This window comes from Pomacea canaliculata, linkage group LG1 (assembly GCF_003073045.1).
Source record: "Pomacea canaliculata isolate SZHN2017 linkage group LG1, ASM307304v1, whole genome shotgun sequence".
NCBI lineage: Eukaryota > Metazoa > Mollusca > Gastropoda > Architaenioglossa > Ampullariidae > Pomacea > Pomacea canaliculata.
In genome coordinates, this window is record NC_037590.1 from 21,503,594 (window position 1) to 21,575,682 (window position 72,089).

Genomic DNA, 72,089 nt, shown 5'->3' on the forward strand with positions numbered 1-72,089 from the left:
ATATATTAAAATTGCAGGTGTGTAATGTTGCACGTGGGGATGAGTGTGCTTCTTACGAGGTCTGAATTTATGTTTGCGATAGGGCACACACGGACTGCGCATGACTGCAGAAAAAAAGAACGCAGAACAAAGTAGATAAGGGAGAAAAATCAAACAAATAAAGGAAGAAATAACAAAACAAGAAAAAAAAAAAAAGCAAGAGAGAAGGAAACAAAAAAGACAGACAAAATTTCTCAGATGCTTTTAGTCATGAATGATTTTTTTTTTTACTATCTTATGTCCATAAATGTACATTTTTGTACTCGGCGATTTCAAGCTGTTTGTCTTGCAGACTGGAATAAAGAGACAGTAAAGCTGCACGCAGACGTATCGCTCAAAGGGGCGCCAAGGAGTCCCCCCAAACTAACAAAGATGCCCTTGTGAGCTTCAGCATCAACTCTGGTTTTGCAGTTGTGGCCCCTGCTGCCAGGAGGCAGGCGAGACCGGTGTAAAGGGATGCGCCGTGGCTCGTCAGGCCCCAGGACTGCGCAATAATGCATGGTGCCTGCCACCTCCGGACCGCCATCACTGATCGAAGCCAGGAGATCGTGACAAGGCAATTACCGGGGAAAGTCAGGGACCCCCGGCACCTCCCGCTACCTCCACTGCAGCTGGCCTTCCTGAACTCCAGCAGCTGGGTTACATTTTTTTCCCTTAACCGTGAATATTGTTGTCTTGATAACTTTCAAGAATGAATGTCAGAGGAGACCAAGACCATTCCCCCTTCATTAATTTAACCTAGCGATTACCATAGAAATATTTTTTTCACATCATCACAGATTTTATTGAAAAATGTCAGTAGTTTTTTTATGTCTGCCAATCCTAGGACGAAAATTATTTTGTTCGAATGATTTGAATGGACTTTATCAATGTTATGCATACTTTATGCTGAGTTTTTTTTGTTTTGTTTTTGTTTGTTTGTTTGTTTGTTTTCTTGTTTGTTTGTTTTTTTTTTTAAATTTTTGTTTTGTTTTTTGTTTTTTGCTGAGCAGTTCAATCTTAGAAATACTTTGTGTAAATCAAGCCAACGAGTTTCTTGCTTGCATGCCTGTCCATCCGTCTCGGCAGTTACTTGCCTCCGATACATTTTCTACCGCCTTTGGCGTTGCTGTTTCCACCCGTTTCTGTCTCAACATTCATTTCATCTCACTAAGCTCATTTCATTAGAAGATAAAAAGCGTTTAGCTGGGTGGTTTGAAAACACTGCTCGTCAATTTTTGTGGTACAACGAGGATAACGGTAATAAAACTGCTTCTTGAGTGAGTAGTTGTGCCGTGAAAACCTCAACAGACAGATCGATGCAATCACGTGCAGTTGTTATGCTCTCGCACGCATGGTGATCTGTTAATTTCAAGACTCCTCCGAGACTGACATAATACCCGGATTTCTTGCCAGGCTAGCCGATAAATCAGATTAACGAGGAAATAAGATGTCTTTTACAATAACGCAAACGGCTGCAAAACGTGGCCACCTCGCCCCCCGCAATCGTCGTTCCTCAGCCTCAGATTTTGTGCGTTCATCCATGGCGACTGCTTTCTGTTTAGGCTGTCATTATTGTGAGCAATCCGAAGTTTGATTGCAGGGAGAGAAATCTGTTTCTTGGTTTTTTTTTTTTCTTCCTCTCCCTTCCTTGCCAGAGGTCAACTTGATTTTGCTGAGAATTTATTCTTACGCGGATTTAGGTCACGTGGTTTTTCACTCGCCATATACATAGATACTTCATGAACTTGTATTGCTGGACTGCTGGCAGAGGATTGTTTCTAGTTAACTACTAAAATGAGGCATGAGACTACAAAGCTTCCGGTTTAGTCACATTCTTTGTTTAGGCTCGCCGAGACTAACTGGAGAACTTCGCAAGAGACTAAGCGTTGGTCTTGGCAGACAGACAGCAGTCCACCTATACACATCCATGGATATTTCTAACAGAACAGAAAACATTTTCACGAAAACCTAGAGAAATAATAAGAAAGATGTCCTTTGTAATTTCATACCTCGGTAGTCTGTTGAAATATATCTACCTGTCACACTAAAGATAAAATGCACGATACAAAATCAGACGAGGATGAATGATATTCACCAGTCAAGCAGCAATCCGTGAAAACAATCTTGCAAGGAAATCTTGCCTTCAGTTTTCTGCTGTCCTCTTAGACACATAGGTCGATTTTCTTTCTTTTTTTCCTTCTGATTCTCCTCACGAATTCTTCTTACTTTGCTGTTTCTAACCTACACAGGTACATTGTCCGAGTTCCAAATGTAACATATCTGTAACACAAAGCCTCTCTTAACACTAGACACCCCATCCCATAACTCCATTCACACTCCAGTAGCTGTGTCTTTTGAAGCTTGCTGCTTCAATTTTTTATGAGAAGGTGAGGATAAGCTGAAGTATTTCCTCCAGGGCATCCGCCGTTTTCAACAGTTCTTATCTTCTCATTTTCCATTTCCCCTCCCGTCACAGAGTGCTTTGGCGTTTTATTGCACGAAAGACACACGACACTTAAGATAGTTAGAGAAGGGACATTACAGCTTCCAGTTACCATCTCACCCTCCCTCTCCTCCCAGTCTCTCTGGCGGGCAAACGAAAAGTCGTCTTTTGATGTCTGCCAAAGTTTTGGGGGTTCTTTTTGGCGATGTATTGATTTCAGAAGACGATAAAGGACTTTAAAAGAATCAAAGAGATAGGTTCAATCCTTGCTCGCAGACCTCAGTTCAGCTTTGAAGATTTTTTGTGTGATTTTTCCAGTGTTTCGGGAAGAACGGCTCGCACGTGCACGAGAGTTATTGAACTTCTTGGTGCAGGAGGAGTTTTCCAAGTTTTTGGTGGATGTTGACTGTTTATGGCAGTTATGACTACACCCTGACAATGTCGCAGATAGATATGATTGATGAGATCATCCATGAAGATTAAGCAGCATCTCCATGGTGACAGTTAGTAGCCAGGACCTCCGAATGTTGCCGATGGAAGTTAAAATCCAAGCTCTTCATTTGGAGAGGTTAATTCTGACAAACCCACTTGTAGCTGGAGAGTTCGAGCTTGGCACTGACAGATATGAGTCGTTATTTCTTACTGGCAAGCATGGATAATAACTCCATGTATTGACAGATACGGGTGTCGACCTCCCATGCGTGCAAATGTAAGTCATAACTACATGCTGGCAGAGGTGGAATATAACTCCATTATAAATGACAAATCTGAGATTCTATTTGGCTGGCGCAGTGTTTATCGACGACTGCATCCAAGGAGATATTGCGGATATTTAGTGCGATCATGACAAGCGGGAGATGAGGCTCCACCGGCACAGCAGACGAACTCGGAGGTGGACAGAAAAATACCTTAGGCCGCCATATTATGCTGGACTCCTGGGAAATGATTTTATAGACAGATATTTCCATAACAAGAAAGGTTTCGCGACTGTGAGTAGCAACGTTAAACACGATCAGTGCAAAGATCGAAAGATATAAGCACTAGGACAAGTAATTCCTGAAAGTACTTCCATGTCTGAGTTTTTTCATGTAATTTTGTAAAAAGTATCCTTGAATCAGACATGTAAAACATGCACTTCTTCTGATTAGAATTAAAGTTTTAAAAGAGATAGCAAAATAATTAAAGTCAAAATTTTCTTATATGAAAACGAAAGGCAACACATGCAGTCCTTGCGATCATTTCTAATCATTCTGGAAAACATGTTAGTACAATTAAGAATAAGATGAATTATCGAGATATGTTTTAATAATTTTTTGGACAGCTGGACTTTCAAAAGTGTTTCATGAGGTCTCGGCTTTTTATTTAAAGTGTCGTCCAAGATGCACTCAGTGTCCTGCATTTTAACAAATAAGTGATGGTGGCAGTCTATTAGCCAAGCCAACAGCTTTAATGATGATGCACTCACTGCTTCCAAGGAAACAACTATTTTTTTTAGTGGATAGGGTGTTAAAAGTCAGTCCGGATGTGAGTTTTTACACCCGACTTGCACCCTGGTAAGTAAAATGGTGTTGTGGACTCACAGACCTTGCCTGCAGGTCGCGATGAACACAACTGTGAGCGAAACAGTGATTACCCCGGGTGGTGCCACAAAGCGCCATTAGATGTTTGATTACACACTTCCTACCTTCCCTTTGAAAGCCGCTGGGAGACGCCACTATACCTTCTCAGACAAAAAGAGGATCAGCTGGCCCCCATTTTGCTTTTGTCCCCATGCCTGAAGGTCTCTTTGTTGAGACTTCACTTTGCTTGGGCACCGTCCAGGAATCTGGGAGTAAGCGATTGTTGGACACAGAAATTACAGGATGGAGATCATTATCTTTATGGGGAATCCTTCTCCGTCAGGTTCCTGGCTAAAGTGGTGACCTGAGATTGCATGTGACGACCTGAAGTGATGAGAGTTCTTTTCTTATCGTCAAGCCATTCATACTTGGAACGAGCGTGGGCGCACACACTGATGAGCTTAAATTTCTTTACACACGTGCTACAGTTGGACCCGTATGTCCTTAACCTAGACAGACTGTCGATTTGTTTAACAAATGTTTACTCTGTCATAAAAATGTGCAAACATAATCAAGCGCGATAATGGGGGTCAAGTTAAGAAGGTCATTGAGCTGGTGGACTGATGGGCAAAGCTGGTACACGTGGTTGTAGAGAAAAATGAGATTTATTTGTAGTATTGAAGCAGGTGAGAAAGGAGCAGAGTAGATGAGACCTCGTGAACAATAATCTTGAGCAGTCTCTCCACGACAGACGCAGTCTTTCTTCAACAGGCAACAGGAAGGTCTGGGGAGCATCGCACGCAGGGTCATCTCCAGCACCTTGTCACCAAGTCTCGCAGCAACTCCCGGTACTTTGCCACTCATCTCTGTCATTCATTCCATCGCGAATTTCACTTCGCTTACTTCATAGTCAAATGTCTGCACTGTCACTTACCGCAAGTAACCTCGCTGCTCTTGTCCCTCGCATCTCCTTCACATCGCATCGCACTCGCTGAGCATGATGGGTATTGGTCGCTGTGACGTATTGTCAGTAACAATGTTGCTTTAGCAACGAATGTTATCAGTTTCGTGTCGCATTGTTGAGCTTTGACCGCGGTCAGCTTCGCATCATCCTCTCGTCTCTTCTCATTCCAGATTCTTTAAAAGTATCTTGTTGGAAACCGATGAAATCAGACATCGTGCCTTATGTGTTTTCTGACTTACAGGGAAGACAAATAAGTAACAATTATTTAAGTATGGTTGTAGTTTACAAGATCTAAGGACGACATCAACACTAATTCTGCTACTGCTACTACTACTGCTACTAGAGTCTATCTTATTTATCTCTTATCAGACTGTTTCATTTCCCTAGGGTGATCAGGACTGATCAGCAGCTGAGGGCTTTACAAATCGGTTACATGGGTATGAAGATAAGATTGCGAGACACAACAAAAGTATGTAAACTTGGGTTCGTATACTGCAAAAATGATCATTGTACCACCCTGTACACAAGTTCAGTCTACTGATCAGATTTGCGGTGACACCCGCAGTTCAGGCCACCCCATCATGACCAGAACCATCGACCACCAGCCAGACTAACTGCGGTATAAAAGCATTCTATTTCTGCAACATTATTAGCATCGCTACATTTTTGTGTTGTTTAGCCAGGAGGAAGGTAATCGTCCTTTTGTGGCTGGCGATAATCTATATTACCTTCCCACAACTTCCCTCTGTCACTCGCACGTGCACGCACGCGACGGCGTGAGGCGAATTAACGGGCAACTAAGTGCCTGTCCTGCGGGACGACGTGCACGCACAAGCAGCCGCCGTTTGACAAGATAAAATACAGGCTGTTTGAAGTAACCGCGGAGAAGCGGAAGGAAGAAGGTAAATGAATTTTCTACCTTTTCCCGTGTTTGTCGACAGTCTGGTATCCCTGGAGACCTGCTGGTACTCGGAGAGGGACGACTGCTCACTGGCATCGCGAAAACAGCGGAAGAGACGGCTGTGGTCGCAAACGCCAAGCAGCAAGCGCGTGCAGCAAAAACCATGGAAAGTCTGGGCAGTATCAGTGCGAATTTGGCCCTCAGTCGGTCCGCATTGGCCCTCAGTCGCTCTGTATTTGGCAGGCAATCGCTCCACCTTTGGCTCGTATTCGGCACATGGTCGCATGCAATCAGCCGTAAACATTCGTTTGTGTCCACGGAACAGGGCACAAACACCAACACCACCAACAACAACAACAACAACAACAACAACAACAACAACAACAATAATAATAACAACAACAAAAACAACAACAACAACACCAACAACAACAACACCACCACCAACACCAACACCAACAACAACACCATCAACAACAACACCAGCAACACCACCATCAAGAAGATCAACAGCAACATTACTGGCTTTAGCTTGTAGGCCCTCAAGTTGGTTCTTTGTGTCTACTGGGTTTCTTCAAACAACATAAATTCCATCTTATCACCACTGCCATCTCTCACCTACTCTTCGTGTGCATAAGACAAGTGATTTAGAACTGTCCGTATGTGTAACTATGGTAACCGAACACAGCTTCAGGAAATCTTGCTGTATAACATACATCACAATCTCATGCTTAGCTTAAACGGAAATAACATTCTTCCAAAAATACACAGACATATTTATACAGTCATGTAAACTACAGAGACAATTACAGTTGGTCTATCTATATATTTCACTACTTACTTGGACGATACACTTTGTTTCTAATAAAAATACATTCTACTGTTTAGTACTCCAAATTAACATTTAAGATCAAAATAACATTTCGTGCAGAACCTACAATAATACAGTTACATTATTTTATGAAAGCAGAAGATTAGATTGTTAATAATAAACAAAATGAAAAGAAACAAACAGAAGGCCTCACGATATCATAAACACTGGCAGCTTCGGTTCCTTCTGTTCATTGTATTAACAGCTACTGTAAGCAGGCGAGTGTAAATCGTAAAACTCAAGTTTTTCTTGTGATGGTCTGGGAATACTGTCGCTAGGCGACAGCAGGGTGATAGGACATTGCCTTACGCTTGCTGTGTATGATGCATGCAAATTCTTTGCTCGGATGAGTCTCGTGGAAGTGCCGAAGGCCGAGATCTCTTGATCGCTCAAACAGAAAATACGATCAGCATGATGAGCCCAGGGATCACTCCTCTCCTCGCGCGCGTGTAGGTGTGTCTGTGTGTGTGTGTGTGTGCTTGTGTGTGTGCCTGTGTGTGTGCCTGTGTGTGTGTGTGTGGGATGGGATAAGAGGATAAGAGGGAGATAGAATTTTCACAGGACTGAATACTGATTAAAGAAAGAAGCCCATGAAAATACTGCTGGTCAATTTTTTTTTTATCGATGTCTCGTATAGTGAGGTTTAAGCAGTGTTTTGTACAATACACACTATCTCTGTATGACTTCTTATTTGCCCCAAATTTCCATCATTTGAAATTTTGTCTTTTGTGGTGAAAATAGAAAGAATGCAGCTGTTAGAATAATACCAAATATGAAAAAATATTTGACAAAACGAACATGGACTACGTTGGCACAAAACTGTCCTCGAAGATTTTTTTTTTACATCCGCTGCACCTCCCTTTGTCAAACTCAAAATATTAGCTCACACAAAATTTTTAAAAAATCATTTTGTTTTCGGTTGACAGCTATCTCCGAGGTAGCGTTACCTCCGTTGCATATCTGGGTCCCCGGGAGGGTTGGGCGTTGCAACTAACCCTGAATGTGTGCACGAGGATCAATATGGCAAACACGCTTTTGTTGATGTTGCCGATGTCTGTGGACACAAAACAATCAAAAGTCATTACCCTCCTTAGCACCAGTAAGCCCAGAAGGCTTCGCTCATCCTCTGCGCACTAAAACACCGAGGCTTGCAAATGATTACAGAGTGATGAAAGAAGATACTTTGATGAAAAGAATTGACCTGACAAGCTGAGGACACTGCAGTTCACAAGGGTGTTGTCCTGTCAAAACTGTATGTAAAATTCATGATGACAAAACTGTGTTGATCAGCATGGCACCGCAGCTGTATATTACAAGAACAGAACTGTGTACGATGGCCTAAACATTTGGATGTAACCCATGGATGAGAAACTGGCAATAATCTCTGTCATCAGAATGAGATAAAAATTATAGCCGACAAGGTAAAAAAAAAAGAAAAGAAAAGAAAATAGCATCAAACGTTCAAACATGAAAATAAAGATGAAAGGAGAACGGCAAAGGACAGGAAACGAACATTAACCGACTACTGCATAATCGTTGTGGATCAGCATCAACCCGCACGGCAAATTAATGATCTTCAGCCGGTCATTAATCGTCCTCATGGCAAATTAACGGTCGTCAACCGGTCATTATTAACCAGGTCTTCCAACGCATAGAACTTCAGCAGCTAAATGCGGAGAATAAACAGGGAAAAATGTAGCAAAAAAAAAAAGAGAGAAATATTTTACTAGTGTTCTGACTTATTCAATCCCCCTCACACTCCTTTTTTAACTTCCCTCAGTGTCTGTCTATCCCTCCTCTGCACATGCCAGCACGGCCAGAAAATTCACCTCTATTAAAAGAGGGTTAGAAGTTATCTGTCTCTGGAAGTATTTCTTGAGTGCACCATTAGCAGCTATTTTTAGCTGCACGGCAGTTGCAGGACGTGAAGTATGTGTACAAGTGGCGCACGCATAGCCGCAGGATTCCTCCTCCCCTCTCCCCGATCCTCCCATCAACAAACCTTCTTCCTCCCACACGGCTGTCTGCCATGTACCTGGCCACAGACAACCTTGCAACTCCGCCGTGTTCTGCCGTGCACCTTCATCCTGCTGCTCTGAAATGAAATTAATCGGAGTGTCAGACTGGGGTCACCCGGGGTCACAACAACAAACTATATTTAGTTCCAGTCTCAACACTGTAATCTTAGTGTTATGCACCATTACACTATATCCCGCACCATTATAGCATCCTAGCAGTAAGTTATTGTTCCTAGCTCTCTCTCAGAGTTCGTGCAGAATATTCATTTCAAAAATATGATTTTTTTAAGGTTTTCGGGTGTTTTTGTTTTTTTTTTTTAATTTCTCGTGTAATACTTTTAGTCTGGCAGAACCTCTAATTATGAAAAGCCACTTGTACCGAGTGAGGTCTGGGTGGGATCAGTCAGCTATTCTGTAGCTCACACATCGATTACACAAAAACATGATAAACACCGAGTAATTGTCTGAGCGAGGCAACGGTACCCGACGCTGCCATGATTCCCGATGGCGCATTTACAGCCCGCAAAACGAGGTCGCTGTGAGAAAACACTAGAGAGAGAGAGCGGGTCAGTCACTTTTTACTATTAAAAGCGAGAAAGCCATGCACTTCCTGTCTGACATAAACCATTCTCTAGACATTAGACTTTCTTTCTCTTCTCCCTTTCTCTGTCTATCTCTCTTTTTTCTTTTCCTCCATTCATCGCGGCTGTACCCTGACATTGATTCGCGGTTGGTACATCTACATGGAATGCTGGTGGCTGAGCGGTCACCGTGCCCTGCCAGCTGCTATTCTTCCGGTGGCGCCTGAAACTTTGCCAGTGGACCGCCGCTTGGGCGAGAGCTGACGTCAAGTCGAGACTTTGCCGCCGAGTGCTGACGAGGACAGAAAGATCTCCACCTTCTCCACAAAAAACCAAGGGACAGGCTCGCAGGACAAGATGTCCTTCCGAATGTGTTGGCATATCATTAGGGCAAGGGGACCTCCCCTTCGTGGTTCTAGACTATTTTTAGCAAGGGAGGACACCCATCAGCCCGTGCGTGGAGCGGCTTCGCGAAGCCAGTGACGCAGCCAGCGACCACCAGCATCTTCTGCCCCAGCGGTAAGCCAGAGGTTTCTTTTCTCCCGTCTGCCTGCCAAGACTAACGTTCACACGTCTGTTAGTAGCCTGGGTACGGTAACCACGGCGCGCGGTCGCTTCAACTAAAGCATGGATACCATTTGTCGCTTGAGAAGACAGGGGGGAGAGAGAGAAAGAGAGGGAGGGATGAATTGGAGAGAGTGGGCGACAGTGCGGCTAGAAATCGTTTAGCCTTGCGCCATCTGCAGATTCGATTTTTGTTTTCCAGCTTGCGAGAGATGGTGAGAAGAGGGTTTATTTTTCTTCTTCTGTCCGTTCAAAGCAAGCTGTCTTTGATGACAAAAAGGAGGGTGACACGCAGGCTGACTTGGCTTTCGGATGTCACACTATCTTGAAGGAGGAGGTTTGTGAGGACATGGCAATGGGTGTGTGTGTGTGGAGAGAGGGGCAGGGAGCGGGAAATTGATTGACATTCAGGGTCCTGTTTGTTTATCTTTCAATCGGTTTGGATTGACTTTCATGCTTGCCAGCCGCAAGAAGGACAGCGACTCTGTAAGGATGCCTGCATGCAGATAGGTTTGTGTGTACCACGATGTGTGCGATGTGTGGATGTGTACATGCATGTGATAGGACACAAATGATAAATTCTAGAATCAATGTGTGTGTGTGTGTGTGTGAGTGAAAAGGGAACGAGTTTTTCTCAGAAAGAGAAAGGCCAGAGGATGTGGAAATTTGAGAGTATACTGCGTAAGCACAAAGGTAGATATCAACATTAAACAACAATCTATCGATGATGGTACTGTTTTTTTTGCTAGGTTACAACTAGGGTCTGAATATCTTTTTTTAAAAAAGAATAAAACAACACTCATCATTCAAACTAAATATAAAGCTAAATACGGCAGCAGCAACAAATTAAATAAAGGCGAAATTCTGGCATCATCTTTGATATTTCAAAGATCCAGTAATATTTTCAACGAATTTCGTAACCCTGCATCATTTACACTCCTCGTTTGAGTGATTTGTAACCCAAGGAGACAACAGTGATCCAATTTTAAAGATGGAGCTTTCACACGAGGTTTCTTCGTGCTGAAACCTCATCGAACTAAGAATACTCCCACCCTTCGTGTTTGTTCTGATGCACTGTAACCAACACCTCATCAAAGAGATTTCTTTCATGAGAAACTTTTGTTTTCTCTTATTGAAAACTGTAGACGTTCTCGACAATACGATTGGCAGAACCATTCTTGTGCCGAGGCAGAGAGAAGTAAAATATTAATCACTGCTGCTGGCCTGCAGTGCAAGTACTGCACTTTGTGTTTGATCGGTGCCTAGGAATGGGCTGATATAATCCCTTCGCCAACATTAATCATGTTCTTGTGAGGGAGGAAACTGCAATCAATGGAGCATCCTGACCCGAACGGACAACCAGTGAGACATAATGGACAGCAGGGCGATGGGAACGGAAGGGTTAAAGGTCAGCTGTAGCGCAGTGCACACGCTGGACGTGCACACCGGGATGCCAGAGTGGATTTTCAAGGATAACAACAATAAATCATTTTTGTACCACCTTGGCGCGTGCAGTCTGTTGATGTAGTCGCTGAACAATTATGCTGTCACCGGAGAAACAAAAAAGAAAGCAGCGGCACATCACTTTTGTTTCATTTTAATGAATCTCCCCGAGGGAAATTTCTATAAACGATTTTTCTGGCCTTCGGCAAGTGTTTGTCCACCTGTTAACAATTTTCGACCTTTCTGTCTGAACCGATAACTGCAGTTAGCAGAGCAATCTCGTGTGATTTTGCCACCTTGTAAATTATCCCCCTTCTCCCAACCTACAAGAAATCATTGACACGTCAAATATGGTTCTTACCTCCCCTTTACAACCTCTTCGACAAAGTCTGATGGAGTGAATTCCCTCTAGTATGAGCTTTTCAGCTGTTCTTGTTCAGAGCCTGTCAGTCCTTTCCGTACGCTGTCATTAAGTGCCTCGGCAAAATATTTCAATTTCAATGATTTTTTTTTGTTCCAAGAACCTTACATTGATTTTGATTAACAGTTCTCAGAATGCGCAGATAATGTGTTAGTCGCAACATGTCAAGAAAGAAGATAGCAATTAAATGACTTTGTGTTGTCATCGAATAACTGTCATCGCTTTGCCTGAAGACTGAAGAACATTCGTTTGTCCCACTTTAGAGAGAACTCAAAGGTCTTTGGTTCATATCTCGGCTCGGAGCACATTCTCGGTATTTGACTTTGTTCTGAGGCTGGCCATTATGAATTTTCTCTAAGTACTCAGGCTTATATCTCCTTTCTATCATCCTTTTCCCTTCATAGTAAAATCACCTGTAGGCAGAAGGACCAACCAACCACCTACCCACCTACCTACACAGTTGAGACTAAAACCAATGCAAATGCAAACACCCTGAATCATTTTCACTGAAGCAGCCTTCTCTACTCTCTCTCTCCACAAGAAATTATCTATTCATCACCTTCTCAACGCGGTCCGTATAGCTCCATCCAATTTTCATGTATTAAAAGACAGAAATAATGTGGAGATTTAATGATTTTAGAAGTCGAACAAAATTAATGTTTCCAAAGCCGAAGACGTTATCGGTTCTAGAAGATAAAGGTTAATGTTCCTAGGAAGTGAAAAAACACTTACTTTTTGTGATCATTTTGTGTAATGTTTAGTCAAGAACGGATTCTAAAAAAATTAATTTTCGTCGCATTCATCACTTTTAGAAAGGCTGCAGAATATTCCAAACGTCTGCAACATTTTTTGAAACTAGACAATAGCACTTAGAGCTGTCTATGACCTCTGGAAAATAAACACCGAAGCACATGAAAGATCATCTTTAAATCCACAGAAAGACGAGGGGAGGATGGTTTGTGGAAATTGCCTGGTGAAGCTTTTTGTGCAAAAGCTACAGAATTTAATGAGATCACGTGACATCAGTAGTACTGTCAGGTAGTGGACTACTGTGTTTAATATCGCTTGTTTGAAAAGTAAGTTGAACGATAATGTGTAGGGGCAGGGTATGGATGTCAAGACGGAGTAAACATTTGCGAGATATATTGCGCATCGTTACTGATTCTTTTTCTTTCATCGTCCATTTATCCGTCTGTCTCTCCATTTGTCTGCCTGAAAAGAGGCTAAACTTTCATTGTCTTCGGAAGCAAGGCCACTTGGAAGAAAATTCGTTTGAGAATTATTCCTCATGTAGTTGCAACAGTCGTCAGTGATGTAAGACTTATCCAAGCAAGTGGTTGTAACAAATATTATTTATTTAATACAAATCTCTTTATGGTGGCTTCAGAAACTTTGCCAAAAAAGAAAAGAGTCGGAATCAGAGCAGTGTAGCCTGATAGCCACGTGCCAGGAGAAGAACATAGAACTCACCTCACCTCATATCCTCATGGGAACATGTCATCACCTGACTGAAAGAAAAAGATTGCATCGACGGTCAGGCTGCTGTCAGCGATAACATGAATAACACTCAAGTCTGCATTAGAAAGACAAGGAAAGTACATTTTCAGCATGAGGTCTCAAATTTTAAAATAATCCCAAACAGTTCAAAAAGTTTGTATATTTATGAAGATATGGTATGAAGGATTAGTGATTGAACCCACTGTACACCCTGGTATGCATGCAAGTAAGTGCTATTGATGTTAAAAATTCACAGGACATAGATTTTAGTAGACAGTATCGTTTATGTTCACAGGAGTATGCAGTAGTCATCCTTGGAAGCGCCCAAACCAACCAAAAGTGCCTGCACGTGGCCCTCCCCCCGGCAAGCCATGGGGGAATGGGGGTAGGATGGCCCGCCGCTGGTCCCCCTACGTGGTGGAGGAGGACTTCAACATGCTGGTCACGCAGTCCAACCTGTGTGCTGACGTGAGTATAGTGGACAGCTGGACATAGTCACACAAACTGTCACACAGTCTTGCCACTTCCAACTAGTCTGAAAGTCCAAACTCTACGGGGTCGTAGCTCTGCTGGTCAACCCTCGACTTAGGTGGTACACCTGTATTGTTTGATCTTTTGTCCATCATGACTATCACTTGCTGTCTTTCTTGTCTCTAAACTATTGTTCTTGAATGCCAGAGTGTCTATAATCAATGTGTGTGGGGATTGGGAAGTATGCATAACATTATCCATTCTTTGATTGTTCTTTGTTTCTCTTGTAAACCTTGCGCCAAAATAGTTCGCTTGTCCCTGCGATTTGTCCGTAAGACCAACAGCTACCCAGCACGCATGACACAGAGTTAGAGGAAACAGAAAAAATACACTCCTAACAGCCATTGATGTTTTGCTTTAGAGCAGCTTGAAGTGTTTTTATGGGTTTTCGGAATTAGCTGACCGAAGGATGAATTTGCCGAAGCATAAGACCGCGTCTAATGCTAGTAAAAACGGCTTTTGCTCCCAAGCAAAGCTTCCTTTCGTGGGCGGCAGCAAAGGGCAGGTAATGCCCAGCTCTTCACAGCGATGCGATTTGTTTAAAAGGAAAATGACTCCGCTCGAGCAGTTACAACCAGTGGTATTAAAGTGAGAGGCCATTTTAATTCCTCGCCCTCTCACAGCAAAAGTCGCACTTGTGGACTCGAGTGCTTAACCCTGTGTTTCCATATCGAGCAAAGCTCGAGACACCTTTCTGTTCTTAGCAATCAATCAATCATCTAATCAATCATTTTTCTAGTCATTTCATCAACTTATATATTCCGAGAAGGAATTTGAAATGCGTGGCGTTAAGGGTTTTCGGCTTGTGATGAGATAATTGAATATAGATAAAAATTATTGAAAGTCATAGAAGCTTACGTATATGCTTAACAGCAAAGTTCTCATTCACAAAAGTGAAAGTCGTCCCTTGAAGGTAGTTGGGAATGAGGTGCTAGATTGCACTTTTCTCTGGCACCAATCTCCTCTCCTTCGCTGTCTTACCTTCCGCAACCTCTGTGGAATCAGGTTACATTCTTGACATCTGGAATAACTTGAAGACGTTTATACGGGAATCGAACCACCGTGTCTCTGGATTAGGATGCCAATGCTTTAACCACTAGGCCTCCGCTTCCCCAACCAAATGAGTGACTTTTTCGTGCAACAGTCGTAGTCAAAGTTAGCTCTTGTCTCCTGTCCTGTTCAACCTAACTCTTCTTGCGTCTAGAAGAGCAACAGACCACGAGAGCATCAGAACCCCCGTCAGCTGCTCCCTCCATTATCTTTCTATCAGTCTGCCTCTCTGTCTATCTATTTGATTATTGTCTTGCTTAGTTGTTTCTATCTCAGACAGCTTCATTCATTTTTCATGTGCTTGTTTTGTTAGCCCAAAATATAGTTGAGTTAATGCTAGAACTAATTTTTGTTAATGTTGACCAATAAATACACACAGGGGAGCCTCATCCTTTCCTGTGACGACACTGATGTCACTGGTTCCCTCATCAGGGTATAACGGTTCTCACCGGATTCTCGCTGTCATGCTTCGTTATCCATTATGCCAACAGTTCCATATTTACCTTTCGCTCTCAGGGTTTTGGCGAAGAATTAGAGACAGGAGTGTGAAGGAGCGGGAATGCAATGATGGAAGTTAAACTGTGTGTTTGTGTGAAAAATGCATCGAGTCCTGGTGTCAGCACGCGTTATTGCGTGTCATCGCCTCCACATATTGAGTTACAGGACAGCAGCCTGTGGCTGTTAAAATAGACCTGTTGGTAATTATATGTTAGAGAGGAAGGCTTGTCAGTAAACTGGATGTTAGAGAGAAGGAAGCTAAATTACATGTTAGAGGGACAGAAATTTGTTAGTAATTATATGTTAGAAAGAAAGAAACTTGCTGGTCATTTCATGCTAGAAAGAAGGAGACTTTAGAGAAATATGCTAGAGAGAAGGAGAAACATGTTAGAGAGAAGCTTGTCAGGAATGAGATGCTGGACAACAGAACCAAAGCTAAGACAGAACTACCTGACTGACAAAACTGCCTGGAAGTTGGAGTGTTCAGTCATCTGTCAAGCTGCTGGCAAACTGACAACCTTCAAAACAGATTGGTTGCTTGACTTTGTCACCGACTAGTGGACCTGCCACCTTACTGGTCAGAATACAATTTACTTATTCTATTAATTGAAAAAAAGGATTGATTTTGAGAGATAAGGAGAACATGGTAGCACTTTTTGTTAGAAAAGCAATCGACTGATTTATTACCTGTTCAGTAAAGACCGCGGAAGGATGCCTTAGACCCGATGAGCCACTTCCGATCACCACTCATATGACAACTAAGCAGCGGAACTCTACATCTACACGCTTACTTTATATACCTGTGCACATTTTCTCTATTCGTTTCTTCCTCTTTCCTCTGTATTTTTATTTTTATTTTTTTTTTGTTATTTTGTCTTACTGAACTGTAAACACGGGTTACATGCCAAACTGTATATTGTTTCGTTCACTGGAGTCAAATTGTGAGTTTGGCAGGAAGTGCGTGTTTTCATTGGGAGGGTGCGTACGCGGGGGCGGAGGGAATGCAATGAAAAACCGAGTCTTCTGTCAGTTGAATTATCTCTTTTCCTACGACCTTGCCTGCCACTAGTTTGTCTTTCACACGCAGCAGCTCCGCCCGGCCCCGTGTTTGACCTCTGTTCTCCATGTTTGACTAAAGAGGCGGCGGAAGTCTTTGATGTGTCAGCCAGGCCTGTGGAAAGACCAACTCACAAGTCAGGAGACATGCTTACGCAGTTGTCGCCTTCTTGGTGATGGACGCCAGCGGCCCTTCATTGATTGGCTGGCTTCTGGTCTGCGATTGTGCCACACCACTTCTGGCTCCCCTTGCTCCGCGCGCTTCCTCCGCCATCCCCCGGCCTTTGGCTTGAGCGTTGTGAGGTTTCTCACGACGGTTGGGGTTAGGTGGAGGCAAGGGGAGGGGGACACGCCAGTGACTGCTGAGTCAGCAAGAATAGTTTGAAGACTTGCTTGCCAGAGGCGAGTTTCGTAGACATGACGATGGAGGTTGATGCCAAGGTAGAGAAAGGAAGGGGAAGGGGTTGTCCCGGTAGCGCAAGGGTTAGACGCCACCTGGTTGTCACCACTACAGTGACACACTATAGACAGTCTATAGGATGTGAAGCCTGTTAACACGGCTGGCTATCGGGGAGATCTTTCCAATTTCCTTCCAAGAGGTGGAGGAAATTTCTTATCTGATAAGCCAGGCGAGGAAAGCTAGGTCTGGACCCAAAGAACACGATGTTCGCTGGCTAGATAGGCGATTCTTGCGCCTATACAATTCGCTAGTTGGTTCTTTTTGCTGATGCACTAGGTGGCGCTCTGTTAACGAGACACAATAAGTAACAAATCCGCCCTGCATTCTCCGTGATTCCCTAGACATTTTCTCACTTGAGAATGAGGCCAGTTGTGTCGCTAACTGATTATCAAATCCCCGTCTACTATTCGAAAAAAAACCCTTCATATTATTAACCGAGAAATAGCCATTCCTCTGAAAGTGGAGTTTATAATTTTATGTGTATATATATATATCACTCAGGTCAGGTGCACAGGTGTGTGTGGAGAGAGAGAGTGCACGCGCACGCGCACCAAGCAACATCTCCCCCAGACTACATCATTAAATCCTGTTGTCGTGAGGCCGCATATCAAAGGCTTTATTCTTGTCTGTTCAAAGCCAATCATTTAAATTTTTTGTACTCGTCCTTCTAGAAACGTGCTGTGGTGCGCGTGGTCTTTAATTAACGGCAATCGAGTTTAAATGTCAGTCGAAAACGAACTGGAGGTAAGGGAGTTAAAGTACTGTTACTACCGCCATGGCACCTGAGTCCATTTTCTTTTTTAGTTTATGAGTATCTGACAATCTAATGCTAGACTTTGAACCCTCTCCATCCCGGCAATTTAAAAGGTTTGTTTGGACCTTTAGTCTGAGGTCTTTTATGTTTTCGTCTTGCTCTTTTGTTTAGGGGATTCTCCCCGAGAAACTAATTGTTGTCGCAGACCAAGGGTCCTTAGTTCTCAAACCTTGTTCCCCCTTTTTTTTACTTTTAAAGGCTGAAAGACATTCTTCTCGGATGCTGTCACTCTTTTGACATGCTTTACAAAGAGTTGAATCGATGGTGGTTCTCTAACCTTTTGTACTCACGCAAAGCAATCACCAAGAGAGGTAACTCGAATTACTCCTCCAAAGCTTTCGTGTTCTCCCCCTTCGCCCTTTGTACCATGTTGTGACGCAAGTGGCTGAGGCTAACGAGCTCCACCATAGTTTGTCACAACCTCCAACAAATAAAGCTAAAAACATATGAACTCCAAGTTATTTTTATAACACTTCAGAACAGTATTTTAAATAGATTGTGCGCGGGGGTTATCTGTTCTTATTATCCTACAACCAACATCCCAGCTCCGTGTTTGTTTTCTATTACAAGAGACTTCCGGGATACGTTACCGATGCTTCTGAACTGCAGGCACTGCGCATGCGTGTACGATGGTGGATGTGGAGGGCTGCTGCTGATCTGTTATTGCCTGCTATCGATACATGGCGGACAATGCAAGGTGGCGCTACGCTCGCTCGCACCTTCATTTTCTATTTATACGAGACAAGTTCCTTCCAGCCAGCAACTCCCTTCAATGTCTGTTAATGCCATTTACTTTGACTGGTCGCTCATGTGAGCCGTTTGAGTGCAACGGCACCATGCAGTTTCTCCTCTCTTCATTCATCCGCAGACAGCCATGCTTCACGGGGCACGTGGCGCACAGAGTACAACCACGCACTGACGCAGGTATAGACACACACACACACACACACAAGCTCTAACACACATGCACGCGCATGTACAGGCCCTAAAATAAAACACACACACACACACAGAGGCATAAAAACCCGAGCTTTTATTTTCCTTTCAAGGACCCAAGGATGAAGGTGAAAGGAGCGCTTCTTGGACTCTGATCACATGATAGCAACAATGGATGTTTGAGACGATAACACTTTGCGACCAGTTTCTCCGACTCCTACTGCCACTAGTGGTCTTTGAGCAGTACTATGGCCTCTACCACTTTCACTGCTAGAGCTGCTTTCGGAGGTAAAATGGTTTGAGACCTTCATCACAAGACTTCCTGTGAGCAGAACTCTCTGAGGTTATTTTTAGCACGCTTACAGACGCAGCTGCCTGTGACAATGGATGACGTCAGTTCTGGGAATCAATGTCGGGCAGCTGTATTTTTTTAGGCACCGGAGCTGCTCTGTGGAGGACCACATCCAGCTTCAGTGATTCCAGACATATTCATTCTGGCGCTGGGTGACAGGCTAGCATGGGTGGTTGAGCAATGGTCGTGGTGTGTTGACAGACTGCGCCAACGTTAGTAGGTCCTTCCCCCAGCCCCCGACCCCGTCCCTGCCCCATACCCCGACCCCACCCCTCGCACGCCTCTGCTCCCCGTGGCAGGAGCCACTCTGTTTTTCTCGCTTTCTCCCACTTAATTTTAATTTATTTACTTTATATGAAACTTTGGGGAAGCGGTGTAAGGGACCGGAAGCTCAACAAAATCTGACTTATTTTCGCTTTATTGAGTTATTTCTTTCTGATTTCTACCCCCCGGCCCTACCAGGAGGGTAAATCGTTTTCGTTGGCTGGAGAAAGTAAAGTCAGATTGAACAGTGGACAGCGGGAGACGCTACGAGGGAAGGTGTCTGTAAAGGAAATGTGAAACGTCGAGGGTTGTGGCGAGGTGTGAATTATGAATGAAGTTCCAGCTGACGAGGGCAAGGTTGTACGGCGATGAACGAGAAAGATACCTGCTGTAGTAACCTGTTCACTTTCTGTGATTTATAAACTATTTATTTATGTGTAATTTTAGCTTATTAATTATATTCCTCCAAATGTTTACAACCCATCCATTCAAATTGTAGAGGGTTTCAGGTGTAAGCAGTTCTTTTGTGTAAGTACTTTATCTGTGCAAGTAAAAAAAAAATATTAATACGTTGAATTTGTTTAACGCTTTTCCCCACCATTGAAGGCAGGCTCAAAATGCATATTAAAAAGAAAAGAAAGAAAAGGAAACCATAAAAAATAAGAAGTGAAAGAACAGTTATAGAATCGCTGTAGATGTGTGTTGGTGCCCTTTGACTTCTTCTATATTCCCTGTAAATAATCTCTCTGTACAAAATTGCTTTGTACAAGTCCTCCTGTACAAGTAATCTTTCTGTGTAAAGAATCTTTTTGTGTCATAACCTCTTTTGTGCAAATGTGTCAGTAATCTTTCACGGAAATACATTTTTCCAAATCCTCCTTCTGAGCAAGCAATTTTCTTCAGATGAGGGGATTGGTGTGGAAGCTTTCTCCAAAGCACAATAATGGCAAGATTACCGGATTGCGATCAAAGCAGCCATTCAGTTTCAGCAGTCCACAAGTCCTTGCAGCTTTCATCTTCTTTCAGTTTTTGGTTTTGAAGATGGGAGCTCTCCCACCGATGAATATTCACTTCTCTGCTTGATGCATTGATGAGACATCATGCAGTTTAGCTTGTTCTACAATATGTCCTTTTTAACAAGCTATTTTTTGGGGGTTGGGGTATTTTTATTTTTCATCATTTCATTTCAAATGTTTTTTCGTTAGTTCAAGAAGCGTGCAACATCCACTGTAGGAGATATTTCTCCTTTCTTCAAGCTCTCAGCTCTTGTAACATTTTACCACAGACAGGTCCTTCATTTTCACGTGTACTTGTTTATATTTTTACTAAGTCGCCCACAAATGTTTTAGATATATTTTTAAACATTTGAATGTTTCTGAACCTCTTTAACTAGAATCTTGTCACACTCAAAACTTTATTCATCTGTCACTGAAATGAACAGTTTGTTTTTAGCAATCTGGCAGGAAACGATTCTCTGACAGATTACCTTCGTTGTAGATAAAACTGTTATTTGTTTGATTCCCGTATCGGATAGAATCTACCTGTGAACTTTCCATTGCACTGAAATAATTTCATTTTCATACAATTCTTAAAGATTGTTTCCAAACTGAGAGTAGGGTTCAGATCTTTGTACTTGGCGGACTAATGGAGAATCTTGGCGCCAGATACATCGCCATGGAGGGCGCCGCCTCCTCCCGGGAAATCATTGAGAAAAGTACCGAACACAATGGCTGGATGATCAGACATGACTGAAAGTGATGGAGCTCTATCAGGTTAAATAATAAATTCTCCACAAAAAACTGTTATTCGACGATGAAAAATAAAATATCGACCACGAATTTCTCATTATTGCCTGGAAACACTTTAGAAAGTGAAAACTTTTTAATAATTTTTTTCTTACTCAAATATATTGCTCTTTTCTCGAGAAGCACTGGAGAATAAATGTTTTTAATGTTGACATGATATTTGTTTTGTTAGCAAAATCGAAAGAAAAAGTCTTTTGTGAAGCGTGGACTTCGTGGCAAGCAGAGACAAGTGTTGTTCCAGGAGTAGGTCGTGGCGGCCCGTTGGTTCTGGGGGTAGTTTGTTTGTTTGTACTCCTCAGTTTGCTGGAGTAACAAGTTATTTTTAGCTCGCGTACAGAACAACAAACATAAAAACAGGAAACTCTTGTTGCTGAAAGTATATTCCTCCCTTCATTTCTTCCTTCCATTCATTTCAGTAGCAAGAAATTCACCTAACTAGCAACAGTCAATCTCCAAGCCCCCCAATTATTGTTAAATTACATTACATAGAATAGAAAGCATGAAGCGTTAATGAGGCAGTTTTTGAATTAATCTCTTGATTTATTTAATGTTCCCTAAGAGCTGTAGCAGCTTCTATGCCAAGTGCTGCTTCTTTTTGGAAGTAAACCTGCTGTTTCTTATTATTCCTGCTGGAAAGATCTCTGTCCTTCTCTCTCTCTCTCCCCTCTCGCTCACTCTCTCTCTTTCTCTCGGATTTTCTTTCTCTGTCCCTCTGTGTGTATTTGTTCTTCAGTCCACGAGTATGGGAGGGATGGAGAGGGAAGACTGTTCAGGGAGACAGACAGGAAGCAGTTATTTCTATCACTGACAGTTCCTCTCCCTGATCATTCTTTTGAGACAAGATCATAAATTTTCCTCAGACCCCAGTGGAGCTCTTTTCCAGATCGAAATCTTTGATGCGACAGAACTCACGCCGGAATGTGTGTTTGGACTCCGAAGGGAGTTTTTGTCAACCCCGGGTAATTGTCAGCGTTCGTGTGATACCCGCACCGTGTGCAGGCACTGGGACCTCCAGAGGATTCGAACCTCGATAATCAACTTTCGAGAAAACCTTTTTTTTTCTTTTTGACAAGACCGGCACCGCAGTTTTACAGTTTGGATTTTAAAAAAAAAAAATCTCACAAAAATACAGATGTAAACTTTTTTTTAATAGATGACGATAATAACAACGATGACGACGATGATGTAAAATATCTAATACATGTCTTCTCATTTTCTAGTATCAAACAAATTAAGAAGCTCAAGTGATGTTTAGAGTGAAGAAGCTGTTTGTATCAAATACAACTTTATTTGTATCAAACACTAAATGATTTTGTCTCAAACACAATATGTCAACAGCATCCAGCATCAAGGAAAATAACATCAGGTATTAAAAGCAGTATCTAGTCCCGAGCACAAGGGTATCTTGTGACAGCAATCACAGCAATATTCGGTGCAAACCCCAACATTTATCTGCAATAAAACACTCCAGTAGGCAGCTTCAAACACATCCACTGTGGTATCATAATGATGCCGTACTGCACATAAGAAGCCAAGAGGACAGTAACTCCTGTCTGCCACTGCTTAGCAGGCGACACACGACCACTAATGGCAGCGTATTAGCCGCGTGGTCCACTGGGAGAGAGAGAGGGAGAGTAGACGGCGACAGGACCGTGGGTAGGGCAACCACGATGTAGCTGCCGGTGGTGGTGGCAATCAAATCTCTCCCTCCCCACTATCCGCGGTTAACCCGTCATCGTGGCCGTCAGCCATGCCATCCAGTTTTATGAACTCGTACGCAGAATTATGTATATGAAAGGTATATATATATGAGAAAGAGAAGTGGAGTGTGTGTGATTTATGCTGTTTTATATGTACGCTTGGGGATATGTTATTTTGCTAACTGCCATTGTGTTGATGCGACCTCCGTGCATCCAAAATGGACAACTAATGTCGTTGCCGCCACCCATCATCATCACAACCACCACCACCACCATTACTATTGCTACTACTACAACTGCAAATCACAGCTGCAACTGAAAACACTGTCAGAAAAGAGGAGAAAGCTAGAAAGAGATATTTTGGTAGTGGTGTTGAGCTGAAGTGCATCTGTGGTGACAGCATTCATCATCTTCTCAACACGAGTGGCTACGCTAACCGTAAACACAATAACCTCTTTGTTTTGAGACCTGTATTATTATTATTATTATTATTATTATTATTATATTATTATTATTATTATTATTATTATTATTATTATTATTATTATTATTATATTATTATTATTATTATTATTATTATTATTCATCTGTGTGTTTATATTTTTCTAAAGTGCTTTGAGCTAGCATTTGATGGTGAGTTAGAGCGCTATATAAATTAACCTTATTATTATTTATAATTTTATACGATACGCGGGTTAAAGTAAGTGTGTGTATATATATATGTGCGGTGGGGAGGTATGTGCTTTTGAATGTTAGTGTGTCTGTCTGTCTATGCATCTATATATCAGATCTTTCATCTCTCCTTTGCATCTCATTTGTTCTTCATGTAGTGAGAGAAGGTCGCTCTCTTCGCCTTTATATGTGCTTGTGTTGGCGTGTGTGCAAGTACAAGATAGGTTTATGTGAGAGCCAGCACAAATGAACACATTTCATATTTATGACCAAAGCACTTTTTGCACCACAGAAGGAAGATGGTGCCCCAAATGCGCGGCGGCGCGCAGGATGTGGAATTTCACGCACTGAGCGGAGGAGACGCGGAGTGAACGGTAGACAACAACAGGGAGCTAGCTATCTGTAGACACAAGCACAGCCATCGTCCTCCACAGTGTAATAACAATATTATGGTCTGGAAGCAGGCTCCCCCTAGATTGGTTATTGTCTCAGCACTTGTCAGCTTTCATCTGATGACATATGACTCCCGTTATTAAAGGCCGGTTCTTACCCCACCCCGTCCCTCCAGCAAGTGGCTGGGGGAGTCGGCAAAGATCCGCACAGTCTTCTTCAAACGTGCCATAAGAAGCAGGATAATATGCCGTGCTGACAGCATCGATCATACGATCGATCACCAAATTGAGGTTTTCTGCATTCCGCTGACATAAGATCGCCCTTTGTCTGATTCCATTGACCAGCAAGGCGAGAGAAGGAGGGAGCGAGAGGAAAGATGAGAAAAAATATGGAGGGAAGAGGTAGGCGAGGGGTATAGTGAGAGAGGGAGAGGAGTGCTCGATAGGTTTGAATGAGAGATTCCACAGTTTTTGGGTTTAATGCCTGACACGCCTTCTAATGCAGACTCACTGCCCGAATGGAAACTGTTTAAATAGAAAGAATAGTGGACAAGCTGAAGCTATCTTTTTTCATCGAAATATCAGGCTGTGAGGAAAGAAAAGTCCACATTTTTACAGACATAGAGCCGATTCTGCAAATCATTTTGTCTTCGAATTTATACCTTACTTTGCAAGAACCTTCGTCCTGTGTAGTCCTTTCCACATTCCTTACAGAGGTCTGGTAAAGAAACATGTCAAACTGCCACCAGAGTGACTTTGTAACCCTCGGGCAGCAGTTTACTCAGACGCCAATATTAATTTATTTTGCTTTAAGCGCCTATCTGCGAACATTGCACTTCAATTTTTTTTTTAGAATTTACTATATTTCAAAGTCCTCTAATGTTCTAATACCTTCCAAACGCAATGCAGAGGACGCGACATTACGCGGACGAAAGTTTAGTAATTTTATTTAAAGTTGGCGAAAGTCATTTATAACTTGTTTAATGTAAAATATTAAATTAAATTTACAAAATTGTGTCTTCTCGAAGGGGACAAATTTGCGCTTGTCTCCCTCGCGAAGACATTGGTCGAGAAGGTCGAAAATATTGTGGACCGTGCATTGTTCATTCAGATTTTATGCTCAAGAAATTTGTGGTCTTTCTTGTTGACGAGGGCTTTCTCTGGGTACTCTAGTCTGAAAGAGACTGTTGTTTTTTGTGATTGTGGTGGTGAAGGAGGTGAGGGCGCTGGTGAAGGTTGTGAGTTCTGTGCGGTGTGTAGCCTGCTGCAGACATCGTGGTTCAAGCGCGTGTCCGTGTGTGCGCTCGCGTGCGTGTACGAGTGTGGACATGTCAGACTGGAGCATATGAGAGTGTGTCGTGTCTCGCTGACATTTTCCCCATTTTGTGTCACCGTGTGTCATTTTTACATTATGTCTCATTGTCAGTTTACGTCATGTTAATCCTCTTGTCTGTTTGTTTTCATTTCTTCCTCGCGCTTTCGTTTTTCCTTCTTCTGACCGTCGACGTGAATGCTGACGGTCCTGACTGAGAAATTAGTCGTCGATGCTGCAGGCAACAGAAGAAGACGCCTACTTATTTCTTATGTAGCCCGAGGCCTTTTATTCTGCCTCCAATTTCTGGACAGACTCACAGACACAGTGTCACACATACACAGAGCGACAGAGAGAGAGGAGGGAAATTGGTGACAGATGCCGAACCAGCAACTAAGTCTATATTGCGCCAAAGCAGCCGTCCATGTAAACAGACGTTCATACAGAAAAAAACCTAACGTGCCTGAGACAAGATCTGAACACAGGAGAGGCAATCCTCACACTATTGACGAGAAGGAAGAGAGAGGGGGCACTGGGTGTGTGAGAATGAGAGAGAGAGATGACCTCCTCATCTACTAAAATAGTTCTCTAACATTCCTTTCTTAAGAAAATGACCTCAGCAGGAAGTTCATTTACAATGTTGTCAACGACTCACTCATCTGTGTGCCATGTCTCGCCATGGTGGTAAAACTGACTTCATGACGATGCTGTACTAGTCGACCTTCTAGCAAAGACAAAACTTTTCTGCAGCGATTTCTGATCCCTAGGGAGGCTGAGCCCCTAGAAATCTTTGCGGCGACCACGGAATACTCAATACAACGCCGTCATCGGGAGAGATAAACGCTTCATTCTCCGGTTTTGCCGCCCTTGGCGGAAGCAGAGGGAGGCTACTCTAGTATGAGAGAACGTGCCCTTCTCACCCACACTTGCCACCAGGGTAAACTAAAAGTCGCGCGCCATGGCGACGTCAGACAATGTACTAACAATCAATATTTGGTTTGCGTTTCGGGGTTACCTATTGCTTCCTGAGTGAGGACATCAGTCAAATCACGCTTGACCTCCATCAGGAGGGTGTTAAGGGAGGTAAATCACATGTCAGCACGCTATACCATCAGTAGTCAAGGGATCATTCTGCTTACCCCGCCTTCCAAATCTCTTGGTTCAGCTTTGTTTGTTGTTTATCCCTAGGAGTCATTATTTAGTATCAACTTTCTGTTTACTAGTTTATTTGGTTTTTTAATTTTTGGGAAAGGGGTTAAAGTGATTGAATCAATGGACTGAAGTATAAAAGAATAGTCGTCTCTTTCCACATTCACACAGATGAGTCGGTGGAAGACCAAACGTCAGATCACCTGTGTCATGGTGTCACATGCAGGACGAACTGGCGTCACACCACGGATGTGTACAGGTGGACTGCTGTCTGTCTGCCAAGACCAACGCTTAGCCTCTTGTGAAGTTCTCCGCTGTTAGTCTTGGCGAGCCTAAACAATGAATGTGACTGAACCGGAAGCTTTGTATACACCAGCCTCGTTTTAGTAGTTAACTGGAAAAAATCGTCTGCCAGCAGTCCAGTAATACAAGTTCGTGGTCACACGTGACCAACCTGTCAACGAACGTCACGCTTAGCTGTGGACAGGTGTTCTGCGCAAGTCGGTCACTTGGTGTGACGTATACAGACCAGCTCTCAACTGTTATCAACCTCCATCACTCGCAGGTCAGCTGGTGTCACGCTCGGATCCGCTGTCACACCCTGGCCAACACGAGCCATGCAGAACGATCGACCTCGATAACGACAGCTGATGAACGGCTTATTCTCGATGCCCAGGAGGACGCCACTGACGCGAGACTCACTCGAGATCTCGCGAGACTCTCTCCGCTGACGTGACCAGGACGCCGGCACCAGACACGTGTCCCTCTCCATCCGTGGAGGGCGGGCAGGCTCGACACTCAGCGGGGCCCAGTGGATGCCGGACGATCAATGCACGTGGAATATCCTGTCGCAGCCAGGCACGCGGGCAACGGGTTTCCTGCCGCTCAGGAGAGGAGCGCGGCGCGGCACGGCACGGCACAGACCTTGCCTGCCGCATGCGGCACCAAGACGGGAGAGGGAGATAGGTACAAACCACAACAGAGAGTGGAGATAGAGAGAGAGAGGCAGAGGGAGTGAGTAGTGAGCGAGAAACACCGAGACAGAGGGACGGAGACAAGCCAGAAAGGGGGTCGAAGCGGAGGAAACGAGAGTTGCGAGGAGAGCGTGTAAAAGTGAGGTCCGCGCGGAGCCGCTGCATGAAGAGGTGTAAAAGAAATGTAGAGGAAAAGGCAAGCTCCTCATTCAGACCAGCACGCGCCTTTCATTGCTTCGCAACGCGTCTTTTGCCTGGAGTCGCCAATTGTTCTCGCTCGTCGCCCTCGTGAAGGATTGGTCAACGAAAGCTGAGTGATTGGTCGACACCAACAGCAAAACATGTTGCTTCCCAAGGACTCTAATCAGGTGAGTGCACTTTACCTGCCTGAGAGGGCACTGCACCATCACGGCAGGTGGTTTTTAGATGAAAAGAATGATCTTTTGTACTCCTCTTTCCCTCCCCCACCATCCGTCTCATCTTTTTTTCTTTCTTATTTTATCTTTTCTGCTCCTGCCTTCGGCACTGCAATAATTGGTCAAGGACCCCAAAATAAAGAAAAATCGTTATAGCGGTTTTTCAACAAGGTTTGTATTCCAAAGTATTTGCTCACTCGATTTTTTTTTCTTAAGAGACCAAAATTAATTTAGCGAGGGCTCAAGCCCATGGATGATGCGACTGTGGAAAGTAAGAGGACACCACAGCACGCCTTGTTCTCAAGTCAAGAAAGTGTAATCATGTCACACACATCTTTTCCACTCCACTGGCGCGTGTTGAAGGCCAAGTTGCTGACACCCAGGGTGTGAAGCATCATAAGGTCCTCTGTGGATTCTCTCCTCCCTGTGTATGTAACATGTTCACCATGGCGACACCTTCGTTCCTGGGCTGACCAGACTGTCCTGTATAGGCCAAAGGTCGGCACCAAAAGATGTGCCAAACGATCATCCTCTTTGTATCCGAATGATGAAACTCGCTGCTAGTCTCAGTTCAAACAGTTTAGTTGCTTCCATGTTTTCCATGTTTCGAAAAGGCGCTAGAGATTGTCCTGCTAGGAAATACCTCTTGCAGCGGTAAGTCTATCTAGTCTCCAGTCTCAGACGAGTTTAATTTTGTATGAGAGGTGAAGAGAGAGAAAGTACTCAAATTAAAACCCTCATTTATTAATCTCTTTCTCCATGACTTCTACGTAGCTTGGTATTGTGAAGCTACCAAAGAGATTCTTCGTAACGCACTCATCATCATAGTCGTCATCGTCGTCGTCGTCGTCATCATCATCATCATCTTTCTTCTTTACGAAATTATTTCTGTGATGTAAGAAGTAAACTAGACACATCGTGAAAATAAATGAGAGAGAGAGAAATGCGAAAGGGAGAGAGCGAGAGAAACATGTCTGTTCTGTCATATTCTAACTTTTTGAAGTTGATGTCTTTCAGAACTAAACATTGTTATTCTACATCTGGACTAGCTCTTCTTATTTAATACCTTATTTGCTTGTCAAGCATCGCTGTTGTCCGTTTTTACACACTGCTGATCTACAGATACAGAAACACACCACAAACATCATGTCCATTTTTAAAGAGACATTCAAACTAATCAAACTAGTCAGACCGTTTGCGTGTCTGTCCTCCTAACGTACATCTTCAGCCAGTCTTAGGCTCCTCCTCCTCCTCTATCTCTTTCTTTTCCTATTCGTCTGCCTGTCTGTCTCATCTCCCTGTCGTCCCTGGTTGTCGATTGTCCAGTCATCTGCATCTCCTGCTCGTGTGCAGTCGCTCGCCTCCACAGGTGCATGTACATCTCTCAGGGACGCCGAGCCGAAAACGTGTTTCCCATCGAGCCTTGCGCCGCTGTCCCTTGTTTGTTGATCTTTAATTAATATTGTAATAGTTTCTTTCGCCTGCTGTCACTTGGCATCGACATTTTTCCACACGAACGTCGAGTTCCACAAGCGTCAACCCCAAAGAAATATTTCATTTTCTACAAATTGATTCGTTTCCTCTCTTGTCTTATTTTGCTTATGTGGCTGTGATGGAATTTCCGCCGCATCCCTGCTGACTCTCAAGGGAGCCAGACAAGATACGACAGCTTCCCCCTCCCTCTCTCCCCCATACCTTCACAAAAAGTAACATTTCAAGTTAAAGAAAACATCTTCAAGTTTGATTGATACAGAAATGTTTTCGGAACACAAGTAAATATTAGAGCTGTAATTTGCGGCCAGCATCACAGTTGCTAGGAGACGAAAAAAAAACCAATTTGAGTCAGCTTTGTGTCCATGTTCATTTGGCAGTCTGGATATTAAAACAGATCTACCTTTGTAATAAACTTTTACCTGAGTTCTGTTTCAGCACTCCTCTCCCACGAAATGATCAATAATGCAAGTCTAGAAATTTCCGGCATGGTACTATAATATGCAGTAGAAGACATCAACACAATCACTCCATGCACAATGTAATGCCGTTAGAGAAATCACAGATGAACACTACTATACCTGATAGAGATTAAAGTGTTTTGCGAATCAGTTTGAAACCACATCGCAAGACATCAACATCGTACAGAACGCCATACCGAATGGTAACAACAGAACATCAAACATCCGGGAATGAAGAACATCAGAAGTTGCAGTGTTCCCTGCCACATGTGCCACGAGAACTGATGTCTGTAGAACTGTTTGTTGCCATGAAGGTCGAGCCTGAGCTACGACCAACACCTGTACCCGAGACTAAAGTGTAGGCGGTGGCTCAGGCCCGATGGTCGCGATGGAACGTGAGACCTGCACACGCCTCCGTCCTCTTGAAACGAGAAATGGCGAGACTGTCTTGGAGACTGGCATTGCGAGGTTGAAGTACTCAAATGAGATGCTGGACAAGAAAGAGACTGCAATATCATACTCCACTTGAAGACTTGCACTGGGTGGGATTTATTTATTTATTGTGTTAAGCAAAGCCGAAGGGACAGAACGTCTGGCACAGCCAGGACAAAGAGAAGGTATCATTCAAAGATGATGTTACGTGAGGGATAAATCACTACTGCCTCGTGAAAAGAGGAACACGTGTACACACAAGAAACGGGGGACAGCTCTAGTCCAATCGTCCAATCATAACAGCTAGAGGAGTCACGTGATAGAAAAGCTGTGAAGGTTGTAACAGGGGCCACAGTAACAGTTCGCGTAGTTCCTTTCATCTCGACACGTTTGTGACCTCTTCTCTCCCTTTCTAACGTGCACATGCTGATTGTGGAACACAAACACGCGCCTTGTTGATGCAGACTGAGAGATAGATATGAACATGAAGGCAGACACAAACCACTCTCTATGTATAAAATAACGGTCCCTTGTATTAAACAGCGCTAGCACCCACATAAACTCACCTTCATTGGCAAGAATGTATGGGAAGTACTGGAAACAGGTGCCGATGCATCCAAACCTCATCCTGTCCCTCCAATATCACAGCCCTGACAAAAATAAGCATCGCACGATAAAGGAAGATATAATCTGCCCGGAGAATATTTTATCTGGCCTGATGATCACACTCATTTCACGGCAGGTTGTCTTTATACCGCAATCATTCAACTGGATGGGTATGTGGAAAAAAAAGGACAAGAACACGAAAGAAAATACGCAATTAAGATAGGGAAGGAAAAGAGAAAAAGACTCACCAGCGGAAAAAAAGAGGCGCGGTCACACCCGAGGGTGAGGCAGAAAAACCTCCGTCGGTCTCGCATGGCGCGGGGCAGGAGGTACAATAGACTACCTCCCAGCTTGAACTGATCGTTCCCCTGGGAACGTTTGCTATTTGTTAGTCAGGGCGAAGTAACAATGGCAAACACGGGTCATTTTTTCCCTGGTCTCGGGAGGGAAAATCGTTTTTCTCTGGTTGCCTTTCTACTCTGTACAGACGGAACATTCGAGAAGGTCATTCTATCAGGCAGCCCCGGGGCTGCTCGGTCCGACATCTCATAATGGCGTATCGATGAATGTTGATTTCTTCAGACGACGCTCCAGACGACGGCAGGCGTCTGTCTCAAAGCGAGTCGTGTGCCTGGTTGTGTAGACTGTCGTCTGCGACAGACAGAGGCTTCGGTCTTCTGTAGCTGCCACCTTTGTTATAGGTGGGTGGTGACGTGTAGGTGTCTCTAGTTGCCACCTTTGTTACAGGCTGGGTGGTGACGTGTAGGTGTCTATAGTAGTCACCTTTGTTATAGACTGGGTGGTGACGTGTAGGTGTCTCTAGCTGCCACCTTTGTCATAGGTTAGGGTGTGACGTAAATCTCTTATTTGACGTCTGTAACTGCCACCCTGGGTAGTACATAGTTGTCGCCAACAGGCATCGTAGTCTTGGACTGATGGTGACGTAACACATGGCAGACTGGGTGGCAGCTTTGTGAAACACTGGTCATTGAATAGTCTTGCAGCTGTCTTTCACAGTTCACACCTGTCTAAAAAAGTCTCTTCTCTCAGCTGTCTCCACCAGCGGGAATGCTCTTTAGTTTACATCTGCTTCTGGTACCTAGGTGTATGATTGCCAGACTGTGTACCTTACTCCCTGATGGTCATCAGGAGTTGAATATGTTGTTTTATGGCAGTCAGCTAGGCTGTACAGTATAGTAATGCTTTCCTAACCGTCCGCACCTGCAGCAGATGGCCGACAGTTTCACAGAACTGCAGCTGCTGCTTCATTGCAAGAAGCTCTGTAAGTAACCTGGTAGACAGCTGCAGCAACAGCTGCCAATTCTGGACCGTCAACCACCGATGCATCTGATGTTTTGTTATCGCCATTTGCAACTGGAAACTGTGTGTAGTCATTCTTCCTGAAATGTATACAACGATTTTTTTAAATACTACTATTAACCTAGTGTCCACAAGAGATCAGTTCCAAGAAACTGCGTGGGTACCAACATCCGCGGATGCTCAAGTATCTCAGAAAATAATTTATGATGTAGTGGTTGCATGTAACCTGCACATAGCGGGAGGCTGCAGGAGGGTATACACGTCACTTCATCATGTTTCTGAATTCTCTGAATTTTTTTTCAGCTTTTCATCAGGACTTTAATCGACTCAGGATAAGTTCAAGGCCAATCTAGTGAGTTCTCCATCAGATGGCATCCACCCACCAACCTTCCCACCTTCTGTTCTCGAGATGCAGACAACAGAATATAATCAGGCAAAGAAAGATCACTACCATTTGTAGACAGAGACCAACACACGATATGCGCATATGTAAAGGAGATGAAGCTCTTCAAATCTCTTCACTGCAATTTTTAAAATTGTTGCTCTCAAATTGTCACAACCACACATGTTCTTTTGAGTTGAAGATGTAAAATGGCGGCTACCTTCTGCTATGGTGTCGCTGCACGCAATGCACGAAGCTAACCTGTCTACAGCAAGCTTGGGTACGACCTTCTTGAAAGTTCACGACCTGACCCGTCGGTCAAGCGTACTTCCTGCCGAGCCTGACAGTAATCACAAAATGGCGTCCGTAACTAGTTAATGAAGTAGTTTCTCATTTTATATTAATATACGCAGTATTTTGTCCGTTACGTGCGTGAGCTAAGTTTTTTTACTTTTCTCTCATCTTTCTTCTCTCCCCCTCTCTTTCTCTTTTATCCTTTCTTTCTTCCCTACCTTTCTCTCTTTCTTTCTTGTCGCTTTTGACTGCTCTCCCTTTCCTAGTTTGCACGAATTTGGAAGCATGCGCGTGCGTCACGTGATCACACAAGCAAAGTAACGATGTGAGAATCGCCAACACTTCACACTTTTCGTACTGATGTGAGACTAGTCTCTGATGAAAGGACAAAACTTTAATGGCGTCTAACTAGGTTTCTGATGAACGGCGACATTTTTCACACACATTCAAGTCACAAAGGCTAATTTCGCAAAAATTGAGCAACAAACCGATCAAGTAATGGAAGATATTGATGCTGGGTCAATAAAACGTGCTATGAACGAATATCATTTGCATCCCGTCTTCATAATCCTTAATCGTCTTTTACGGTTTTCTCTGGTTTCAATGGATGGTTCGGCAGCACCGGGAACCGGCAGGAAATCATTTTCCTCAAATTCGTTTCCTGCTCACAAGGAATTGTGAAGAAATGGTCGGATGGTGTGTGTGGAGTCATTTTCATTGTGTTAAGGAGCCTTTCAGTAAGGTTTGTGCATGCCATGATGTTGGTTGTTAACTTCCACATGCTTTTACTCAGTGCTCATCAGGGGCAGTAGTCGTGAAGCGGGATAACTCGTTGTTCCGAGGAAATGAAGAGCATGCATCCTGACTCCACGGACGATGCCTTACCCATGGGAGCGGGTCTGTCAAGAGCTGGCAATATCTTCAGGGTCTGAATAGTGCCTCGTACCTCCGGAGACAATAAGTTTTTTCCATGATTTCACCCCATTTTCTCCTCTAGAAAATAAATTACCCTAGTTTAACGACCACGGGTTCTGCTTGGCAAAGCCATTGTATTATTTTCATCATCGTAAACTTCCTTCTCATTCTGCACCGCGTTGAATGACTTCATTGGCTATAGAGACTGAAAAATACCGAGGTTATCAGTTACCCTGTTTTTTTGCAATTCCTCTGATTTTTTTAAAAAATAGCTATGACCAAGGGGTCAACAAGGAGGATGGGTTGAGAGAAAAAGTATCAAGAGTTAGCAGATTGCAATGTTCGATTTCTGCCTCTAACATTCTGTTGTCAGCACATGGTTTGCATTTATAATTATAGTCAGTCAGCACCTGGCAACTCAGAAAAGACAACAGACAGCTGAAACTATATTACCGATAGATGGTTCATATTCAAATAGGGGAGCCACCAGACGGTATACCTAATATTCAGTTGACATTTATTCATTTTGTAGAGTCTTAAGATACTACATATTTATTTTACATACTTTAAATCATAAAATCAACATTCAACAGTCATCAGATAGTTAGTACTCATACAGTACCATCTTCAAATGGTCAAATTCCCTTTTTTAGCAGACCAACCACGTTTCTAATCCCCTCATCACTAGCAGGAAGAAGGGATCTGTTCATAAAAACTCCTTGTTCTATGCTACCGGCAAGAGATTGGTCCTTCCGGATCATCTGCTTCCGTTCGTAAATTCCAGCGACTTCCAACCCCTTCCCCGCCCGCAGGTTTGACCCCTTCAGAGCCACTGCAAGTTGACTCGAGACTCCAGAGATACGTAATCCCGAGCCAGACCTTCACGTGCTAACAAAGCAACGCCCCCTATCGGTCCATCATGTCCGGACAGCCGGCCTGCAGGCACACAGACTTTGGGGAGGTGGTGTCCTGAGTCCTGTCTGCCCAGACCCTTCTTCGGGCTTTCCTCCGACTCCACGGAATCCTTCTGCTTTGATGGAAGCCGTCTTTGGACTTTCACTGGATGATGGAGGTGCAGAATGCTGCTCTTCAAACTTTTTCTTTTACAGTATCTTTATCTACATATGGACTTTATATATATATATATTTGGAATTTATATATAATATATGGACTTTATATATATAAAGACTTGTGTGCGTTCGTGTGTCTGTGTGTTTAGCTATGTATGTTTGTGGACCTACTAACAAAACATTGTATGGGTGTTTGGAAGTATCTCTGTACGCGTATAAGCTTGTGTGTTTGTGTGTGTGCGCGAATACTGAATTGTGTGATTGTGCGTACGTATGTGCGTGTGCCTTATTTCACTGTAAAAAAAAAATTCCATCTGTTCATATTCGAGTTCTGTGTGAAGGACTGGCCTCTAGTCTTACAGTGAGCAGGCGTTTCTTGTAACTCCTTGCCTCTGCTCCTCACTCGGCCCTGCCATCTAATGAGGCGACCAGTGACAGACAAGCTGGGAACACGACAGCTGCGAGTCGGTGATGCCGGTAATGTGGTAGATATTTTTTTCACAACGGAAGTTCCTTCAAAGCCTTGGATATCACTCAAATTTCTTGTGTAAGAAATTCTTGTTCCCACCTTTCTTTATGTAGCCTTTGAGGGCAAGAGTGTTTGCCACATTCCGCGTTTATAAACCGAAATGTGAATTTTTCTTGTGAACACACTGTACTCTGCCTGCGACTACTGTCATCATGGAATCTTTGATCACTTCACTCTAGCGCAATAACGGTCGAAGGGGAATTAGTGTTTTACACTAAGTCAACAACTAAGAGTATATCACTGCAAGGCAGCCAACCCTGTAATTAGATGCCACTTGCAGAGAAAGAAAAAAAACAATGCCCCTGACGAGATCTGAACCCAGGAAAACCGACCTTCACGGGATTGGTGACAGGCGTTAACCGTTGCTTCACCTGACCACCCAATAACGGTCAGAATTATGTCAGTGTCTAGTTAAGAGAAATAGGTCGTCACAATAGTTCATAGTGAAATGTGAAAATACATTTTTTTGTGATAAATGTAGAGAAGAAAGAAACATTATTTTCAGATTAAGTATTACTGTTTTCTCTGTCGTCTCCGATAACAGACGTGTCGAGCTGCGACAAATCACGAGAGGATGTTGTTATTGGTGAAATCATAATGATGATCTACATAACTAGATGATAATCCTGATGGCGACGACAACGATGATGGTGAAAGGACATACTTTAATGGCATCTAACTAGGTTATAATGAAAGGCGACACACACATGGTCTTTCTTTTTCTCTCTTTCTGTTTCTCTCTCTCTCTCACACACAGACGTTGATTCGCCCCGCACCATGCGATGTTTCTAAGAATGTAACATGGGAGGAAGTTAAAGCAACAGACAGACTGGCGGGCAGACAGATCACTTTAATCTTCTCGTTGTTGTAAAAGGAAAATAACTTTAAAAAGTTCGGATAAAGAGTGTTTTCTGCACTCCTGTGTTCATTTATTCGGCAAGTAACGGCCTCTGATCCTCCCTGCGTAAAGAATCCGTTAGTGTGATGCGGCTGTTGACGACTGACGTAGGAGAATTACGTCATCGATTTCTGATGCCTGTTGGCGTCTGCTGCAGAGAACAGCGAGCGCTCGGCATTAATCATACACAATGAGCTGGCAGCGCCATCTTTGTGGCTCAAACATCGGCTCGCGACAGTTAGTGACCGTCTTATCCGCAGGAGGGAGACACTTTCCTGGGAGTAATGAACGCTGAGTGGCTGTAGTCGCTGTACAGCTGGTGCGCGGAGTGCATGCGGTGTGCTAGTAGACTTTCACACAAACACCGCTAGCAGACCAGCACAGCAGCGGAGAAGCACTAACAGGCCGAGGAAGCACTAACAGGCCGAGGAAGCACTAACAGGCTGAGGAAGCACTAACAGGCTGAGGAAGCACTAACAGGCCGAAGCAAAATACTACAGTCTGCGATTTAAAAGGAATGGGGATGGGGTTAACCAATATGTGGCCAAGACAAGAGAACAGAGGACTGGCAGGCCAAATAGGAACATTGACAGGTTAAGACAGGACTGACAGAAAATGTCCGTTAAGAGTCAGCTGGCTCTCACAGCTCGCGGAAGAGACCAAAATGTGTCTTTGCATAAATGTACGTTTACATGACGAGGATGAAAAAAAAAAAAACGGATACGAAAACCGGTTTTCGGTTTGTGGAGAGTATGTTTTGGGGTGGTAGCGTTGTATATGTGCATATGTTTACACATCCAGTTTGTTGTCAACATTGCAAAACACACACACACACACACAGATTCAATTAACTGTATCCCATTCCATTGAAAACTTTAAAAACGAGCAGAAACATTCTACTGGAAACATTTTAACTGAGACAGATTCCGTTAAAACTATAAAAAAATTTCCCGATGCTGGCTCGTGCGCCGCGTGGTTCAGCAGCCCTACATCATAGCAAACCATCCGAGCCTCCGGCACTAAGCCCCTGGACCGACTTTCCCACGCTTCTGCACCTCCTCACACACTGTGAGGCCTCACAGTCACTCACCGGGCCTCGTGAGACAAGCGAGTTATAATCCGGGTTACCTCCCAGCGCGAGGCGTGTCTGCTTATGAAGTCTCTGGGGCGTAATTAGATCATGACGACCAAGATGCAATCAGCCGATCGCTGGCGTTTGGCTCGCCGTGGACAGGACAGGTTTGAGACGACCAACGTCTTTGCACGCGATTGGATGGCGACCACTTCCGGGTCGTCGTGGCAGTGCTCTCCCCTTACCCCTCCTCCTACCAAAGCCAGTCTCTACTCCATACGTGTCAAAAATGTATGGCTACAGACATCGAACCGCACCGAGCGCCCTCTGCCATGCGATAAGGGGGTTTATTCCGGATCGACAGAACATTGCAGTCTTGCCGAGGCTGGAGCGTATGGGTTTCCAATCGAAGTACTAGAATCTGGCTTATCTCTCCTTGTACAGCAGAGAATTACGACAGGAGAGCCGTGATAGATGGCGACAAGGGCCTGAATAGGATATGAAGCCTTTGGAAAATCTTATAACTTAGTCTGACAAGATTTTCTTCTGCTGCTGTAGGATGTGCCTGGACTTCCTCTGTTGTTGCAAGCAATTTTCGTCTGTGAATGTTTCTTATTAAAGCCTTTCTGTTGTTGTTGTTCTTTTTCTTCTTCTTGTTCTTGTTGTTCTAGTTTCCGCTGGCACACTAATTAAGATGCAAACAGGACTTACTTTTAGTCCTGGGCTCATTTGTCTCTTGTCCGCTCTTCTTGTGACACATGTTCACAGGGCCCACTAGCTCTGGTATAATATATATATGTTATAAATATATGCATCTTGTATTATGTTATATTATAACACTAGCTGCTAGCTGGAGGTACAACGCGTTCCTCCTCTCAACCAAGCTTTCATCCTCTACTTCATCCTCCTTTTTCTTCCTCTCAGGGAAGCTTCATGGTGCCGTTCATCCTTTATTTACGAATTTTAAGAAATCCAGACCTCGGGGGAGCTTAATGTTCCTTCTGAGAGTGTGATTTGCATACACACATGCCTTCAGCGAGAAAAGTGTGACAGGATTGTGTCCGATGGCTTGTAACAAACAGGTCTGTAAATTGTGGCAACCAGTTATTAGCCACCAGCGGCTTGGGCCACAAAAGCGCTCACCGTCTTTTAATTTGTTCATTTATGGTGTCTAATGACAATGCAGTCATTAAATACCTTAACGAGTGACTGCTTTGCTCGAAGTTGCAACGATGATGTGGGTAAGGCGAATTTTTTCTTCGTGGATTTTTTTATTTATTTATTTATTTTTTTTTTGATTGTGTATTTTTTTTGGCACACACGTTCGTGTGAGTGAATATGTGTTTGAACGTGTTATTACGATAAGAATACTTAAGATACCTGTAGGGTTTGGGGTAGGTTTTAAATTAGAAGAAGGGTTAGGACCTGGGTTAGAGTTGGGGTTTTGGTGTCGGGTTTTATTTTTGACAGAATGACTGGGCAGACAAAACAATCACAATCAAGGTTTGTAAAGCTGGCAACCTCAGTCGACTGTTCGCGCATGCGTAGAACAGGTCAGTCACCCAGGTTCTTACAAAAGAAAAGTCGTTAGCCGCCAGGGTGTTGAAACCTTCTGAGAAAGCGAAAAATTTGGGCTAATGGGTAAAAAAAGCGAGCTCACAAAACCAGTTGATGTAGAAAATCCTGTTAACGCCTTTGATACTGTTGTCACCGCCGATGATCCACTTGCAGTGCTTTGTCATATTCATCAACCTACTATGTGAGATGTAGTCAATGATATCTGTTAAGTCATGCAAAACATGAGAGGTTAGTTTATGTGTTGTGTTTGACATGTTATGTCCGACTAGCACCTAGTGCTGACTTTCTTCTGAGCATCAACTCACGCAGGCAGCGGATTGTCTCCGGTTTCTGCCAGCGAGTTTTTCTTCAGCTCTAAAAGGTGGACTGCATCCCATAACTTGCACGGCAGGTGGTCGAACTCCTGCCTTCCAACTGTCCATTGATGCACATAATTAACATACGGTCCTAATTCTTCTCCTAGACATAGCCATCAGGTGTGATGAGTAGCTTCTAAAAACATAACTGCTGCTGCTGTTCCTCCTTCTCCTGCTCCTTCTGCTGCTCCTGATCCTCCTCCTTCTCCTCCTCCTTCTCCTCCTCCTCCTCCTCATATCATCATCATCTATAAAGGTTTGTGCACTTCAGTAGCCCATAAAACACACTCAGCTGCCCCTTCATTGGTCGTGCAACCTGCTGTGTTATCGTTTGGCACGTTTGACCTCAAACTTTGTATTATGGTTCCTGTTCTACAAAGAGTCAATAAACAATTTTTTCTTTTTTTTAAGGAGCAATTCTTGTTTTTTATCGTGGCTCTTCAAAGCTTTTGACCCAGACATTGGCAGACCAAGGTACTTTACCAGGTCACATTTCGGTGAAGCTAGACAGCAGGAGATAAGAAATAAAATGTCGTGCAAGTAATGCTAATTAAATTCCAACCGAGGCGTGGCTTCCCAAGACATTTCTTTCGGTCTAAACAGTCACGTGATCATGTGCCAATGCCATTGTCTCGGGCGTCAGCCTCCTTCCGAGACTTCAAATCGCATGAGGCGGCTTGCAAGACGGTCACTTATGAAATTAATCGAGATTTTTTGTAGTTGTTTTTTTTTTTTTCATGAACGCCGTGAGCTCTCCTGTTCTTCACTTTTTTTTTCTTTCTTTTTTCTTTCTTTTTTCTGTCTTTTCTATCTTTCTTTCTCTATTTCTTTATTTCTTGCCAAAGAGCTGGACTGGCTGTGAGATGACTGTCAGGCCGGCTATCTGTCTTTCTGTCTTCGGATATACTGAACGAATTTGACTGTTTTGATGGTTTCACGTGTTCCACAGCAACGAAGAGTAAGTCTTAAAACAGGGAAAACCCTCTCAAAAATATCTTCTTGTTCTGTTTCCATGGTAAGAATTCTCTTCTCCATTAGCTTCTAATGTTATAAAATGTTATAAACACAACAGTCTCGACTGTATTTGCAACAATTTAGAAAAATTAGCTAAAAATTCTGATTTATGGACATAATATATTTTTTCGGTCCTCATTGAACGGTCTCGATCGGCATACTCCATCCATGTCACATTCAATGCCATCAAATGTAACCGTCAGAATCCAGTTCATTTTACATGTTATTTTTTTGACACTTCTTTGAAACTACATTTGACGGAAGTTATTACATACAATCTGTGAAATATTGAAAGCTGTAAGATCGATCAGCTTCTTTGCTTACCCTTGAGCTGTCTGCAGGCAAAGTTGTCTTCGATTTCTAGCCTTAGGTAGGACATCTCAGGATGAGCCAATCTGTTGACTCAAACTTTGTAAATCAGGGCTGCGGCCGGCATGTTTGCAAAGTGCTGTTTGCTTGTTAGGCCAGTTCTTTTATAACGAAACGGACTGTCTGATAAAACAGAGAATATCAATGATTAGGATCCTGTGATGAACGCATATAAACATGTTACCCTAGAAATGATCGAGTATTTGAGATATGTGTGTGTGGGGGTGCGCGTGTGTCTGTATTCCCGAGTCTCTGAACTTTCTGCTTCTTTCCACATGTCTCTTTTTTGTGTTTCTATTATTGTTGCTTCCTTTTAGAGAAATCCAAAAAGTGTAGTTGTAAACAACAAAAAAAATGTTTAGGCTTTTAGAGATTGTGTGTGTTCACATGTTCCCGACGCAATGACAATGTCTAGGATGACCTGGATGATTTTTGTGTTTTTCTCTTTTCGTCTCTGTCTTTCTGTCTGTTTCATGTCTGTGCTTGGACTTTTTCTTTTATCTGTATAGTCTGTATTTCTCTGTTTCAGAAATGGAAGCCGCTTTTTGATCAGGTAAATAATCATGGCTGGATAAAGCTTCTGATGTCAGGACGTCTCAACTCTCATCTATTTAAAACTTTCACAGGAAACTTGGATTAAATCTTCATGTACAACAATTTTTAAATAACCAGTTTACAATAGCATTCAACCCCTTTTCTTCAACTTCTGATGATGCTTTTCTATGACATGTTAATCATAGAATGAATGGATTGCTATCGACTGCTCACCGTCTCAAGGACTTTTTTCCAGAAAAGAGGAAGATGTTGAGTATGGAAAATGTTGGGAGGCTTGTAGTGGGATAATACTATACACTTGAACGACACATTTATTTTCTGTTTTTCCCCCAAGTGTTCCTTTTGTATGTTGATGGTCCTGTTCATCTAGCCCAGGCTTGTTCGTCTGACTCCATCCTCTCCCCAAAATGTAGACAAACCTGTTTGTCTTTGTCGGGACATCATCATGTACACGATGCACAGCCCCTGGATTTAGATGACAGTGTCTGTCTTTGTCAATTCCCCAACACGTAGAGGACGATGTTTGTCTTTGTCAGAGCCTCCAATATGACTGCGTTCACTAATGAACGAAAAGTAGTATTTCCTCTTTGTGTGATGCAAAACAAACATTAAAATAAATAAATAACCAAATGAATAAATAAATGAATGAATAAATAAATAAATAAATTTGCTTGAAACCACACAACCAAAGTGCGTTTTCGGTCTGCGGCGTCAAAAGCTGTCCAGGTCATCGTAGACTCTACTTTTGCGTTTAATTTCTAGGGGTTGGAGTAAATTATCTAACAAAAGGCAAAGTTTTATCATCGACCCTGTACCCTAACCTTTGACACCAAAACCTGGAGAGTTTAAGATTTAAAATGAGGCGCTAAAATTGACTGTGAAAAATTTGGTTTATTGTGAACACAAAGTAAAATTTTGCAGTCAAAAGATGTAGAATTCTTTAAACTTTAAAACTATTAGATTTGATATTCAGAAAATAACTCTTATCAGTTGTTAAAAAAAGACATGATGAAACTGGATTGTGCTCCCCTGCCAATCACCGCCATGATTGTCCACTGTGGAGGTTTTGGCAGGATGTTTCTCCCTCCATTACTCATGCCTTTCTTTTTGAGAACCCTTGTTGATCAGTTCGCATATTTATTTCCTGCGTAGCAATTCGTTTAGCATGAGAAGATTTGTTAAATGGTTTGATGATTAAACTGGCTAGACTCAGGTGATAGTTTTGTAAAGCCACAAGAAGTCCCAGAAGGTTGAGCTTGCCAACATTACTTTCTGAATTTTTTGCTCTCATATTTTTTATGGTTTACTTGACAATGAATTTAAAAATCTTGTATTACTTGACCACAAGTTTGAATTCGATTTCTGGATGCCTTGCTGATTATGAGAAGATGTGCAGTTTGTGTGGTAATCTGGCTTCAACCTTTCCACTGGAATGTCCATAGACATGCACTGTTTGTCTGAGCAAGACTTACTTGCTTCCTTCAACTTTTTTCTGTTGTTGACCAGTTTTTTTTTAGGATATCTTGCTTGTTATGTACACATTACTGTCTGAGTTCTTGCAATGTGGAAAGTATGGACAGCAGAATACAGGAGAGATCAAAAGCAGTATAAACATCTCCTCTCTTACCAGTGAGCCAGAAGAAAGGATCTTCAGGAAGTCAAGTCGGGTTTCCTTTCATCACCAGTGTTCCTGCTTATACTCTGAAACAACTACAAAAATGCAAAAGGCTTGCTGAATATAGCTGTCAACACCCAGAGCTCATGAATGCAAGAAGGAAGAAAAACCAGGTACTGTCTTCTACAGACAACAACAGAAGCACTATGTAGAAGTTCGTTGCTTGAACACTGTGTCAGCTCATCACAGCAAAAAGTAATGACAGGAGAAGCTTGTGCGGATGAAGTTGCAAGAGTAGCTGTTGGTAAAGGAGTGAAAGCAGCAGTTGAGGAATGCAAGACTTGTTGTCAGGACAACCTAAGGAGCTAATACAAGGCCTTAAAAATCTCAAGGCTGACTCGAGAAAAATGTCATGCACCTCTAGGTCATCACAAACTTATCTTGAACAAGAAAGGAGCCTTAAGGTTATCTAAAACTGTAGCTCACCTACAAATCATTCTCAATGAACTTTAACAAGATGCTCTTGAGACAGAGAACGAGACAGATGATGACAATCAGCCATGAGGTTCACCTTTAGCAAGCAGAGCCAGAGGCTGTCACGAAGGATGCCATGCACTACAACGGGCAGGTTGAGAGCATTTTATCGCCAGGATGAAAGTTTCTTGAGCGGATATCAGAGAGAAATAATTTTTTCTGATGGTCATGACAAAAAGTATGTTGCAGAAGTACTCCTGCTTCCTGTGACGGCAGACATTGACGTTTGCCAATTATCAATGATGGCAGAATGTGACAGTTTGGTGACAGTTTAATGTACCAATTGGTGATAACTATGAAAGAATTTGTAAGCTCGAATATATATATATGAATATGCATGTTTTCTGCCCGAGATTGAATTGCTGCAGTTTACGAAAATCTGTCCTTTTATGAAAATCACACATCAAAAGATCATATAACATACTTTGATAGTGGTCCAAAGGTTGTGGTTCAATATGAATACAGTTGGTGAGAAGAGCTCAACATGCTGAATCCCTTGATTTTAAAAAACCCACTTCTGTAGTTTATTAAAACCAGAGCTACGCCTTTTATTATTTTCGTTTTTGAATGCTTGCATAAATAAAGGTTATAGTTCAGAGCAGTGATATTTGTTTGAAATCGTAGTTGGGAAGAGGTATTACTAATGTTTTTAGTAGCCGGGTTTCCTGATAAAATTGTACAGGTAGTGCTACTTGAGGATTTCTAAGTGCTAAGTACTTAATTGCTGGTAATGGCCTATAAAAAAATCAACATTTTATTTTAAGCATAAAATCACCTAAAACTAGTTGAGTGAAAGCAAAAAACTTGATATAATTGAAATCAGGATGAAAAATCTTTTCCTTTTTTGTTATTGATTTCCTGATTCAAAAATCCACTTGGAGTACCTACAGAAAGTATTGTTGGAAACTCTTTGTGTCAAAAATGGAGCGATTATGAATATTTGTTGTATCTTCTCTTCTGAAACAATTTCATGTGCATCATTTGCCTTCTCGCTGGATTTTTACCTCGGTAATGTGTGGCTTTGTCGACCTTATCCCCAAAAGTAACTCGCTTGATCCTACTGTCTTTATTTTTATGTTACATGCAAAATGTATACTATGTGTAATTTTTCTCTGCGTTTTCACAAAATGTGGACAATGTACTGTTGGTAATAAGCAATAGCTGTGCAGTAATTCGGTATCCTCCATGATAAGCCAGCAACTATTCGCCTCATGTCCCTGTCATCATTGCGTTGTGGCTCTGCAGATGATGCTACATATTGTGGACTACAAGACAGACAATAGAAACAGTCACCACCCCTCCTTCTCCTTCTTGACACACCTTCCCTCCTCCCGACAAGGTTTGAGGTGCTACTATTCATTGCAATTACCTGCCAGCATCCTGTCGCCCCCAGCAACAGTCTAAACCTGATGCGTTCAGTTGCCCTGCGACCCTTGACCGGTGTAGGTCACGTCTGCTGTCTGCGTGCAGTACGATCCGTACCGGCGGGGTGAGATCCTGATCGAGGACTTCGCATACCTGCTGCAGCATCCTCAGATCCGCGCTGAGATGGACTCCACACGCTCAACGTTCTGGAGGTCAAGGCTGCCGAGCCTTGTCGCACCACCGTCAGCTACCAGGAGTTCATCAACCTTGGTGAGTTCCTTCTTGTCTTTCTTTTTGCTCATTAACACCTTATGTATGTCATGCGCCACTGTGCGAAGCAGCCTCGTCAACATACCTGTGTCTGGTGGCACCCCTTGTAATCTTCTCCCTTTTGAGCTGACTCTGAGTACTACAAATTTATACGTGTCTGTTTATTCGTTATTATGAATCTTGTTGTTTGCATTTAACCGTTTTCTCCTGCTTCTATTACTCCTCCTTCTCTTCACAAGAAACTAAAGAAATAGGTTTCTAACTCTTTATCAAAAATTTTAACACAAAAGTAGGTTTTTGTTGTGAAAAACTGTTTAACATGACACCAGCAGCTCCATCCCTAACATCTAGCTTCTATTGTATTTTTTATTGGTTTTTTTTTTGTGTATTTTCTATTTTTTAAAACAGTTTTGGATGTTTTGATGTTTCCTTACATTTAAAGTACCAGAAAAGCATAGGCGTTCTTGCATGGCCTTTTCTGACACTCATTTACATTTTGTTTGATTCCAGCTTGTGCTTTTTCTACCACTCTATTTTTTTCGTTTTTTTTTCATTGCTGTTCTCTCCCCTTCCTCCATCATGCTGCATTCTGCTTCTGTTCCGTCTAGCCACGTGTTTAATCTCCATCCACGTAGAGCAAAAACGTTGAGACCTTTTAGAGATGACACAAAGACCGCAACTGCCACTCACAGTCCTCCACAGCGCATGCGTCCACTTTCCCGCTGCTTATCCATAATGCAAGGGAGCTCACTCTGCCGACACCTCTGCCTTGTCTCCTCTCTTGGGCATGCGCTGTTAAATCTTTTTTTTTCTTTTTTAAAAGCACCGTTCACTCGTCTCTGACAAGACCAGAGGAAGAGTTGTCAAAGCTTGCGTCACACCATCTTGGTTGTGTGGGTTGTCGGCCCTGCATGTTCTTAACATGAGAGTTACCTGTCGTGCTTGGAGAACAACACGCGCGTAGCTGAACTGGATGTCAGCGGAAATTATTTTACTTGCTAATGAGATAATGCAAAAGATAACTTTAATTCACAGACTGTCGGTTGGTCAAGCAGATTCATACAAAACCTTATTTCTAATATACATTTGTCTATATTGACTAACTGACATATGATACGACATGCGCAGCATTTTGCCCGTAGCAGGGGCTTCAAAAAAGTTGCATTTTTGGTTCCTTTTTAAAAAAAGTAACTCGTTAAAGCACTGCCACGAGGTTATAGAACTTTGTGTGCGGATCGTCTCTCGGTGTGGGTTACATTTCCAGAATCCTCCCCACCTTTACCGCTAAAAATGTTCTGTTCGCCATTCTAGGTGTGGTGGACGGGAGAGAGGGGTCACCAGGCTTTCATGCTCTTCTCATAATCAAAGTGGGGTGGGTATGCATTAGGAAAAGTGATATCCTTTGAAGCTTTTTCGCACTGAAACGTGAGCATGTCGGTGGCAGTGGCAGCGGAAGACGAAGTGAGCGTTTTTGCGGTGGCGAGCGGGTGAGGCGAGTCTGGTGTGGACAGTCCAATCAATCCCACGGTGCCACGGGCGTGGCTGCAGCTGGATGATGGAGGGAGGTCAGGAGACCACACGTGCCAGCTGACTGATGCCTGACAGGGATGCTGCTTAACCTGCTTGCAGACAAAATCTTCCATGTCTTGACATTCATTTGGAGAGAGAGAGAGGGGGGGTGAGGTAGGGATAGAAGGAAACAAAATTGTAATCATCTTTATGAAAGATCACAGTTATTAGCCTTTCTCTCTCTCACACACACACAACGACGCAATCAGATTCCAGTACAAAAGACTGACTCGAAGCTTTCCAACAAAACAAAAACCCAAAACAAACAAGAAAAACAGAAGAAAATAGGTATGGATGTTTGCAAACCTGTATACTGGAATGGATACCGTGGCGGCTGCAAAGCTAAAAAGGACAATGTGTGTGTTTGTGTGAGATGCTTTTATTCTTTTGTAGAAGGTGGGAACAAGCAGGGTACATTATTCCGAAACTAAAAGTACATAAGCCTTCCTTTAACAGCTCCTATTCCTTTGAGCCTAGCCTTTTATAAGGGAATGACAACATCCTTCTGTTCGCGAGCTGTAGAGCGAAAACATTTTTTTTTTTTAAAAAAAAAGCTTCGAATACAGAAAATAATATGCAAATGGAAAGAAAATGTCAAAAGACACTGAATTAATCACGTGATCTTGTCTAAAAACGATAGTGGCATTTTCTTTTTATTATTTTCTAAAGCTTCTAGAATACAAGGTTTCGTAAACAATAAAGTGAAGGAAAAATGAGTAGTCTAAAACCAGCCAGCAACAATGTACGTGATCATATTGGATTACATAAACCATATCTTCTTCTTTTTTATTTGTCTGGTTGTTTTGAGATATAGAGTTACTTTTCTATACTCATGCATGGGCACATGCACCAACAGACTGGTATGCATGCACGCATATTTTGCACAACCGGTAACAAATATTTCCCGCAGCCACGCCTGATGTTGTTGCCATGATCCCCCCGTCCTGGCTGGGGTCTGTGCAGTTGGCCGATCAAACACTATAAACATTAGCTTGACGGCCCTCGGCCAATACGAGCTCACACTGCCTTCTGTTGATCCAAGAAAACGTGAAGAGTGTTAGTCAACTTGTGCAGCAGCTGGGTGGATTGATCTCAATGGCGGTAATGAGAAGGCAGGGTAGGCTAGGCAGCTCCCCGTGTTTTATAATGCACAGATCGATTGTCTTAGACCTCACCTGCCCTCTATTATTTACCACAAGTACTGTAGTTAATACTTTCATCTATAATTCCCAATACGTTGCGCAAATTCCAAAATCTTCAACAGCTATGTATATATCAAGAGTTTAGAGTTGATGAGAAACAAGATGGCGATTGCAATCCTGACTCTGTCAGCGGTTGAGCGAATTCTAATTACACTCAGCCAGTGGGAAAAAAGGTTGGGGATGGTCAGAAACTAATCAAGCAAGAGAAATCTCGCCTAACTCTTGTCGTCTGGCGTTCGATGTGGTGGGAACCCTCTGAACTGCTTTGAGGGTCCGTCGAGAGCGACGAGAGCAAAGCAAGGCCACTAACTGCTGTCAGAGCTCTGGCAAGGGGAGGTGCAGGGACAAACCCTGGATTATCGGACGTGATGGATGGTTGCAAGCTTGTAGAAAGTTGGAAATGTAGGCAACAGCATGCTCTGCAGCAAGTCAAAAAATTGGAATTAAATCAAGGTCGATTAAAAAGCAGCTTGCTTTTAATTCTATTTCTCTCAGGTGTCCTGACAAGTAAAATTTGCACAAGGAGTTGCTGAATCTAGTTAATATCTCACAAATTTTTTTGTGTTCCCCCCTAAACTTTAATTATGTTATACAACACATACAACAGACAACTCTTTATGATCTCTTACTTATTTCTTTGTGTGTACGTATATACAGGGAAATAAAAGGCAAATATAAACTAAGCTCGTATGTGCGATAAGATGCGAGATACGAAATAAAATGGTTCGTCATATACAACAGATTCTCAAAAAATCAAAAACGATTCTGTAGTTAAAGTACACAGTCTCATCACAATCCTCTGTAAAGTTCCTCTTGCTGGGGTTCCTTGCCAGTAAGATGGCGGGGCTGAAGTGTTGACTCTCACAGGAGCGCACCTGCTTGTTACTGTTTGACTTGTTGATCACTGCCTGAGCTGTTTGGAGTCATTCCAGTAATCTGTTTGGTCGCCAAACATCACAGCTTGAGTTATGTCCCGGCACTTTTACAGACATTTGTTTGCGTGATCGACAGCTTCCCCGCTTGAGTTTCTGCCTGAGGCACTTTAGCGGACATCGGGTGGATGCCTTAAGTTCTTCAGATGTTGGGTGGTTGTGTGGATGGTGGCACCGATGCCATGGGATGCCTATTGAGATCATGATGGATGACAATGTTGTACCTCGATGACTGTACAAGTGACATAATATAACCCCAGAAATTATGATGGCTGGCAGGATCTTGAGGTACCCTTGTCGTCACCCACGACATCGTAAAGATCGCCGATATTCCGTTATACATTCCAGTAGCCTTGCAGTAGCCTTCAATGTTTAAGACCCATCTGGTAGTTTTGTCCAGCAGCTGAAACAAAGTTCAGGAGGTGAGAGCAGACTGATGCAGTAAGACTGCTGATGACTGATAACACCATTTCTTTTGGGAACCTAATCCCTTGGTCTTGATTTATGACGGTCTTGTACCGAGGTGGTCGTCTGCTTCTTCCCTATCGTTAAGACTAGCAGAATCGATGTTTAGTTTGCTTTATACAGCTAGACTGTATTCGAAAAGAAACTTGTTTGACAAAATTTGATACACGATCAAGGTCAGACAAAAACAAAAGTTCTGGATATTGTATAAAAATCTTAGAAATTTACTTTTTATGGATTGATGACGTTGCCATGGACACACCTAAAAGACCTCATCATGCAGCGAGTTTGGTAGGATAATACTTTTTAAAATGCTTCATTTAAATAATTGCACCAAAAGAATATGTATAATATTTTTCTTTAAATTTAAATTATCTGGCAAAGTAAATTTATATAACTTTAGACTGGCCTGACTTGAGAATGCCAAATAATTTAAAATTAAAGAAATTTGTAAGTTGAGACAGTACAACAATAGGTTTGAGTAGCAGTATTATGTTTTTGCAATTATGGTATTTTTTCTACCTTCAGCACTAGAATATTCATTTACAGAAGACTTATAGTTTTCTAACAGGCATAAATGCTGACCAACCCCCTGCTGTTAGTCAAAGTTAGAGTTAGGTCATTACTCAAACAAATATCTCTTTCATTATCTAATCTCTTCGTTCATTTCATCAAACCTTTAACAGCTTTTTCATCAGGCAGTCGTTTCTTCCAACGGAAGTTTGAATGTGTAAGCCGTCCTGTCAATCAGCGTAGTCAGGCAGTCTGTAAATACTTTCGAGTACAAAAATACCTTTTTGACTTCATAAAAATGAAATTTCTTGTGTACAACAAAGTTAGTTACACCTTCAGTACAGTAAAACTAAACAGTGTGCACTCATTTAAAATTAACAAAATTTAAATAAACGCAATCTTGTTTAAAGAATCGTCGACAAAGGCAGTCGCTTCGATAGAAAAACCAGAATAAAAGAATCAGATCATGCACACACCTGCATTTCTAAAAATGACAGCTGCACCTGTTTGCGGAAACCTGTCCAGATGTCCCCAAGAGTGACCAGCCTCACCTGACTGTCGTTTACTTGTGTCCACACAGCTCAGCAACCGCCGCAACCCCAGCTTTCGACTGGCCGTGGAGGCCAGGACTGAAGGTGAGGTGTGGCCGAGCAGCGTGTGTCTGAGGGCCGACAGTCCTCCACACACTTGCTTCCAGAAGATGGTCCGGCGTCTGGCGCGCGACTTCCTCACAGACGAGGGTGACCGGCGCTTCTACGCCGACCGCTACACCTGCTGCCCGCCGCCCATCTTTGTGCCCATCATCACCTTGCTGGAGGTGAGGTCTGAGCGGAACATGACATTAAAATGTCGTAGTGTGGACGACCTGTGTGTGCGTGGACTCTTGGGTGTGCGAGGGTGAACGTGTCACTGGATGTTATTCTGTTACATGTGTAACTATGCGTTTCTCTGAGAGTGGATGTTTGTGTGCTTATCAGTCTATTTCGTGAGTTGTGAGAATTGTGTCCCTTTTTCGCTAAACAGTCTGAGTATCTGATTTCTTGAAATTTTTCTGTCGTGGTCATATTTTGAGTTGGAGATCAATCTTGGATCTTCGTGTTTGTATTTCCTTCAGCTGTTTATCTTTTCTTTTTTCATATATTGGGGATGTTGGATATGGAAAAAATTTATTGTTTTCGTTCTTCTAAAACATTTTTCATTTACTTCTAAATATTGGACTATTGAATTTATCTGGTAAAGTACATATACAGACGTGAAATCAGGTATGGCAACATGGACAGATGATGATTATTATTTTTTATTATGATGATGATTATTATTATTCTGTCACCAGTCTTTATTTTGTATAGGTTCATATCCTACGATCATTCAGTTACTTAGCATCAAGGTGCAATTCTGTGACAGGTGGGATGTTTTGTCTACTACTGTATGGAGTCCCGCATGATCACCCTGAACGGTCCGGTGCCTGCTCACAGCATCTTCATCTACCGCCCTGACCGCCGCGTAGAGTTGTGGCGCTTTGTCCTGTACATTCTACTGCATGCTGGGTAATTACGCCATATCCTTTCTTGGCTTCGCCAGACACTCATGATGGTGGCTTTGCCCGCATCTGCTTTGTTCGCGAAATGTCTGGAGAAGTTGCTGTGAGGAAACAAGCATTTCCTCTTAGTGTCATGCAATCAGAAAATAACTACAGCACTTCTTTCTAACAGCGACTCACACACAGACGATGAGTATGATTGTGGGTGTGTGTGTTTGACATGTTTGGCATTCAACTGTGACAGAGACTTTAGAAACTTGAACTGTGCTTAATGTTTCTTCAGCAAACACAATAAATTACAAACTTAGGTGGGTTCAGAAGAGGCTCGTTCCAAATTGAAGAATGGGAGCCGCAGACGCTATGGGGGAAAAACTGGCTTTGTGTCGGGGATGGGCGTCAGTTCAACACTAAACATATTTTTTATTGTTCTTCATTCTTTAAAACAGCTTGTTGCTTACCAAGACCTTCCCTTACCACCTTATCGCTACAGTTCCATGGATAAAACAACATCTGCGGGGTCTAGACACTGTTTTATAATTTTGGAAACAATGTTGCCCCATAACAAATATTTAGCCTCGCTTCATAATTGCTGCCCTAGAAACTTGCTCAGCTTCCTCTCTACTTCTGTCTCTCTCACATTGTGACCGTTTCTATATCAGACTCTGGGTGTCATGTGCGACAACACTCTGCCTTTAAATTACTTTTTCTCCTATAGTGCTAATTGAGTCATGCTATTATTATCTCCGACGCATTAGTTAGATGCGATAAGATTTTATAAAAGATGCCACCACTAAATATGTTATCGCCCTTGTCCTCTCTGACATTGACTGCTGCAGCTAACTTCTCGCCGGTCTCCCTAACACAATGATGCTTGCCTAACTTTTTCTGAAGAAGGAAATCAATTCACATCCCCATTTTTTTTGCTGAACTCCATCGGTGCTCATTTTTTAAACGCATTCACCGCAGAGTCATCGTCATCTTGTTACAAATGTCTCGAGGGCTCTGTCTCGCACATTATTGTGAGTATAGTGTAGGCGGTTTTGAGTATCGAGTATGTTACAGTGAGTACAATACACTTTGCTTCTAATATCCTGAGATCAGTTTGTATGTTTTCCTCACTGCAGTGCATGTTGTTTCAGATACGTCCACCTGCTGTTCAACGTGATTGTGCAGGTTGTGGTGGGCATCCCGCTGGAGATGGTTCACGGCAGCTTCCGAGTTTTCATCATCTACATGGCCGGTGTGCTAGCAGGTGCATCTCGATCGTTTTTAACTTTTAGCATGAAAGAATACTCCGATCTGGAGAATGTGCTTCTTACATTTGTCAGCAAAAACTGGTGCATTGTACATTCCTATACCGTTTAATGTCTTGAGATGCTGCAATGTCTTATGATATCAGGTTTCCATGCCATTGTCTGTTTGTATCAGGGTCTTTAGGGACATCCGTGTTCGACATGAACGCCTTCCTGGTGGGGGCATCTGGAGGGGTTTATGCACTTTTAGCTGCCCACCTGGCTAATATATTACTGGTGAGTTTGAACTGTACCTGACTTACCTGGTAGTTTGAGATAAGTTACACTATGAAACAGGGATGTAAACGAGGTAAAATAACTATCATCATATAAGTATTGGAGGATTTTTTTAAAGTCAGATTGTCATGTTTTTCTCACTCACTCTCTCCCCACACACATAGTACTCTCTAAACGAGAGAACCAAATATTGGGCCGATCAAAGATTGATGGGAGAAAACTCTTCTGCGTCAACAAATATTGGTTCTCTCCCTTCTCCCTTGAACAACTCTATTGTTATTACTGAAATGATTAAACGCACATGTAAAATATACGAATGATTTGAGTACTCTGTCGTTAAGCACATAACAACACATATTACGAACTCATTCTGTTTCAGAACTATTCACAAATGGAACTAGGCATCCTGAAACTGGCAGCTGTACTTATTATTGGTATGTAACCAAGTTCAGGACTTAGCAATATTCCTGCGTGACTGCGTGAGGAAAGGAAGCGTCAGGAAATAGCAGTATTCCGGTATGACTGCCTCTGGGAGAAAGGAAGCTTACGTCTGTGTAAAGTTGAGTGAATCTGTGGTTATCTGAATAGTGTGTGTCGAGCATGTCGTGTACACATTTGTTTGCATTAATGTGTGTGTGTGTGTGTGTGAGAGAGTGAGAGAGTGAGAGAGAGAGACAATGACAATGACAATTTTTTTTTATTAACGAGAGGTAAAATAAGCAAGAAGATCCTTTTTTCAATTTAGCTCTCGCCCTTTACTTATTGTAGTCTGACCAGCCCCTTTTCTGCAATATAAGAAGTTTTGTCCATCCAGTCTTCACTGATAGTCTCTCTGTTCTGTGGCAGCAAGTGCTGATGTCGGCTTTGCAATCTGGGATCGCTACACCTACAAGGAGCTGGACCCACCTGTCGGGTACACGGCCCACCTGATGGGGGCGCTGGCTGGGACTGACTGTGGGCTTAGTGGTCCTCAAGAACTTTGAACAGAAGCTTCACGAACAGTACGTCTGGTGGATAGCACTCGCTGTGTACTTAGGTTGTGTCGTTTTCGCCATCTTTTGGAACATCTTCTACTACTGAGAACCACGTGGAACTTTCTGCTTGAATAAAGGCATTTTCAGAAAGAGTAAAAGGACGGCACGCGTATAGCTATCATTAGAGAAACAAATGGCTGCTGGTTTGGTGAAAGAATCTTCAATATGATATTAGTATGTATACAATATTTCGAAGACTATATGGAAACCTGAGGTTCCATTGTCGGTGGACAATGTTTCTTATTCTGCTGAGATTAAATGGAAAGTGAAGGAGTGGCCTTGGCATCGTTCTCTTTGAGATTGGCAAGCGATGAGGTTAGTTATTAAAACAAGTGGAGGCAGTCAGGTGAAAGATGAGTGCGCTGTTTATATTCAACTTAAGCAGCTATACATGTGTACGCCACGATTCTTGAAGCCTGTCATGTGACCATACAAACGCACATGACGTTTGTATATCATCCTAACCACTGTTCGTACGAAACATCCACTTTGATGGTAACCAGAGTTGTCGAGAAGATACATTAACGTGATGTCTGTAGGAGATTTACCCATGTTGTGCCCAGAGTCTAGAAGTGAAACACCAATACTGGTTGTGACTAAAAGGTTTGAAACAAAAATCGACTAGAAGGAAGCATCAAGCTCTTCATGAGTTTTGAGGGGGAAAAATTCAACATTCATTGCGTCAAGGTTTGAGTTAGAAATACTAACATTTCTTGTGACAAGAAGGTTTGAGGGAAAGCGTCAAAATTCACTGTGACAAGAGGGTCTGTGTGAGAGATCGTCTGTTTGCCGTTATCTAAAGGCTTGAAGTTTTTCAACTTTTGGATGCGTTAGTCCGTCAGTCATTCTGTTTCTGTTTTCGGTGGCAAGGAATGTGCTTCATTAGTGTTATTATCTATCGTCAGGGTTCTGAAGGAGTATATGGATCAGCGCGACAGAGGTCGGAATGTCTGTGCCACACACAGCACAGCTTCTTCTCCGGCACTCCACTACATCAAGTTGTGTTTGTTATACAGGGTGTGTACAATGCCTCGATATAGTCCATTATTTTAGAACCTATATCAGCTAGTCACAGGGAGAAAAGGGCCATCCATGACACGTCTTCTTTGCAGTATTTATATATGTTTTTGTGTATTTTTTTTTTACAGAACTATATATGCGAGTGCGTGAGCGGGTGTGTGTGAGTGCGCGCGCGTTTGTTCTAGCTCCAAACCAGATGTTGATTGTAAAGTTATCAACGGAAAAACAAATCGGAAGACATAAAACAATTTTAGTTTCCCAGTGAGACTTGCAAACTTCGTCAGCAGTGATGGATTTCGAACTTCCATTCAGATGCGCGTGCTCCAGCCTCACTTCCGATCCTTTTAAGTTTATGCCAGAGTGCATTTATGACCTCCATTACTGAACTGCGACTTTCAGCTATGAAACCAAAGCTATACAGTCACACGATCGCATGTGGATCACATGACCTCGCACGTGGACCCACCAAACGTGATTATGAGTTGCAACAACACGATTGTCGGTTCTGGTGGTATCTCTAATCAAAGCCCGCTCCCCCACTGAATGCATCACGATGTGATTACAGCAGGAAAAAAACAGCCTTGGAATTGTAAATAATATTATTGTTGTTATTATTCTTATAAGTTATGGTGTGTATATCTGTGCGAAACTCGAACAAAAAAGAAATCAAATCTTTCGAGACCATGTAACCTCTGGGGTTTATGAGGCCAGCACCTGGGCAGACCTCTTGAAACTAAAGAGCTCCTCTCACTATCATGGATTGTCTTCCTTAGTTGTGCGTGGAACTTTAGCGCCATCTTTTGTACGTCTTTAAGTGTTCGAACCCCATCCCCATCCCCATCCCCATCCCCTCCTTTCACCACCCATCCTGTTGCAGAGGCGTTATTGTTGTCGACGTGCCTGCTCCAGCTACAGCACCGCTTGACGAAGGTGTAACTCAGGGACTATAAATATTTTTGTTGTTCTTTTTGTTTCTTTTGTTTTTTTATTTGTTTTTAAGTCATTTTGAGTGCCGCAAATTTGCGGACTTTACTTTTTTGTGTACATTTATTGCATGTGATTATGAATTATGCCTGTTTTACATCATAAAACTTGTTGATATTATTTTTTTATATTATGTAATTTTTTGTTTGATTTTGAAAGGACATGTTTTTCTCAGGCTAGGTAATACGAATATAGCAACTCTTTTGTCAGCAACATCCAGGAGTTGTGAAAAAGTCGGGTGTTTTATCTCTTATCATTTTGCCAAAAAAAAACTACTTTGACTTAGCAAGCTGCTGCTTGCGGTGTGCGGTGTTTGGACAAAATATACACATCTCATAAATAAATGCTGCCCGATACCATTCCTGACTTGTGTGAGAAGCAGAATGAGTGCTTGTAGGTCTGAAGCACGAATCGCAGACTATCTTGTAGTTCTGTAGATTGTCGCTGGGAGAAAGTTGAGATCGCGTGTGAGAACAAGTGTGATGTGTGATTTGTAATCAAATAAATGAATGTAAGGTAGTGAGTGTGAAATGTCTGTCCACAAAGTATCTTGAAGTATACATATAGCTTTAATCTTGAAATTTGAAACTAGACGTATTTAAGATAACTTTAATTCACCTCAAGTTTTGGTTGCTACTGTTCATTATTTAAAGGATATTTAGTTTTCTATAATTGTTTCCTGTTAGTATTGATTTTGTCTGTGCATGTAATTGTTTGCCACAATCTTTACAATTTAATTGTGTCTAGTTTTTCTACAACGCGATGCGAGTAAAGACGGGATAGATATGCAGAGACTGAAATGTGATTTACACTTGTCTCGTTACAGAATTAGTTTTATTTATTACGTTAATTAATTTCGGGTAATTAATTTCGATGACGGGAACTTCCGAGTCTTCAACATCTACGGGAGATGGGGAAAAGGGAAGGTGGGAGTGGGGGACTTGTATTTATACCCTTGACGCACCTTCTCCCCTTCCCCAGAGGGGAGACAACGCTAATCGCCGAAACTGTGAGCCCGAAATTGGCTACGCTTGCCTCCCCTGAAAAGCGCACCAGCTTATCTTCTCTTTTGCCTAATCAATGGTTGATTCGGCAGGGGACAATCAGTCAAAAGGCCATATAGTTCATACGATTAAATCCAGTTCTCCATTATTATATAACCATTTGCTAGATGTCTAGTCAGCTGTGTGGCGAGAGTCAGCATTTAGACATTAGCCGCCTAACTGCACAGTGGCGAGCTTTTGATAGGGTCAGCCATTTTGGCACCATCAACTTGAGGGGGAACTGGGTGATTAAATAAAAATTGGAAATTCCTCTCTGAAATCAGTTGTTACGAAATTCATTCAAAAGCCAAGAGTTTTTTTTTTTTCCTTGCATACCATGTTTCTCCTGCCAGAGCGGCCATTCATAGGATGTTTCTGCTCTGAAAACGATGAACCTTTGGCAAGTGGGAGGCCGCTGTACTTTAACCCCCCGACCCTAGCTTTCATACCGGCATAACATCATGCCTGTGTTATTGAACTGCCATATTTTTACTGCCCTTCTACCAGCTGCATAAAGCTTTCTTTTTAAAGTGAAATGAGAAATAAAAATGAATGAGCAAACAGACACGGTTTGCCAGACAGATATACTGCGCTGCTCTAGGAAGCTATACCTTGCAAGGCTGCGAGAAACAAGTTTGATTTATGTGGTTAAACTGTCAATGGCATGGTAAGTGACTATACAGTTCGAATGACACTAACCAAGGTCTTTTTGAAAGCTGGAGGGTTGAACGGAAGGCTGCGTGTGGAAATAGAGAACGCGACTGTCCGTGGCTTGGCATTGCAGTTTGGTGATATTTTATTGAAGCTAACATTGGAACGTGTAACCCGCGTACCCTCGTGTAATGGCAGGCGCAGAATTTCGTCTCGAAACCGGAAATCAAGCATTTTTTTCGCATCAGCGCTCTGGCATTTGCATGTCAACAGAGCGAATCGCGGTCTGCAGTTGCGGGGGCTGAGCGCGTGGGGAGTGGGAGGGTAAGGGGTCAGTAACTGTGGCACGGATGCTGCTTAGTATTTGTGCTCTCCCTTTACTGCTCTTTCAGTTGGTGTAACTGCCGCGCGTACAATACAGGCATTAGGCATATGCACAAACACACAGTCATGTGTACAAAAACATTAAAGGGTACAGGCACATGAAAAACATGCATACAGACGCTCACCCACATGAAAAAAGCAATCGCATTCACGAGTACACAAATTTACATGTACCGACAAGCACTCGCACATGCACAAACACACGTGCACGCAAAAGGACACAAAAACACACACGTGTACAAACACAAGCGCGCAGGAACAAACACTGGCGCACAAACACACATGCAAAGTAACGCATAAGAACAAATATATCTACACACACGCACTTATTCAAACTCGCCTAATTAATTATTTGTCTTCTAGTTTGTTTTTTTTTATAATTGATATTATTGATTTATGTAACACATGAGCTTGACATTACAAAGAGCTCGACATGCAATCACGCAAAACGCACTTTGTGCACATGTACAACCCAAAAATGAGTTTAAAAAACAAACGCTATGGACCCACGCGCGCGCATATGCAAACTCGATGGATCCATTTTTAGTCCATTCGGGTTGGGTTGTTTTTTTATTTTTTTTAAATCTACAGCATCAGCTCATTCTGATACATACCCCGACGTACACTTACAAACACCCTTTGCATGAAGCTGAAACACCGACACACAGAAAACACACTGACAAAGTCTCACACTCACACACACACACATGCACACACACACACATGTACACACAGACAAACGCTTGCAGATGAAATTTGTACAGTGAGGCGTGCAAACACGCAACCACAAAGCGGTAGCATCTCCCGACTGTTTTTATTCACTGATGAGCATCCAGAATGTTAGTCCCACGGCCCGGTACGCGTTCAGTTAGTAAACTTTATTTCAGAACCCGCTTTACATTATCTAGCATGTTCGCTTCAAACATGTCTAATTCAGCCGGAAGTGATCTCTGGAAGCACATTCTTGCCAGTCATTGCGTTCAGTGGCCTAATCGGCGATCAAGTGCTAAATCTAAAGCTGACAACAGAAAGTAAAACAAAGCTCAGGATCGATAACCGCGTCTCTCCAGGGACGTGACATATCAAAGTTCTCGGACTTCATTGGAGTTATCGAACATTGTAATCTCACATAAACTTTGGGCTGAAAATATTGGTGACAAGGCGAATAAATATTGGACAGGAAGTGCCGAGCTTAAGCCGATTCTGCTGGTGAAAAGCTTCTGGAGAACTTGAGTGCATGAAAATGACAGAATTCAAAGGAGTGCCGTTGGAATGGATGGTGTGCAGCAAATGATTTTTGTTTAGTAACTCTACTTCAAGTTCTTTAGTCGCCGCAAGTCTGACACAAGATCGAATGAAGTAATAATGAAAGACTTGATAAATTAATCGAGCCAAAGCTCTGTGGTCTGGCCTTTCGGAGAATTATGAAACAAAGTGGTTAAGAGACAATAATAGTACTCAGTTGTAGACCATAAAGGTAATTAATCCCAAGGGTCTGTGGCTCGATACTAGTCATCCTCTCTCTTTCTTTGTATGTGCGTGCGCGCGTGAGACAGACAGAGGAGACAATGTGGTTTGCTTAGTGTCGTGTCTATCTGAAAATTTTGATTCCGATCTCCAAACATCAGACAAGAATATCTCAGACCAATGCATAATTGATGAAATCAGTGCAAGACGACATCAACGCACTTTGGTTGAAAAACAAAACCACATCTGTTAAAGTTCTCACAAGAACAGTTTGGGTAAAATAGATAACTGAAAACTTTGCAAGGCTTATATTGACACCCATGGTGTACTAAATGACCTCCGGCAGTGTTTTACCAAAACATTCCTCCGAACACTTATTTTGTGGTGGCCTACAGACAGATTGAAAGTAAAACCACAGTGACATTTCCAATATAACTCACAGATGCGGCTTATGGTCACATCGGATCATCTTCACTGAAAGGGCGCAGGTGACAAGACTAAGAGCAAGATAAGTGTATGTTCTACTTTTTCAAATGTCATCGGTTCCTGTTTTCTTACAGGATGTAATCGTCGAGCAAAGATCTAGCCACTGGCATTCAGATTTTCTCTTAGTTTCCGCCTTATCCTTGTCCAAGAGACAGATTTGACTATTTTTGGTGTTTTTAAACCTGTGATAGTTTTTGTTCATTAATCATTGTCTATTAAAAAAATTGCACTCTAACAGAGAAATAGAAGAATATATAACATTGCATTTTTTATTCGACATACTTTTACGCATGTACTGCATTAACTGCTTAAATAAAACCTGATTTGAATTACACAGTCTTTATATCTTCAGACGAGAAAGTGAAGAAAAATATCCCTTAACAGTTCTTTTGACTAATAACTAAGTGGACGGAGGGACCTTACTTTCATTAATTTCGTCGACCCATGCATTTAGGCACTCATTGTTTCATGCAAACAACTATAAGCATTATAGTTACATTACTTGGCAAAAGCCTACCAATGTTTACAGAAATCAGACGAAAAATCTCTGCAGGTCCCATTTTTTAACCATATCATTTCTTAAATAGATGATGCTTTCCTGGCCTGCCATGTTCCCACCGTATTGCATCATAGTTCTGGACCTCCGTTCGTTCGTTTGAGGACAGCAAAGTCCAAACGACTTGAAGTTAAACAATAATGATCTGCATGTTCCTTTAAGTAAGTCTTTACGTATTTGTTAAAGATGGAAGGAAGAAACAAAGCGAAACAATTTGATCATAAAATATTTGATTTCTTATGGTCAATCTAGAAACGAGACCTCACATCTGCAACCAAAGAAAAATGTACAGTTTCAAAAATATTACTAAGTAATTAATTTAATCAGTTATGAACACCAATAAGAGCACTGTATTTCCATAATGTTGACTTTGACTCGTAAATCAGTGATCAGTGTGTTTTTTAAACTAAAATAGGAAATTAATATTGAACAGTTTGCTCAAAGAACTGATCTGGGTAGGGTTTTTTTAAATTTATGCGTATAATTTGTCAAGTTTACTTAGCATAGTTGAAAAATTTCAGTTTTCCTTGTCATTATCACTATTAATAGTGACCTTATTTTGCAGTTCTGTCCAATGGAACACTGAGATCAACTATTGCCAAGACTTCGAACCACAGAGTTTCACAAGAATCATATGTTCTGCTTAATATATCACGTGATTTCTATGCTCAGCATGGACAAGGGACAAAACTGCAATTTTTTTAGTCGTAATTTCATTAAGTCCTCTTTTTTTAACAGCGCTGATAATTCTTAATCCAGCAACGTGTTCAAGAAATCATTTATCTTTTGCTGTGAGTTGAGTTCATCCTATCGTACACATTGCTTCTATTGGCCGCAAGGGACGAAGCTTCCGGTTCTCATAATTAATGTCTTCGTCACTGCATAGAGTTGCTTTGTGTAGACACGGGTTAGGGTTAGGGTCAGGGTTAGACTGTAATGTGGCTGCGTTGTTTGGTGTAGGTAAGTCTCCATCACTGCGGACTGTCCATCAGCTGCGCTGCTTGCTGCAGGTAGGCCTCCGTCAGAAAACGCACGTACTGCACGAGCGCTGCCGCAGCCACCGTGGTGCGGTGACACAAACAGCCTCCATCCAGGCGACGCTCCTCTCTCTTCAGGCGGTAGTTTCTGCGAGCTGAGCGAGAAGACAGCTCATAAATTACATATAGTCGCACAAGATGGTATCTTTAAAGACCAACCTGAATGGTTTGCGTTTTTTGCAGATATCGGTAAATAAAGACGATATAATCCTCATCTATAAATTTCAGCCTCCAAAACCCACGTGTGATCAACGAGTGCCGCTAACAGTCACGTTGGTACACCATTCACAACATTGTCAGCCGTCAACACCAATCAGAGAGAGCGAGAATGAGCGACAGTTCGGGTTATTTGAACGTTGAAAGTCTGTATTTCTCATGCTCAAGTCGCAGTTTTTCAGAACCACGAGAAATGATCGCGAATCGTAGTGGATAATTAATTAACGGATGAGTTTTGGAGGCCGAAATTTACAGGTTAGTTTTATATCACCTATATCTACTGATATCTGAAAAAAGTGCAAACCGTTCAGGTTGGTCTTTAATGAATCGCGCACATACAAATTCTTTATATATACGCATGTCTACTTGCTATGCTTTTTTTTTGTAGACACACACAGGAGGTATGTTTGAAAGCGACTGGACTGGTGTCACAATTTATTTCAATTCTAATCAACAAACTATATGGTTTCCGCTTCAAAGAATTCTCCTCGAGTCAAATGCACTTTTCCATCATTTTGTTTAGAATTGAAATAAATAAAAAGTCCCGTTCCTTTTTGGACAAACCTTATATATATATACAGTGATACCTCGGTTCTCGAACGCCTTGACTTTCGACCAAATCGGTATTCGACCAGGAAATTCGAGAAAATTTTGTCTTGGAATCCGAACAAATATTTGGAACTCGAACATCCGAACATCCGAACGTCCGAGATGAGCCGAGTTGAGCCGATTGGCGTTCATTCTGCCCAGCGCGCCTTGCTTGCGTCATCAGTGTGAGTGCAGAGAGAGAGAGAGTGACGTTTTTGTGGAGAGAGTCACGAAATGTGTGCAAAATGGGCAGAAATCGCAAATTTTGCTGAACAACATCACCCTGATAAAGTGGTAGCAAATAAAGCAGTTAACATTTTTAATGACAATGTTATGTCCACTTTCCGCAAAATTTTGCAAAGGAGAAAAAAACAGCAAACAATTGACAAATTCTTCCGTAAAGAAATCAGACAAGCAACTGCAGAGCAAGATTCTGATTCTCCTCAGCAAAAGATACAGAGAACAGAAACACACGAAGAGCAGTTACCCTCTGTTTTTAATTGAAGAGGACTCCCCTTCAAAACAATAACCATCCCCCTTCCCTCCTCCCTCCACATTCATTCCCTCCTGCCATAAAGTTTGGTACAGGTACAGTAAATGAAACACAATTTACTGTACTGTACTGTACTGTACAGTACATTTTATTTTTGTTTTAATAAATGCACATTTATTTCTTATTTCTTGTTGAGACTCATGTTTTTCTACATATTATATACAAATTAGGCCAGTAAATAGGCATTTTCTGGGGCTTGGAACGAATTAATCCAGTTTCCATTATTTCCTATGGGTTTCATTGCTTCGGTTCTCGAACAATTTGGTTCTCGACCGTCCTCCCGGAACGAATTATGTTCGAGAACCGAGGTATCACTGTATATGAAAATTTGTATATGTGAGCACATACAAACATATGTAAATACATGCAAAGATATTTATACATATTACATTCTGCACACATAGATATCTGTGAGAGAACGTATTGCTTATTCTCTCAGAAGAAGATTCAGTAAATAATCAGAGGTTATTAAACATCTGTTAAGACTTTTGTTCATTTTTTAGTTTGAGTTTCTCTGCCTTTATCTACTGGCCTTAAAACTAGCGCCCACCCCGATTCCTTTCCGGTGAAATAAAATTGATGACAAAGACTTCAGGAGGACAGAGAAGAGAGACAGGGGGGAGCACGTTACTTACCACTCTTCTCTAGAGGCCAGCCAGCCCACTTGTAGCAGCCTTCAGCTCGGTCCTGCCATCCCAGGATGTGTTCCAGCCAGTCGTAACGGAAGAACTCATAATACCCGTACATGCCGCACAGAGCCCCTGGGTGTCAGATGGCAGACGTCGGACATTCACTCGATAAATCACTTATTCTAAAAACCAACGACTTCCGTTGGTACTCTCACCTCAGTCATTCCACGGACATCCTCGTGAAGTATGGAAATACAGGAAATAATAATATAAATATTAAGACTTGACCACTTCATTCAGTTCGTGGGAAATCCTTTATGTTTTAAGTACTGAACTTCATACTTTGAGGACAGCATACCATATCAGCTTTTTAAAGAAACTTTAAGTAATGCAGCTGGGTAATTTTCTATATAGCTTCATCTTCATGTTTAGAAGCATCTTGAGAATTTGACGGTGTGGGATTTGTCAATTTTGGAGGAATTGGTAGAGGGTTCAACATCTTTGTTACACCATAAGGCCTCGGAATCCTAATGACATGGTAAAAAAAATGCTAAAAATATTAAATTAAGACCTAAGTGTACAGTATGCTCATCTCCACGGTGTAGCAGTCTTTGTGAATTCACTCAGTTTGCTCAGTCAAGTTAGCCATCGATTCAATCGTTATTTTCTTTCGACTGCGTTGTTCAAAAACAATTTATTTTGACGCTGTACACAAACTCTTTTGAATAAAACGTCTAGAGGCGCTTTCGCCAGACAAATGTACCAGAAAATATCGGTTGCTGTTGCCAGGAAGACAATTTACTGCTTGGAATACTCCAGCCGACCCTCTGACACATGCTAAAGAGTCAACGGCAATGTTCGTACTGTTTGATCTGGCATCGGCTCACCTTGCTCCATGAAAAGGTCTTGGAAGACCGCTGGGAGGCCGGCGCGATCAAAGCTCTCCGCTTCACGCAGCATGTTGGCGCAGAAGGTGTCCTGCAGCACGTGCAGTCCTGGCTGGTTGTGCATCAGAATGTTCCAGACGATGTGCGCCATGCATCCGCTCTGTCACGACCGGCAGTAATTTAGTGAGTAGGACATCGCAATGAAAGAAAGACCCACAGACAAATAAAAAAAATGTGTCCTCGTGAATAGTTTTCTAAGAACAAATAAAGCACTCTATGCAAAATGTTGAAAGCAAACATATTCTCTGCTGGAAAAGCACACGAAAGCTTCTGTGAGTGTCGTCTGCTGTCTTGTTCCGGTGGCGCCGGCGGAAAACACGTGGGGAAGGAGAGAGGTGGGTGACTTGGAGGGAAATTTGATGACAGCAACAACTGTGGCTCCGGGGATGGAAATAGCAGCACAGATGTGGGCAGGAAGTGGCTAGCAATAGAGCGTTCGTGGGACAAGGCGCTAAACTCGCGAAATACACCATTCTCTCTCTGTGACGTGGACCAACACCATTCTCGCTCTGTGACGTGGACCGACACCATCCTCGCTCTGTGACGTGTACCAACACCATTCTCGCTCTGTGACGTGGACCGACACCATTCTCGCTCTGTGACGTGTACCGACACCATTCTCGCTCTGTGTCGTGGACCTGCACCATTCTCGCTCTGTGTCGTGGACCTGCACCATTCTCATTTTGTGACGTGGACCGGCACCACTTTTTTTTTTCTCTCTCTCTCTCTCTGACGTGGACCGACACCATTCTCGCTTTGTGACGTGGACCGACACCATTCTCGCTCTGTGACGTGGACTGGCACCATTCTCTCTCACTGTGTTTCTGTGACGTGGACCAACACCATTCTCGCTCTGTGACGCGTACAAAACGCACTTTCTATGCTCGTTCTCGGCGCAGCGAGATGGCGGCCGACTTTCTCCTGTGTCACGGTCCGTGGCGTCGCTCCTAGTCCCTCGTGCGTTTTTCAATTGTCTCGGGATTTGTGTTTCCCGTCCGTAGAAGATTTAACGGGGGAATCCCATCTGAACTATCGACAAGATGAGCTGTCACTCATCTTTTTTTTCTCATCCCCGCCTTCTCTTAGCGGGCCGCCAGACGGCGGGGCAGGCGGCTGACTAATAATGTACGTCACTAGTCAGGATGTGTGGGCGTGGCGCGTGCTGTGGCAGAAAAGTGAACACGACTGTTGTGCTAACACTCAAGTCTTTACTTATGTACTTATATATATCCTTTTAAAAGTTTAAAATAGCTCAAACGACGCTGAAAATGTCATAGTCGTGGCAGAAAATACTGCTATTCATATTTCCAATTGAAACTAAAATATATAATACTAGACACCAAAATATAACTGTAGAAGTAATAAAATATAACTTATTAGACACCAAATAATAGTTTACTTGTCACTAAACGATAAATGTATTATTTAACAAATAATAACTATTATTCACCAAATAAGGTCTTTTTATTATTATTTCTGATTTCTGATTATTTATAAACTGACCAGTACCACGTTCACTACTGACATATTTGTAGTAACCATCTCCCCGAGCATCGCTCACTACTGCCAGATAATACACTAACTACTGAAGGATCAAACACTAACTACTGCTAGATAATACACTAACTACTGAAGAATCAAACACTAACTACTGCAGGTAATACACTCACCAGCTCTCCGATCTGCAGGTAGAAAATCTGATGTGACAGCGAGTACTGACTGTAGCCCAGGCTCGTCATTCTATTCCAACACTTTTCTGAGATAAAGCACTTCTCCTTCGTGTCTCTGTGAAAGAACAGCATAAAGCCTAACAGACTAAAGTGTCTGTGTAATGACAAATACTTGCACATAGGTAATCACAAGCAGCTTGCTAATACTCGTTTGAAACAAAGTAAGAAGTAACCAAAGAAAGAATCATGGAAAAGAAAAACAACTGTAACAAAGGAAAGTAAAAAAAAAACAACAACAACAAAAAGAAAAAACAACAACAAACAAACAAAAGAAATTAGTCAACCTGAAGGGTCTTCTTTACAGGAAAAATGTCTTCCACCGTTTGACCAAGTTTGGAAAAATTTTGACATGACAATATAGAGTCTGGTCAATTTGACAAATCCGGCGAAATGTTCGTCCTTCATCCGATTAATAAAGAATATACCGTAACTGTGCTCGAACTTGGAACAAACAGGAATCAAGTGGACTTACAGACAGTCCATCACATTTACCGACACAAGATACAGTTTTTTTTTCTGCTACAAACCGTAACTCGTTACCAGTAATCCAAGGTCTTGTCCTCGAAAGAATCGTCTCCGCTTATCAGACCTCAGGACAGACAATAGATCCTCTACGATAAGCCCTGACAACATCTGTTCATGAATATTCAGGACGTGGTGGAGGCTGGTGGGAGGGCCTGATTGACTTTGCGCTGCGTGTTAGACAGTTAGTAGAGGGCAGCACGTCGTCTGCAGCCAGCGCCCTGCTCCCTAATGGAAAAGTGCTAAGTCCTTAATCTTCCCTTTTGATCCAGGCAATTTCAAGGGGCACAAGCGCCTAATCTCCCCTCAGGTCTTCAGGAGGCAAGAAGCCAGACTTTCTTCCGGATAAACGCCAGGGCGTGTTGCTGTGGCCAGGTCAGGTCAAGCTGAAAACTCCTTCACAATATCTTGCCGAGGTCTGAGGTTCACAATCGCACACGTGCTCACAATTCTCATCTGCTTGCGAAGAAAAAGACCCACCACGTATAGAAATTATCTAAAATCTTTGGAGGTGGGTAGTCTGTCTGTACATATTTGTAGATATGTGTGTGCATACAATACAAACTATGCATGCACACATGAATAGTTGCTTTATTCGCTAGATATTTGAGGTACGCACGAACGCACACACATGCACGTGTACGTGTACACAGATGCGGTTTGGGTCAACTTTTTTCTACGTTCATTCTACTTGTTTTCTAGACCTGGTACTCCTGTTTTTGGATTCCTATTAAGAGCCAGACTGAGCTCATTTTTTCTGCATTGGATCCATTTGCATGGCGAGGGTGAGAAGAGGGTTTTTAAGCACAGAACACTGCTCACACTGCTGAGATACCCACCTTACTGAAACGACGTGACAGCAAACGGTGTTTCAACAGGAATCCTGACTTTCGGGTAAACTTTTTATCATTAACTCATCGATAATTAAAATTACGGATAAAAATATTAGATCCTCTATCAGACCTTTGTGTGTGTGAGAGAGAGAGAGAGAGAGAGAGAAGAAATGACATCTGCATAATATTGTACATGCTTCAATACAGTAACTTTGAAAGAGTATCTACTTATCTAAATAATTGCTAGATAAGGATGTGTATGCAGTAAAGATAGTTTTGTATTGGTTGTAATGTATTTGCTGTTCCTGTAAAAATAGCTGTTTGTGAGTGAAGACCTCCCGCTCGAGGGGCTGGTGATGCTGATAAAAGTTTAGTAGCCATTGATCAGCTGCTATCTCCCGCTGTGTCGTCCTGTTGTGCTGAGAAGGCAGGAGAGTTATTATCCAACGGCTTTTTCAGGGTGAGACTGCATCCCACTCCGTTGCAAATCAACAACAAATATTTTGTGTCTGAATTGTACAGCAGCCATTCTTTATCTCGCTCTTGATTGGTGGGTATAAGCACGTGTATTTCTTTCTCTATTTGTGAGTTTCCTTATGTTTTCATTCTTTCCTTTTTTATTTTTTTTTTTCTTACTTTCATTATGTCTTTTTGGCTTCCTTCCTTTCTTTCTTTTCTGCTGTTCTCTATTTTTTTCTTTCTTTCTGTTTTATGTCTTTCTTCCCTATCTTTCTTTGCTTCTTCTTCGGTTATTCAATTATACATAGTTAACTATTATTAGATGCATTGGAGCTTGCGTTGTGGCATTTCAAAGTGTTTTTCTTCTCGTCAGAAGAAGGTTTGGGCAGTACATCTCCACACATTAGCTTCATGCGGTTAACCTGTCCTCTTGCAAAACAAATGACAGAAGGAAGCAGGCACACATGGTAAAAAGCCTTTGTCTTCCACATCACGTGACACTGTCCTCCAATCGGGGGGACTGTGAGTGCCCCAACCACCAGTCCTCTCGTCCTTGACCTCTTGTCTGGCATGAGTGTCCTCTTCCCCAGAAGATGGTCCGAAACCAGCCATGTCCATGGTAACGCAGCCCGAGTAGCACCATAACTCGTCTCCATCCTGTCTCAAGGGATTGTCTGTAAGGATTGTCTATCGTAGTAAATTGACATCACATGTGACTGAAGTGCAACCAAATAACAATAACAATCAAAAGCGAAAGAGCGTATGGTACGGGCAGTTATTTCATACACGATCTTGTCTAAATTCTGAAGAGTTTACTGCACATTTGCTCTAACTTCTTAGTATTAAAGTTTTTCCAGGTTTCACTTTTGCTCCTCAGTTTTTTGTTTCGTTTCATTTCTCTTGCTGCTGCTTATTTTTATGTTTCAGATATTTTCTCTTCTTTTCTTGCTGCAGTCTGTCTGGTAACTGAACTGTTTGTTTCTTTCATTTTACTTTCAGTATTCTGCACAGCTGCGTATCATTAGAATATTTAAATCAAATTCAGAAAGTTCATCTTTTTTGCTGCATCGAAAATATATATTTAATTCTACTTTCTACGACAAAAGAAGTCTGAGGCTGCTTCATTACCATTAGTCTACTATTTCTTTCTCCAGAATTATTTCAACAGATATGTGAAAGGCATGCATGCACACACACACACACACTCGGGTTATCAACTTAGTTGATGGTACTCTATGTAGCTGTGCTACAAACCACTGTGCAAATGGACAGAAATGTAAAATATAGCTATGACACGATGGGTGTTTCGGGACTAATATGTCCCCAAATGTTTTGAGTCCTGTGAGAGCGGTGGGCGACCTGGAAGCGGAAACAGATTTCTTGGGAAGCGTTTCAAGGACTGCAGTCCGGGAACAAGTTCACCGAAATAAAAATGAATTAAAAAAATTTTTAAAAACCCAAAATACTCTGACCAAGCCTGACGGTTCAATGTAGGGTAGATCACAATCCTCTGTTTAAAAAAATTATTACAGAAGTTTAATTTATCAACCAACTACAGTTGCTTAAACTTTATTTACACCAGCCTAATCTTCAAACTTTCGTTGTACTTCTTCATCAGAACTTGAGGACTTTTTCATGAGAATAGAGACACATCTATTTGTATTGTTCTCTTAGAAAAAGTATACAATCCAGTTAGTGAGCTCGTACCACTAAATCGTTCTTTAGTAAAACTAATATGAGGCTGTAAAGCTCTCGTGTGTATGCCGTGTATGTGACAATATTTACGTTTAAATTTTAATAAAAGCAAAGTAACAACAAATAAATTGAAAAAAATTTGAAAACATTACATTAAATAATATAGAGAACACATATCATATAACTAAATAAAAGTCAGACAAACATTAATTAGAAAATACGAGCTACAGAGTGAAATAATAGCAATGAAACTAAAATGTTTTGATTTTTGAAAAATAATGGAAGTTGAGTTACGTTCATACGAAAGAATTCAATAAAGGAATCATTTCTTAAGAATTTAGTAGCGCTGTTATCCAGTTTTGTCTAGAGAATCAGTCAAGCATTGTTATCCTGTGCTAAAAGGAAACTCAGTAACCAACTTCACCGTCCACCAATCGACCAAAGAACTCAGATGGACAGACTTACCCGGTACCAAAGAACTCAGTTAAGCAGTCGTCCGATTGGGTTTCAGTCATCGCTTCCTTGGGAGAAAACTTCCATAGAGGCACGGTGCTTGACAGGGACCTCATTGGGTAATTCAGTTCCCACAGTCCCTCGCGGATAACTGGTCCAATTCCTGTACAAATCAGAAACTAGTGTTAACACATTCGATAAGGTGGGCTGGCAGACTTTACCATTATAGCTTGTCTTACTGATGGAGAACAAAGGCAAGGAGGGAAATGTTACACAAATTTCTCAATTTGTTTTTGGTGCCCTTTTTCATGTTTGTGTAGAAATTAGGAAATCAGCTCAGCTCAGTATGTTGATTAAGGTTCCAGACCTTGGGACAACTCAGACCAGCTTCCATTGCACCTGTTGACATTCGTCTGTCCATGACAACGATCCACGTGCCATGCAGCAGCCAGCGTCCGAGAAGCATCGCATGATGAGAGGTCGTCAGCCTTGCTGGTTATTGATACATTGTAGGACAGCATCCTAACGCTTCATTAACGACACATCCGGTCGGAGGCTACTACTGAAAACAAAGCAGACCTGGTCCTGGCTGGTCCGCTGCTACAACTGGCTTGCAACTGTCATCTTAAACGGTCTCTGACCTGAAGTCTTATCATCGCCCTCCTCACTTGATACTTCCATGCAGCTCTTAGGAACTCCTTTGTAATTAGTGATGTGATTGTAATCATCGTCAATCAATTACTTCTACCTGTTACAGGACACCAAAGTGTGCGATAAAAATGGGGGGACGACCTAGTGCAGTGTGTGTGTGTGTAAGTAATCAGAGGGTGGGTCGGCCTGGTCAGTAAGGGATACTTGGACTGGATTGATTAACCACTTTAAGGCATTGTGGTTTTTACATGGCTGTGGATGAGAGAGGGTAACGTTCAGACATTTTATTTACAAACGCTTGAACCAAGACAGCGGTGCAACACCTTAAAAAAGCATTACAACAAATATTGCTTGGAGGTAATTGCGTGGGAACTGCCTGATATGGACCAACTAAGAATTAAGAAGAGACCTCATCTTCCCCTGAAGCATCCTCCTCAAACTAGCTTGGGTGTTGGGTTAAACCTCCGTGTCCAAGACAAAAATGTTCACTCGGCATTCAATTGAAGCAGCCGACAGCACAAGGTCTGCACATTGTTTTTACAGACTGAACATGGCGGTGACACGCGAACATCAATAAATGTTCTCTTGGAGAGAAAATTCCCCAAAGAAACTGCTTGTCGTCAAGTTTTTCTTCAAGACTCTGAAGTGGGAAGTGTGTATGATGCTTGTAATTTTGTTCAGAAATAATACTGTAATTCAAACTAGTAAATAAAAAACAAAGATATTATAACGACAAAGAAAATGTTTGCTTGATCACTATCTTTGTGATAGTTCTTCATTTAATTCTATTCTTATTTTTCTTATTATATTTTTTATTAAGACAAGTTCTAGCTTTTCTCTCAGTGTTTTCTTTTGTATGTCGTTCTTTCAACTTTTTTGTCTTTCTTTGATGTTCCTCATAATACCTTTCCAGCATGTCTCATGGTATGAGCAGATGACAGACATTAGTAACTCCAATATGTTTGAAGTCGATATGTTTTGCGCACGACCACAACAATTCACAATTACGACTGAATCAGACTCACAGTCCGGGTGGACTATGACATCTAGAGAGTTTGTGCCTTCGCGAGTTTCTATTTTTCTGTTGTATTTATTGTGACATTTACATATTGTAACAAAGAACTACATATTAATTATACTTGATAGACTTCATCCTTCTGTAGAAAAGTGGACGCTTGCAAAGATAGTCCCGTAGTCTTCTTTCTTTATCTCTCTCTCACATTTGCTATCGCCCTTCTCCCTATTTCTCTCCGTCCCCCTTCATTTCTTTTCATCTCCTTCAATCTCTCTTCCTTTGCTTTTTTTTTTTTTTGGTTATCCTTTTCAAGCCACCTGTCCGTCTACTTAAGGTTCTTATCATCTGTTACTTTAACCTTTCTGTCTGATTGCTTGGGCGTCTGTTCGTGTGTTCCTGTAAGTAACTGTGTACGAAATTGATTTCAGGGGATGTTTACCTTCGGTTTCGTCTTCTTCTCCATTTTTTTCTCTCACCTTTTTATTATTTCTTTTATTAACTGTCCTCTCTCTCTCTCTTATCTTTCGCTTTCCCTCTCCCTATTTCGCCTCGGCAGCGACTTATAAGCTGATAACATTTAATTATCGATAAAAAC

General features: G+C 42.3%; 2 protein-coding genes across 2 annotated transcripts in view; one reads left to right on the forward strand and one right to left on the reverse strand.

Moving 5' to 3' along the window:
* The first annotated feature begins 9,181 nt into the window (after nucleotides 1–9,181).
* LOC112574569 (rhomboid-related protein 2-like) lies at nucleotides 9,182–54,559 on the forward strand. The gene is given in 11 exon segments (XM_025255738.1): nucleotides 9,182–9,877; nucleotides 13,579–13,751; nucleotides 40,982–41,005; nucleotides 44,627–44,791; nucleotides 50,053–50,289; nucleotides 50,877–51,019; nucleotides 52,152–52,264; nucleotides 52,441–52,541; nucleotides 52,921–52,975; nucleotides 53,388–53,482; nucleotides 53,484–54,559. Coding segments are annotated over 10 exon segments (1,149 nt in total). The 5' UTR covers nucleotides 9,182–9,877; nucleotides 13,579–13,673; the 3' UTR covers nucleotides 53,622–54,559.
* Nucleotides 54,560–59,865: 5,306 nt separating this feature from the next.
* LOC112573712 (UPF0764 protein C16orf89 homolog) overlaps nucleotides 59,866–72,089 on the reverse strand; it is a 25,896-nt gene continuing 13,672 nt past the window's right edge. The window contains exons 3-7 of the mRNA XM_025254296.1: nucleotides 69,841–69,991; nucleotides 65,807–65,921; nucleotides 64,077–64,236; nucleotides 63,196–63,321; nucleotides 59,866–61,298 (exon numbers count right to left, since the gene is read on the reverse strand). Coding sequence (XP_025110081.1) covers nucleotides 61,138–61,298; nucleotides 63,196–63,321; nucleotides 64,077–64,236; nucleotides 65,807–65,921; nucleotides 69,841–69,991 — 713 coding nt within the window. The 3' untranslated portion in view covers nucleotides 59,866–61,137. The remainder of the gene's footprint in view (nucleotides 61,299–63,195; nucleotides 63,322–64,076; nucleotides 64,237–65,806; nucleotides 65,922–69,840; nucleotides 69,992–72,089) is intronic.